The 72,089-nt window shown below is 36.6% G+C and overlaps 5 protein-coding genes and 1 non-coding gene across 7 annotated transcripts; 2 read left to right on the forward strand and 4 right to left on the reverse strand.

Moving 5' to 3' along the window:
- Positions 1–9,040: 9,040 nt before the first annotated feature.
- On the forward strand, positions 9,041–19,881 carry LOC104218795 (uncharacterized). The gene is made up of 15 exons (XM_009769382.2): positions 9,041–9,196; positions 9,286–9,514; positions 12,482–12,593; positions 16,586–16,698; positions 16,808–16,930; positions 17,684–17,874; positions 17,988–18,063; positions 18,167–18,253; positions 18,360–18,440; positions 18,546–18,578; positions 18,704–18,757; positions 19,027–19,068; positions 19,183–19,261; positions 19,362–19,432; positions 19,526–19,881. The coding sequence occupies exons 2-15, from the start codon at positions 9,350–9,352 to the stop codon at positions 19,613–19,615; spliced, it is 1,317 nt and encodes a 438-aa protein (XP_009767684.1). The 5' UTR covers positions 9,041–9,196; positions 9,286–9,349; the 3' UTR covers positions 19,616–19,881.
- Positions 19,882–20,451: 570 nt separating this feature from the next.
- LOC104218796 (probable F-box protein At1g60180) lies at positions 20,452–23,399 on the reverse strand. The gene is made up of 4 exons (XM_009769383.2): positions 23,215–23,399; positions 22,417–22,972; positions 21,671–21,844; positions 20,452–21,247 (listed from the first exon to the last, which is right to left on the reverse strand). Exons 1-4 carry the CDS (start codon positions 23,397–23,399, stop codon positions 20,891–20,893), a joined length of 1,272 nt encoding a protein of 423 aa, XP_009767685.1. The 3' UTR covers positions 20,452–20,890.
- Positions 23,400–44,658: 21,259 nt separating this feature from the next.
- LOC104226610 (phospholipase D delta-like) lies at positions 44,659–54,067 on the forward strand. 2 transcript variants are annotated; one of them, XM_009778639.2, is made up of 10 exons: positions 44,659–45,759; positions 47,592–47,708; positions 48,486–48,680; positions 48,975–49,256; positions 49,355–49,423; positions 49,559–49,706; positions 50,704–50,852; positions 51,322–51,486; positions 52,195–52,395; positions 52,570–54,067. In XM_009778639.2, exons 1-10 carry the CDS (start codon positions 44,857–44,859, stop codon positions 52,861–52,863), a joined length of 2,523 nt encoding a protein of 840 aa, XP_009776941.1. In that variant the 5' UTR covers positions 44,659–44,856; the 3' UTR covers positions 52,864–54,067. The 2 variants fall into 2 exon arrangements, with proteins under 2 accessions (XP_009776941.1, XP_070028523.1); XM_070172422.1 differs by lacking the exon at positions 48,975–49,256.
- On the reverse strand, positions 53,216–54,225 carry LOC104226609 (plastocyanin A'/A''). The gene has a single exon (XM_009778638.2). The coding sequence runs from the start codon at positions 53,968–53,970 to the stop codon at positions 53,461–53,463; it is 510 nt and encodes a 169-aa protein (XP_009776940.1). The 5' UTR covers positions 53,971–54,225; the 3' UTR covers positions 53,216–53,460.
- Positions 54,226–57,169: 2,944 nt separating this feature from the next.
- Positions 57,170–59,066, reverse strand: LOC104226608 (uncharacterized). Its single transcript, XM_009778637.2, has 4 exons — positions 58,810–59,066; positions 58,633–58,718; positions 57,601–57,858; positions 57,170–57,517 (listed from the first exon to the last, which is right to left on the reverse strand). The coding sequence occupies exons 1-4, from the start codon at positions 58,919–58,921 to the stop codon at positions 57,350–57,352; spliced, it is 624 nt and encodes a 207-aa protein (XP_009776939.1). The 5' UTR covers positions 58,922–59,066; the 3' UTR covers positions 57,170–57,349.
- Positions 59,067–71,414: 12,348 nt separating this feature from the next.
- On the reverse strand, positions 71,415–71,521 carry LOC138890966 (small nucleolar RNA R71). Its single transcript, XR_011407328.1, has one exon. It is a non-coding gene; the product is annotated as a small nucleolar RNA R71 (small nucleolar RNA).
- Between the last annotated feature and the right edge of the window lie 568 nt (positions 71,522–72,089).

The following is a 72,089-nucleotide window of genomic DNA, read 5'->3' on the forward strand; positions in this document are numbered from 1 at the left end:
CGAGCGTTCATGCCCGCATACGAACACGTGGAAGGAATTCCAAGAGTTACTTTTCAAACTGAATTCACTTGTATATGCATATATTCAATTGAAGTCAGAGTTCAGTTAATTAACGAGTAATCAAGCAAGTACTACTTAGAATAAGGAAAATATCAATTAATGTTCAGTCCCATGGCAAATAAATCAAGCAATAATAGAAGCATGGTAGATTGACTGAAAATAAGGAAAGTACCATACGAGAAAGGAAAGAGTAAAAATTTCAAACCCTAGCTTTAGGTAGAATATACAAAAATGACAGTAATAATAAGCAAAAAGATACATATATGCATATAGACAGAGATTTTAACACAATAATTAAAGAGTCAAACATATTTGGTTTGATTTGCAGAATCAGAAATCCTTAATTTAGGGTAAGTAAAAATAGTCAGAAATAACCAAAGGAATAACATAGATGCACATAGATACATGAGAACATTGAAGAGAAAATACTCAGAATTAAGGAATCATAATAGATTAGAAAAGATCTGAGCCCTAATTTCGGGCGAGTAGAATCACAATAGCATGCACATAGACATGTATACGGAACATTAGAGAAGATATTCAACCAAAAATAGAAGTAGAACAGATTTTAAAAGACCTGAGCCCTAATTTTATGGCAAATGAGATTAGTCAGAAAACTTTAACTAAAATCACTAAGAAAATGCACATAGACGGATATCAAAAAAGGTACTTAACAAAAAACATAACCATTATAGATTTTTGAAAAGATTTGGGCCCTAATTTTTGGGCGAGTAAATTAGACAGAAAACTTTTGACGAAAAATTGCAAAACGTTCATAGATACACATGCAGAAATATAAATAAGATCTTTAACAAAAGAATAGGAACAAAATCTCAACAGATCTTAAAAGATTTAAACCCTAGTTTTAGGGTAAATATAGAATAAAGAAAATCTCAAAGATTCGTGCAATAAAGAGATGGAGAATGAACATAGATGGAAAAAAGCAAAGATTTGAACCAGATTTTGTTCACAATAGGAGAGATATGCTTGCCATGTTAGGCAAGCAATTATGTAACACCATAAATGAGTAGCTAGTAGCGAGAATGACTCAATAAGGTAAGGGAATCATTGATTGATTCCATCTTAGGTTGGAATCGGAGAGGTTAATAGGTGACAGAGCTAGGGTTTTGAGAGGAAGAAGATGAAGGAGATGGAGTGTATAGAGATGGCGGGTTGGGGTAAAGTGATTTTGGTTTGGGCGGATGGGTACAATTAAAAGGGGTGAGGGTGTTGTGAGCCGTCGATCTTCAGAGATCAACGACTGTGATTTTAAAAAAGGGAACTGGGTCGGGTTTTTAAACGGGTATGGGTCTGGAATAATGGGAATTAGGATGATGTATTGGGTTGAGGTAATAGGCGGTCCGAAATTAATTAATAAAAAGGGCTAGGTTTTAAATATCTAATTAAATCAGTAAATAATTTATAAAAAATAATTAATAAATAAAAAATATCACTTATGCATGAAAATGATTAAAATGATTACTTAATATTATAAAAATATAAAAAGTCATTTTTACGTAAATAATATAGTTATGTATATATATGGGCTATTATTGCAAAATATGCAATTTTAGCCTAAGGATGCAAAAAATAAATATATATAAAATATTTAAAGCTTAATATGGATATAAATGATAAAATAATTAAATAATAAATTATTATAAAATTATTTGCGAGGCAATTAATAATTATTTGTATAAAAATACAAGAATAAATTGATTAAAAGCCTTTAAACAAATTATGGAAAAATACTTGGTGATTCTAATGCATTATTTTGAAGGTATATATGCATATTTGAAATATGTGAGGGGAAAATTGGGTATCAACAGCCCATACATGATCCCGGCTTGAGCGAGACATTCATCGCCCAGTTTATCAACTACCTCTCCATTTGGAGCTATGAAGGAACCAGATAGATTAGGACTCCTCGAATATATGTGTGGACCGTACAGTAACATGTGACCTTCTCCAATAAATGAGTAAGCAAAACAGCATACGGAATTCTTACGTAACTCTACCAAATCTACATGTCACGCCAACATAGGAAAAATAGTCGACATGATTCAAATTCATTAAAAGAGTCAAAATTCGACCTCGCTCAAGTTTACAAGTCAAAATTCGATCTCGCTCGAGTTTACAAGTCAAATTGACTTCTCTCAAGTTGGCAAGTCAAAATTCGACTTCGCTCAAATTGGCAAGTCAAAATTCTACCTCGCTCGAATTAGCAAGTCAAAATTCGACCTCGCTCAAATTTACAAGTCGAAATTTGACATCGCTCGATTTAGCAAGTCAAAATTTGACTCCGCTCGAATGGACGAGTCAAAATTCGACCTCGCTCGAATTGACATGCCAAATTCGATCTCGCTCATAGTAACACGCCAAGTTTGACCTCTCCCAAATTAGCAGGCCAAATTTGACCCCGCTCGAATCGACTACCAAAAGTCAGGGACTTATTGCGAAAAAATCCAAGAAATTCGAAAAGAAAAGAGAAGGAAAAGCCAAAGACATACAATTAAAGACGAACCGACTATTTCATTCAAAAGAAAAAAGAAAAGATAGCGTCTTACAAAGGGCTAAAAGGGGGCCCCCACCCAACTAACTAAGTACAAAAAAACTAAGTACAAAAGGACAAATAAGAAGTACTAAGGTTTTACTCAGCATCATCCCCATCCACGCCATCGTCTCTCTCTCCGCTTGGTTTGGCGACTTCACCTACACCATCACCCTCTCCATCAGAAGGTTCATCATCAAAGGCAAGCCTGTCCTCAGTCTCATCATCTCCATCAGCCTCCAGTGTCACGGGGTCGTAGCCGCAGGCAAATCGGGCCTCACGTGCTTTGACACGGATTTCTTTAAAAGCGGCTTCCGAAACATTTCGCGCTGCCAACAAGCCCTTATATATATATCCCGTTGAGCCTCAGCATGGATCCACTTCTTGTAAAAATGGCGAGGAACGGACGCAAGAGGAGTCAAATCCAACATTCGCGCCCTCTCAGCCTTGAGAGCGACAATTTGATCACCCAGGCTAGAGACATCTCTTTCAAGCCCCCAAATCCACTCATCAAACCGTGCCTCCTTCAGAGAGGTCGTTTCCCATTCAATTGCCCGTTCAAACCCAAGAACGCGGATAGAATCTTCCAATGCCTCGACCCTCGCCAAGGCCGCTGCTTGAGCTCCCTCAATCCTGTCCAGCTCGGCTGCTTTCCTTTCCAGCTCGGTCACTTTCTCCGCCAATTCAACACTTAAACCAGTGACTCTTGTGGCACTTTGCTCAAGCTCCGGCCCGCAAGACCATCACCTTCACCTGGAGATCAACGCACTTAGCTGTAACCCCATTGCCCACTTCGAGCTCCTCTTCTTCAGCCCTAAGCATCCCCTCAAGTTTGTTGCATCTGCCAATGGACCGCACCAGGTACTCGTCCTTTCGCTCCAACTCCTCCCTAAGGGACTGAAGATTGCCGCCCTCCCTAAGTTATGCATGCATCTCGCGGCACTTGTCACGTTATCGGCAGTACTTTGAAACCACCTTCTGGAAGATGGCAGCCCACCTCTCCTCACGGCGGAGACTCTTAGTCTCCAAAATGAAAGTCTGAAGAAAGAAAAGAGGACAAAGAAAAGTCAGTAAGAGCAGAAGACGTGAAACGAAGAAAGCGATAAAGAACTCACCCTCAAAGCCAATCCGGCTATGCCCTATGACAGGCCAGCATTGCTGAACTCCTGAAAGGCCCTGTTTATAGTAGCGGAACAGAGAACCGCAAATTGGGGCACCAGGCTTACAATTTCCTCCAACAAATCTAAGTCTGGGGAGATCTCGATCACACGGGAGGAATTGTTCGTTCCCGCTTCCACCCGAATAAACCCCTCTTCAAACATTCTTATGTCATCGGGGTCAATATCCAAACCGGACTCATAATCATCTACAACCACACCATTTTCCCTCTCACTGGCTGAAGAGGAGGTACGAGCTTGTTACGAAGTCGACGGACCACTCAGAATGATCGCAGCGTCCTCCGAGCTCTACCCTACATCCAAAGAAGCCATCTCCACGATCAGGGGAGGCACAGTTTCAACGCCTAAACCAGTACCCATATCCGGTTCAGACACTGCCAACATAAGTTCACCCCTCGAAGGCCCCTCGGTCTTAGCCACTATCCTCTGCCTTTTTAAAGGGGCATCATCATCTTTGTCCTCCAACGACTCGTCCACTAAATGAACTGCGGGAGCCGAAACCCCCGCTAGGGAGAGGCATCCGGGCAGCCAAGCCCGCGCAAAGTCGAAGTCTGTAAGACAGTGGCGGCCTGAGCAGGCTCATTTGCATCCACGATGAGTACGGGCTCGGCTGAGACGCCCAACTGATAAAAGGCAGGTGTAGGCGCCCTCGTCCTCCTTGCTGCCCTCCGATCTACAAACAAAGAAGAGAGATAAGAGGATAGAAATGATGGTATAAAAGCCAACAATTGAAGCCAAATGTGACTTACCGGCCGCAAGTCTATGCCTGAACCTCTCATTGAAGTGCAACCACTCGTGAATCCCAATAGTATGAGGCAAAACCTGACTCAACCAGTCGCGAATGTCAACAAATGGTGAACGAGGATCCCGCTGGGATGCAACTGAAGAAGAAAAATGATCAAATAACCCCAAAATAAATGACGATCATTTTAGAAGGGAAACACTTACGAGCAAAGTTCCACTCCTCGGGGAATCTGCCGAGGTTTAATATCACGTGTGTTGTCTTCACGTAGAAGAAATTTTCCCCAAAACAACGATTAGTTTTATCGTCCATCTTCACTACCAAAACCTTGGTCCCCTGATGGCGCATATGAATCATCGTGCCCTTGTGAAAACTTGGGGTGAAGAGGTGAAGCACATGGCGTAGAGAAATACCATGGTTGGACAACTCTACATATTTGACAAGCATGAGGAAAAGCTTGTATATGTACGGAGAGAGCTGAGTCGGACACACATTGTAAAAGCGGCAAAAATCCTCTACCAAGGAAGGAAGAGGAAGTGTGTAGCCGACGATAAACGGGTACGCTTAAAATGCGCAGTACCCCGGGCGGTGTGTTTGAATTACATCACTACCAGCGGGAACGATTTCAACATGGGCCGTGATTCGCAACTTAGTTCTAAACGCAGTGATCACTGCCGCATCCACCATGGAAATAACAGGTTCAGGTTCAGGTTCAGGTTCATCCTCAGGCAGGTTTTTGAAGTCTGACCTAGCCTTCTCGGAGCGTGGGATTATCTTGTCCACGGTGGGAAAGTTTTCATCTTCCACCACGGCCACCCCTTCCTCATGGGGAGGTGCATCCGCAGCCAATGTCACAGGGTCAGAGAAAGCATTGACCATTTTTCTAATTGTGTGTAGAAGAAGTACAAAGATGAAAGAGATGACAGTAGCAAAGGATACTAAGGAGGGGAAGAAAATACAAAAACTGAAAACTGGAAGAAGAAAAGAACTCGGGCTTTAAAGGCTCTAAAAATACAACAATTCAAATGAGGAGTGTCTATCCCTATTTATAAGAACATAGGCACCCCAATCAAGAAATCCCAAATGTCGCCTCATTAACTTTGAAAGGGAAGAAGCGAGGGAAACGATGTAACGTGTGGGGAACGTGCGCCATAATGACGCATGAATAAAGTGTGAGTTCAAACTAACGTAATGTTCAGGTGCGTCTTTTGAAGCGTCACCTCGCCACCTCGCAAACAAAGCAGAATCACTCTTCGGCCAAGGTTCTTAGATTTCTCAAAATAAATGCAACTGGCGTAGTCCACCCGCCGAACTCGCCCAAAGGCAACCTCGACGGGCGGAGGGACTAACTGTGTAGGTCGAAATCTGAACAGAAGAATCTTACTTAAGAGAGGGCGATCGAGAGCCAACCAAGTCGAGATCACGTATAGGAAGCAATACACTAACGAGTGATTCAGCTACGGTCGAGGTCGAGCACTACATTCAGCCTGAACGGCTAGTTCAACCCTTAGATATCTTTAAAGAAATATTCAACAGATTCCAAGAACTTAGGTACTCTGGTTAAGGACAGTTGGGTAAAGAAAGTATTTTAGTATAAATATTATAGGAGAGAGTAACTGAGGTGGGGGGATAGACAAAAATTTACATAGAGATATAGACACATATTTAAAGATGAAGAGGGATCTTCATCTCAAGCCCCTCGCCAAGAAGAAAGGAGAAAAGAAGCTTTGATCCTCAGTATTCATCGGTAATTGAATTATATCAAATGTGTGGAGGTCAGCCTTGTTCAAGAACGGTGACCCTTTTTATCTATATATTCATTGCTATCATTTAATGTTATTGAAAACATCACCTTTTTCTTACATTATGGGATTCAACCATTATTGTAATCTAATTTTGTGTTCAGGTATGTTTGTGTATTTTTATCTTCTATTTCAGATCTAGGATAAATTATCTTTGGTAAGGATTTGCCTCAAATCTTCCTATTCGATTAGTTTAACAAAAATATTTAACACTTTTTGGTCAAACAATATACCCTCTTGAACCAAATTTTAACCACTATACATTTTCCTATTTTTAAATCATTTTGTTGTAATTTGCTCATTTTCTTAATGAACAAGGTCACTGGCAATGTAGTAGTTTGACATACAAACATTAAGACCCTCAATGCAAATTTCCCATAATACCAATATTTGTGTTAGTTTGTTCTTGCCCGACCCAATTATAATTGCCCGTGCTGAGCACGGGCCCTATATGTTGGGCTTATAGGTGCAAAGGAAAGTCATACAAAGAGGGGGCAAGAACAAAATTATAGGACACAAGTTCCACAAGATATTAGTATATGATAATAATACAGAATACTGAATCTCTTCTTTATCTACTACATCCTAACAATGGAAAATTAATAGCCAAAAACAGAAAATAAAATCATGTTTACTTCTACTCTTGGCAAAAGTTCAAGAATCTTAAAAGCGGTTTCATCAATCTAATTTGTTCAACCTCCAATCTTGATTTCTAACTCATATTATTGGCAAATTAATTAAAAGTAGACTGTTTAAGTGGTTGGAACGTAACATTTTCGAGCTACATATGTATTCTTTAATTTCCCTACTCTAACTATTAATGAACTAGTAAGTTCACCATATTAATCCAAAAGATTAGTTTAAGAAAAGAACAAGTTTAACTAAAAATCTCTTAACCGAAAGTTACTTGCTATTAAAGACCTAATTAATTACCTTCTAGTGTACGTAAAGAAATTAATAGGACCAAAGTTAAAAAGAAAAAAGACAAAAGAAAATGACCAAAAGAGGGGACCCGACCAAAGTGTGAGTTGCTCATCCTCTACCTTGTACGCCTCAAAGCGTAAGCCACATGATAATAGGACCTTATGATTGCTTTAAGAATGTGTCCCCCACCCCCCACCCCCCACCCCCCCCCCCATTTTTCTAAATTTTAGATAGCAGAGTTATTACTGATATTTAAAAAAAAAATGGAAGGTATTAGAAATTTTATATGAAAAGAAAGAAAAACTCATAAATAGAAGAAGGTTTGAGGCATGATATTTTTATTATTCCCTCCGTTCCAATTTATGTGAACATGTTTGATTGGGCACGGATTTTAAGAAAAAATAAAGACTTTTGGAATTTGTGGTCCTAAACAAGTCAAAAAGGGGCCCAGAGTATTTGTGTGGTTATAAAAGTTTCTCATTAAGGGTAGAATGATAAGTTTAAGCTAAATTGTTTCCAAATTTAGAAAGGGATCATTCTTTTTGAAATGGACCAAAAAGGAAATAGGTTCACAAAAATTGGAACGGAGGGAGTATATCTCAAAAGATTGATTGCTTATAATTATTGAAGATAGTAGACGATGATCTTTCGGAATACAACAAGCCTATTACCCTCCGTTTCAATTTAGATGGACTAGTTTAAAATTGTTTCTTACAGAAATATAGAGTAAGATTGTGTACAATAGACCTATGTAGTCTAGCCCTTCCTCGGAACCCGCGCATAGCAGGAGCTTAGTGCACCGGGCTGCCCTTTTGAGTTTTATTAGATACGGAGTTTAAGGGGAAAAAAAGACTTTTGAAACTTGTGTTCTTAAAAGCTTAATGGGTAAAAGTTTTGTGGGGCCACGACATTTATGTCGTTATAAAAACTTCTCATTTAGGGTAAAATAGGTAAAATGAAGAGTTTAAAGTTGAATTATTTTAATTGTAGAAATGTGTCATTCTTCTTTAAACGGACCAATAAGGAAAGTGAGTCATTAAATGTATAATTTGAAGAGAAACAATGTACTTATATAGGAAACATTAATAATTAGTAATTTTTTATTGAAATTGTAACTATTCAGAATAGATCACTCCAGTCTTTTAGAATCGGAATTTTCTTTATTATTGTTATTGTTATTATTATTAGTATCAAAATAAATATGTTGAATCATTTTAATTTTAAGTCTTTGTTGAAGCATAGCTGAAATATGGCTTTACAACACCATTTTTGCAGGATCATCTTCAAAAGTCCCAAGTAACAACTAACAAGTAATTACTCTTGAAGCCTTCTTATTATATCACGTTTTAATATTACAAACTATAGAACATAAATAACATATAATAATAACAATTATTACGTTTTAATCTCAAACAAATTAAAATCGGAAATATAAATCCTCACTGAAAATAATGTGTACCAAAAAATAATAATCGAAATATACACAAACTGATTCAAAACACGAGTACAATTATATGCAGTGAGCTTTAACTTTAATATTTCATGGTTTTGCATGAACTTGCAAGCTACGCATCATTTCAACGTCGCACTTTCATTACTCTTTTGACCTAAATGACTCCTCTTGTATATTTAGTGTGCCATTATATACCCCCCACCCCCCCGAACCAAATTACAACCACTTTTCCTTTTCTCTGTTTTTACTTGCTTATCATTTAGTTGATAACTTCCTTCATTTTCTTTTCCTCAAACTGTATAAATATTTACGGAAAGCACTAGTTTCCTTAACATAATTTAGCATGCAAAAAAGAAAAAGATCATTCAAAAGATTAAAGTCATAAATTCATAGGAGACAGAGAGAAACAAATATTCTACAATGAAGTACTATATCAACTTCTTTCTCTGCTTTTAAGATCCTTCTTATGTCCTTTCAAGATTTGGGGTTAGTTGTTTTTTCCTCTTTTCTTATGTCATTTCATGACTTGGTATTATTTTACAACTTTTTCTCTTTTCTGTTTTGTTTAAATTCAGTGTTTTTGAAGCTGCAAAAGAGCAACAAAACTAGAAAACAAAGAAGTGATAGACAGAAGAAACAATGGAGAAATTTTTTGGGCTTAGCCATCTATTTATGACAGTATTTCTGAGTTGCTTCTCAACATTTATGGTGATTCCACCTATGACTGATATCACTTTATCAGCCATTTGTCCAGGCAAAGATGAATGCTCCCTTGCTATTTACCTCACCGGAATTCAACAAGCGGTAACATTTCCTCCTCCGTTTACTTTTACTTTTTTTTTTTTTTACAACTGTAACATGTCGATCCCTCGTTTTGGTTAACTGTGTCGATATAATTGTATGTGACTTGCCGGGATGGTTAAAGCTGCTTCTGAAGGGATTCAGATGCATTTTGGAACTTTCAGATATAGTTATGTCGCGATCACATAAGGGGTTCCGTGATCACAACATTACTTACATGGGGAATTCCTCCATTCTTACGTATTACGTATGATTTGAGAATGATTGGAATTCCTCTATTCTTAATTAGAAGTTTGATATCTGAGTCACTAAATAAGGAATCTTTTACTATAAAGCGTTTTCTCCTCTTAGTAGACTTATTTTACGAATCAAGATTAGTAGAAATAGTGCCAATATTCGATGTCTAAAGGGGAAAAAACGAAAGAAAGAATATAATTACTTCTACCAAAGAATGGTCCATAACCTATATTCAAGCAGTTTATGTACCGTAGACGATTTAACCTACCATGCTCCTACTACGACATTTGCATACTTAGATGATATTACCGTACTATCAAAAGGATTGGCTGCCTTAATTAGAAGTTTGATATCTCTAGTCACTAAATAGTTAAAATTTGCAAAAGTAGTTAAAACTTTTATTATGTACTATTTGAGAATGGTTGTAATTCCTCTATTCTTAATCAGAAGTTTGATATCTAAGTAACTAAATAAAGAATCTTTTACTAGGAAGTGTTTTCTCCTTTTAATAGACTTATTCTACGCGAATCAAGATTAGTTGAACCATTGATTTGAATATCCAATGTCTAAAGGAAAAAAATTATTTTATCTCCTTTTCCTTTTTATTAACATTACTTTAATTTTTTGAGTTGTAAATATACACAATACGTATAGCCATTTCAAGAAAAAAGTGGAAAATTTTTCTTTTATCATCCATGTGACTGTAGTTATCTACTCTTTGTACTTTCTTCTTCACATAGTAATGGCTTATTGCTTCCTTTTCCCCCCTCTATTATCACATCAAAATGACATTTATTCATTGCTTATCTCACAATCAACTCTCCTTGCTTTAGAGTCTCTTTTACGGATAATATCAACGTAATCTTGTCATTTGTGAATTGTCTAAATTAATTAATTGACCCGTGATTAAGTTTGAAGTAATATATTTTTGTTATTACTATATCTAACATATTATATTTGTCTTATTTTCCTGGTTACTACTCTTATTTATTATGAAATTTTACTTGAAGATATCTTTTAGCTGACCTAATAGTATAAAAATTCGTTTAAATTATTGTCAGGACATACAAGTTAAACTCTAAATAAAATCTACCATTACAATAATAACCACAATAAGATTTTTTTATCATATATATAGTGTTTTCAGTTTTCTCACTACAATAGCATATGTGCTCTAGTTTGATAAAAGAAATTATAAGTGATATAAATTCTAATACATTCACAAGTTAAATTACTACATTATATTTTCTTGTTAATTCCATTAGCCCGTCCAGAATTAGTGAAAATGGCATGAAAATAAATGTTCAATAAGAAACTAAAATTAACAACTCGAATAAAACATGAAAAAAATTAAAGAGATAAAAAAACAAAAAAAGAAAGAAAAAGAAAAAGGTGGATGCTTTTAATTCATTAGCTAGATAAAGAATCTTAGCAAGTACAGCACTATTCCCTCCGGTTCACGATAAGTAACCAGTTTCCTTTTAGCACGCCCATTAAGAAAATACTAAATCTTATACAAAAATACCTAGTATGATTAAACTACCCTTATTAAATATTGGTCACATAGTTATATTTAGTAGTCAGAAAATTTTTTAGAGATATGCACATAAGGGTAAAAGAACAAAAACAAATTGAATTTTTTCTTGATTACCTAACTGAACACTTATTTTGAACCAAAATAAAAAAGTAAACTGGTCACTTATTATGAGCCGGAGGAAGTAGTATATATCTATGTATGAATTTAGTCTCCACGCCTATGGTACGATAATAATCGATTGCATATTACATTTTTGGACCACTTTATATAGGAAGTTTCCTCGTCTAAGTCTTCTACATTGGTTCTTTAAGAAACTTCCTTCACTGGCGAATGAATTATTACTTTTTTAACTTTTTTGATCTGATTATTTCAAGAGTTCGTCATTTGTCAGTGAACAAAAGTCTCATGTTAGCTCATGTTATTGTTTGTCCTACTTCCCTCTTAAGCTACCCTTTAAAGTAAAATAAATACTTTTTTGTTTGTATTTTACTTTTTTTTGTTTAACTTGTAGTTTTTATTTGAAGCCTACTAACTCGACTAATCTAGAGTTACGCTGGTAGGGCCATTATAGGTGCCAAAACGTTCAATACCAGGAAATTATATATTTGTAATACTCGAATTTGATATCTCTAATTAAGAGCAGAGGAATCTCAACCATATATAAATAGAAGCGGATCTAAAAGCATTATATTGATGTGAGTTCCAGGAACCCAGTAGCTTTTACCCCGACCATGTATATGCATCAAAAAATTCATTAAAAATCTTTAAATATTTTACTGTGAACTCAGTTATTACTTGAGATTGATGAAGGAAACTATAAAGTTCAAATTGTGCATCCGCCTTGTATATAGAGTAGTGACTTAAAGGTTGTAGCTTCTTTTTGCGCTATCTAAATTTAGAAGTTTAATTCCGTCAATTTTTTCAACGAAAGCCTTGGAGCAACGGTAAAGTTGTCTCCGTATGACCTATAGGTCACGAGTTGAAGCCGTAGAAACAGACATTAATGCTTGCATTATGGTAGGTTGTCTACATCACACCCTTTGTGGTGCAGCCCTTCCTCGGACCTTATATAAATGCAAAATACTTTATGCATCAAACTGTCCTTTAATTCCGCCAATTTTTCATTTTGTTCCTTTCTTTTTTTCTTCTGAAATTATAAGTTTTAATGGGTATTTTTGCGCATGACTATTTTGCAGATAGTAGGAATGGGATCACTAGTGATGATGCCAATATTGGGGAATTTGTCAGACACTTATGGTAGAAAAGTGATGCTAACTGTTCCCATGACCCTTTCCATTTTCCCTCTAGGTAATTTCTTTCTCCATTTTCATCATTTCTTCTTTTCTTTTTTCTTTTTTTCCTTTTCCACTTAACTTAATGGGATATTAAAGCAATTCCACGTCTGATTTGATTGTGATTGACATTTGTGTAATTACTCCCTCCGTTTCAATTTATATGAACTCATTTGACTGGGCACGTAGTTTAAGAAAAGAGAGAAGACTTTTGAACTTGTGGTGTAAAATGAGGCACATATATTTTGTGTGGCTATAAATCATTGTATAAAAGTAAATTGTTTCCAAATAAGAAAAGGGGTCATTCTTTTTGGCACGGACCAAAAAGGAAATAGATTCACATAAATTGAAACGGAGGGAGTAGTATTTAAGAGAACTTTTAGGCCTCAAGGGTTGGTGAGTGGTCAAGGGTGACCCAACAAGTTTTGTAGTCTAAAGTCAAATTTTATAAGGGGTTTTAACTTTTATTTTTAAAAAAAATATTTATTTATTTGAAATCTACTTTTCTAGTGTTTCTTAGATACGAAATTATGAATAATTTTTTTTATAATCAATAACTCCTACGTAATAAGTTTTTCTTAATTGTATGTAGCTAATTTATTTTATATTTCTTGAGACATTGATGATCTTAGATAAGATTTTATCAATTTTAATTTTGAAAACTTCTTTCCGCTGAAGCGACGGTAACAAGAGTTATTAACATTATTCCATAAGCAATATAGGCATTGGAAAAAGAATCAAATCTTTATATTTGACCGAGTGTATCAATTAAACTGTTATCTTCTAATTGCACTATTTTTCCTAATATTTTTAATTCCGAAAATAAATCTAAACCATCAATATCGAATTGACTATTATGCTCTAAGGAACATTCAAGATTAATGCAATATTTTTTCAAATTTTCATCATGTAGTAATCTTAATTTTTACTGCTAAATAGATAACCAAAAATATTTTCATATATTTCGAATTGTTTAAATCTATTTTGAAGTGAAAAAATACCTTTGTCTAATGTATATAAAGTAATCACTTCACAGGACTCTTCGAAAGATTTTGAAATTTTATTATCAACATTCTCGTCAAATTGTTACTTCCTATATATCACACGCTTCTTACGAAATTCGGGTTCAATATTCATTACAAGTGCAATTTTCTTGGCACAAATCATATCAGTTGCAAATCCTTCTTCTCAATACTTGTTAAACAAAGAAATCTAAATTTTTTTACTTCACATAACCTTTTTTTAAACTTATACATAGCCTATTAGGCGTAACAAAAAATGGGCCCCCACAAATATGGGGCCTAAATCAATTGTTTTACTTGCTTTATGAAATGGTCGCCCCTGTAAGTGGTTTCCCACATAGGATACCTGGGATCGGTTCCTCTCATCAGCAGCCTGCTCAGTCAAAACTCGTCGTAGTAGGCGTGCCTAGTGCGATTTACATTTCTCGTATTGTTTGCGAGCTATTACATAGTGAGCAGGTTATCCAGTGCGCACCCAAAAGGTAGAGATGCGGGTTTTTATGGGAATTTTCCGGGGAAAAAAAAAAGAAAAAAAAAAGATGTCGTCTTAATTCATTCAGTTAAGTGGATTTTTAGGCCCATTTTTCAGTGGTGCACAAAATGATGGATAATTGGAGGGGCATTTGCATCTATACCCGCTTTTTGTGTCACGTTTTAATTTGTGCCCGCTTTGCAAAAAAAATTGCAAGTGTACCCGTTTTTTCGCATAACTTCAGCATACGGGGCTGAAGTAGCAAAGACAATCGCAAAACTTCAGCATTCTCGTAGCCGGGCCTGAAGTTTAGCTCTAGAGCTGAAGTTTTTGTTTTGTAACTGTCGAACTTCAGCTCTAGAGCTGAAGTTTTTGTTTGTAACTGGCAAACTTCAACTCTAGAGCTGAAGTTTTTGTTTGTAAGCTTCAGCTCTAGAGCTGAAGTTTTTGTTTTGTAACTGTCAAACTTCGACGCTAGAGCTGAAGTTTTTATTTGTAACTGGCTTTTTGTTTGTAAGCTTCAGCTCTAGAACTGAAGTTTGACAGTTATAAAACAAAAACTTCAGCTCTAGAGCTGAAGTTTTTATTTGTACTAATATTTTACTTGGCTCTCCTCTTCTGGAGTCGAATTTTTTTAATCACTTGACTGCTTTTTCTATACTTAGCAAAGACAACTATAATCACTGGTGATTTCATATGGATAACTCTTTGTACTTTTTGTAGCTAAGATGAGAGTAGTTAATCTGTCATTTATCCTTAATTATGGTGGTTCTTTGTTTAGGCGAAAAGTTGCTACAAATTACTTGGCCTACTTGTCATAGTTGTGTTTGTGTACGTATATCTTCCCTTCAAATATGTTACTCCATTCTACTTCATCACAGGTTGCCGTTTTTGAGCTCAATAGATGACTCGTTCCACTTCATGAAAAATCTGAACAAACAGTTAAGTTAAATCCATAATTATGCTTACGTAAAAGAATATTAATTGAGACAAAACGAAGAAGAAATAATCTGCACCAACAACATCAGAAGAAAGAAGAAGAAAACGAAGGAGGAGAAGAGGAGGAGAAAGGGGCCTGAAGTTATTTAAAAAGTGGGTACAAGTTAAAAAAATTTAAAAAAATGGGTATAGGTTAAATGGGGGTGACTAAATAGGACGCCCCGTGCAATTTTTACATAATTGAATTTAAGTTACATACTCTGATAATGTAAAACAAAATTATATTATCAGTGAATATTAATATGTAATAGCATGGAAGTTGAACTCAAAGAAAATGTAACATTGAGAAACAATGAAAAGACAAATTCCTAAAAGATTATCCAAATGCCAAGTTAGACAACTTAATTTGTTCTCTTTCTTTGCTATACCTTTTCTTTTTCAAAATTTTTTTTCCTATTATCCATATAAAAAATAGGAAAATTAAAAGGTATTAGTATAAAGCACGTACGCATAAAATATTTGTTTTCTCATAGCCCACTATATATATAGTACTCTATTAATTAAATTTGTTGCTTTCAATCTCTTTTTCTGAAACCTACAACCTATTTAAACTTAGTTTTCATCACCTAAAAGAAGAGGACTGAAAGTGGAAACTGATATTGCTTTCTCTTTTCCTCCACTCTACGTCCTTTTCTTTCTTTAGTTTCTTTTCTTTTCCTTTTTCCCTTTATCAACACTTCTCCATATGGTGGCAATTGATCAAACAAGATTTTCTTTCTTTGTTTATTTGTGGTTTTTCTTTTTCTATAGAAAGATAGATGCCGCTATAAAACATATCATTTTATAGTATTTTCGATCTTTTAAAATAGGAAATACAGTACAAAATGGATAACAAGTCCACGATGATCAACAATGCATTTTGTTTCAAATTTTACTTTGAGACTATATATCACCTAATATAAAGAGGATATTTATGTACATAAAAAGAATTTTAATTAGCGTTGCTCTGATGGTAAGTAACCCCCACTTCCAACCGAGAGGTTGTGAGTTCGAGTCTCCCCAAGAGCAAGGCGGGAAGTTCTTGGAGGGAAGGATGCCGGGGGTCTATTTGGAAACAGTCTCTCTACCCTAGGGTAGGGGTAAGGTCTGCGTACATACTACCCTCCTCAGACCCCACTAAGTGGGATTATACTGGGTTGTTGTTGTTGTACGTTAGCTTTTATTGAGTGTGACTCATAGTTATTAGTTAGTAGTATCATTTACCAATGAATGACTCAGCTTATGAGATGATTGAATAACCGAATGAAAGCAATTTACTTTGAATACATAGTTGATATTCTTAAAGAAACATCTAATGAATTATGAATTCAATCCACTTAAACTTCATTTTGGACGGAACAAATTTACTAATTCTTAAACATTTAATTAAATCAAAGTAACAAAAAAATAACAACTTGCTGATATAGGTTTGTATGATATGCTGCGATACGAATTTTTTTAGTTAATAAAATCGAAATGAAAATATTACACTACTGTCTTGAAAATCTGACAATTGTTTTATTGAAATGGAAACAGTGATATTAGCCTACAGCAGGACAAAGTACTTCTTCTACGCTTACTACGTCCTAAGAACTCTCATTGCCATGATTTGCGAAGGAAGTGTTCAGTGTCTTGCTCTTGCCTATGTGGTAATTCTCATACCTTAAATACATATACAAGATTGTTGTAGAAACCCGTAAACTTCAAACTCAGGATCCGCCTATGCTTACAAAAATATGAATGGTTTCTATATTTCAGGCTGATAATGTTCCAGAAAGTCGACGAGCCTCCGTTTTCGGAGTCCTCTCAGGGATTGCCTCTTCTGCTTTTGTTTGTGGAAACCTCTCTGCTCGCTTCCTCTCCACTGCTTCCACTTTCCAAGTATGAGACATATCTTCAATTATGATTTAAGTTAATGTTCAAGTTCTATACATTGGTAGTAAAAAAAAAGAACGCGATTAAGTCAGTTATAAAGTAACTATAAGACAAGTGAGGCTTGCTCAGTTGGTAAAAGCACCTCCACCTACGACCGTTAGGTCTTGGGTTCGAGTCACCATGGAGGGGAAGTGTGGAAACACTATAGATCCTCCTAATTTGGGAGGGGTTAAAAAAAAGAAAAGATATAAAGTAACTATAAGTAAATCTCCGTGGAAACAAAATATTAAGTAATTTGACCCTTGTACTCGAAGCTCACTGTGTAGAGTGGAATGGAGGGAGTACGTAGCTTATTTTTTAATTTACCATTTCATGCTTATTGTCATGGCGTATCCAATGTAGAGGCTATGGGTTCATCTGAAGTCTGAACTCATAACTTTTGCTCATATCTTGTTTTCTGCCTGAACAACAACAGTAAACCCAGTGTGTTCTCATAAGTGGAGCAAGGGGAGGATAATGCACCCCTTGCTCCTACCTTTAAAAAGGTAAAGAGGATGTTTTTGGTAGACCCTCGGCTCAGGAAAGATAAAAGGGAAGGGGCAAGCTTTCTGCCTAAAAAGTTACTACAATTAAATACGTACAAACAATAAATTTTAAACCTATTAAATTAGATGGGATGTGATAGAATCGCGAATCTGAACCCATAAATTTCAAATCCTGAATCCGCCGCTGCTTATTATTGAAAGTTAATATGTGTAGGTTGCTGCAGCAATGGCAGTGATAGCTTTAGTATACATGAAGATGTTCCTCCCGGAGTCAGTAACAAAAGGTAACATTTGTTCAAAGGAAACAGAGACCATTTGTCTTTTGGAAAATTCTCCCAAGAAAGGCTTCCAATTTTTCAAGACATTGCCTTCTTTCAGCGATATGCTCTGCTTATTAAAGACCAGGTTAGAGTCGAACGCACATATAATAAGATTACACTCATTCTGAACGTATCGACTTTAGATCCTATGATTGCATCCTATAAATACTTATATATAGTTATTTGAATACTTTGCAGCTCAACATTTTTACATGCAGCTGTTGTTTCTTTCTTTGTCAATGTTGCACAAGTTGGAGTTGAGGCTTCTTTACTTGTAAGTTTGATTTTCAATGTTATTTACAAGAAATTAGTTTATATTTCTATTTATTGGAGGACTTCAATTACAAGTTAATTGGTTTTCATCAAAATCAATGCAGTATTTTTTGAAGGCGCAATTTCATTTTAACACAGATCAATTTGCTGATTTGTTGATAATTTCTGGTATAGCAGGATCCATATCACAGGTAAACTTGATTTTGGCTCATTTTTTATTTTGTATGTTCATTGTTCTTTTTTTTTTTTCTGTTAAATTCATTCTTTATATTTCTGGTTTCTTTTGAATTATTGCAGCTACTTCTCATGCCCATATTAGCTCCTGCTCTTGGAGAAGAAAAGTTGCTTTCTGTTGGACTCTTATTCAGTTGTCTTCATGTACAAAGCTAATTTTATCTATCTATCTTAATTACATCTATTTTTCATTGTTGAAAGTATTCAGTAATCTCTCTATACTGATATTGTCTCCAATTTAAAATGCAGATGTTACTTTACAGTATTGCTTGGTCCTCTTGGGTAGTAACCTCACTTCTTTACCAGTCCATTTCATATGTTTTTACTGTTTTTTTCTCTTTATGTTATGTTGTTTTAATGCCTCATCCAATTTTCCAGATGAATAAGGATTTTGCTAATGTGTGCAGGTCCCTTATGCAAGTGCTTTGATCTCTGTGTTTTCTATTTTCGCAATGCCATGTGTAAGTTAATTTCAATAATCCTTCTGTTGTTCATTAGTTTAAACATTAAAAAAAAGGGCACCCGATGCACTAAGCTCCCGCTATGCGCGGGGTCCGGGGAAGGGCCGGACCACAAGGGTATATCGTACGCAGTCTTACTTTGCATTTCTACAAGAGGGTGTTTCCACGGCTCGAACCCATGAGTTCCTGGTCACATGGCAACAACTTTACCAGTTACGCCAAGGCTTCCCTTCATTAGAATTTTGATAAACCCTTCGTCTTAACTGCAGTTAAAGAGCATTGCATCTAAGCAAATTGGACCAAATGAGCAGGTACATTTTCAAGAATTGCTACAACTTGCTCACAATATGATATTACTATTACAAAAGAATCATTGTCTATTACCTTGCCCACAACCTGATTTTAGTTTTATTTTCTCCTTTCAGGGAAAGGTTCAAGGATGCATCACAGGCATATGTTCATTTGCAAGTGTAGTTTCTCCTCTAATTTTTAGCCCTTTAACAGGTAGCTAAACTAACATAACCCCTTTTATTCTGCCAATTCTCTGCTATCATTTTTCCAGACCTAAGTCAACTTAATCTAACTAACATGGTGTTTCTTCTAGCTTTATTTCTGTCGCAAAATGCACCCTTCCATTTCCCAGGATTCGGTATAGCCTGTGCTGCCTTTGCATCAGTAAGCACTTTAGCCTTATTTACATATCTTCTGTTGCACTTTCTCTTTAGTTCTAGTAAGATCTTGTATGTAATACGATCGATGATACTGCAGATGCTGGCCTTTATTCAGAGTCTCATGATAAGGCCAGATGATACTGTGATCAATTGCAGTCCAAATGATTCAGACTCAGGAGAGCCATAATATTTGGAATTGGAGTACGAGGCTCTAAAGTCTAAATCAGATTGTGTATAGTTCAATTTATTTATTTAACTTTTATCAATAGTTTATTTATTTATGTCATTCTGAAGCCAATCCAAAGTTCAGACAGATGAACCTCCAAGAGAAGGCTCCCATGTACCTTTGGTAATTAAATTGTAGTTACTCAAGTATCTTCTTAATAGGATTAAGAATCTATAGAAATGTATGATTATCAAAGTAGATATTGAAGGTTCTTTTTATGTTATTTATTCTTAGAAGTGAATGCAATATGATGCATCACCATTTCCTTTATTTTCATGAAATCTTCCTAATACTAGTACTAGTAAATATAAAAATAGAGAATGCAACCCACAGTTAGAGCTGCTAACCCCGTTTGTCCATAAATTTTTTTTCCCTTTTTTTAAATAATTAAAAAAATAATTATTTATCCATAAAATTTTGCAAGTTTTTGAAAAAAAATGGAAAATGAGTTTTTCCAAAACCAAAAAGTAGTTTTGACCACTTTTTCAAAATTTTGCAGAATTTTTTTTCCCCACTCACAAAACTGCAACAAATTTCCAAGTGAAATGTGTGTTCAAACATAATTTCAAATTCCAAATACTACCATTTTTCAACTTAATTTCAAATACTATTCTTTTTCAAAAATTACAGTTTTTATGTCCAAACGCCTACTTAAATTACACGATTCTACTGCAGCCAACTAAAATCTGACTGAAGAATGGCAATTTCATGTGAATTAAATCAACCATTATTATTATAACCTTAATTTCAAATAAAAAGATTCAACAGCATTATGAGCCTCAATCGCAAACTGCTTCTAATTATTTTGAGGTCAACAAACAATGCAGACCCCTTTATTTCCAAGAAAATAGCCAAAAAGGGAACCATTTCACATTCATAGACCTTGATGCAACTGACAAAGCTAGGTAGCAAAAGACAACACTTCATAAGGCTACTTATCACTAAAAATGTGGCTTGTAGATGTGCTCATCTTAGTAGATCAAGGAAAACAAGTGTTGCGAGGAAATCTCAATGCATATATACAACATCTACACTGCAACAAACAAAAGCTTCAAGAGATACCAAGCTACCATAACTTTCAGTATGCCACAAGGGTAAGTTCAACAGAGTAGAAACTTGTCACGTAGAGAGGCTAAAGGTCCATGATTGCATAAGCAGTTTATCATAAAACTCAATTAAGGCGAAATTTCTCGTATCCTGAGACAGAAAATTACTTGCAGTCTAGTCATGGAAAGCTTACTCCTGGAAGATAATTACAGGATCGGCGTAGGATCTTGCACAACCTAACAATTTCTCAGCCAATTGAGATAAAAGTGGGGACTCACAGTTCATTGAACATCTCTTGCACTTTCTTTTCTCTGATGTGATAGTGAACTTCTCCAAAATCGTTGAACTCTTCAACAGGAATTCTGAAAGTTTGAAAAGCTTTCTTAATTGCCATTGGAAACTATACTTCAAGCACACCCCGAATGAGATGCCAATCTTAACATTCTTGAGGTTGGGAAACTGAAAGCTTGAAATCCGACTCTCCATATCATTATTATCTCCTTTGGCCGAATATCTTGACTCAAAGCGGCGGCAGGAACTATCATACTGGAGACAGAAAATATATTCAGGATCAAATGCAGTTAAGCCTAATGAAACTGCAGAAAGGTACAAAAATTGATTTCACAGTAGAAGTGTCTTGTCATAAAAATTTCAGAACCAACGAATCCTAATGGTACATGGAAAATGATTAAGAGGGCTGTTCCAATCATAAGATTCATCGAGCACGTAACCTAACCAAAGAGTGATAGCGCAACAGTACTTTTTGTTTCGAAGCTCATTTGCCTCAAAGAAAGCAACAACACCATCCATATTAATGTGAAGCTTTATAGTGACAAAAGCAAGCTTCTTACGGATAATTACAGATATATTTGCATTCTCCTTCAGAAACAACTTCCTGGGAGGGGAGGTTGTTCAAATTTCATCAAATGAATAGACGTAAGAAGAAAAGAAAATGTTCCAGGAAGTTACCGGCATAATGGCGATGTCTATGTTGAGTGTGTCCGCATGAGGTGACGCTCGCAAAAGTCCAGCTACTCCATGCAAATTAAATTCTCCTATAAGCAACTCTAGTGTAAGATATTTGCATTTCAGGTCTGGAATCAGCACCCATGGCACCCCTTCAAACTTCAAGGCGCACAGGACCTGGTGCAGTGAAACAAATGAAACCAATAAAGAATGGAGAAAGCATTAACAACAAAAAGAAAGTACTCCACAGCAGAGAGATAGTGACGTGACAAATCTAAAACACTTTAAGCAACATCAATGTAAAAAGATCTTTGTTGCAAGATGTATCTTTTTCCGGTATCATAAAAGAAATATCCAATTTTGAAAAGTGACAAACGGATTGCAAAAAGGCACAGAAAGCTGCACCTTTCTGTAATTAATCATGTTGCGCTTATAAACAACTAAAGCCCACTCCCCAAGCAGAGCTTGCATTTTCAAACATATCTCCTTTCTTATAGGAATTATAAAGACTTTAAAAAGTTGAATATACTTGGTTGATTTACCCCTTCTTGCTATTACAATCAATATCTCAGGTAGTTAAAAAAAAAATTATCTGTTCAGCGCTTAGAAAAAAAACTCCATCTAGAAAATCTAAGAATGAATTGTTGTTTGTGAAATTTGTGCAAAGGTTCTCAATGTATAATGTTTTTATTCTATAACGACTAGTAAACATCAATAGAGAAATAGGGACTTTTGAATTAAAAACAAACCTCTCTGAAGCAATTTCCAATTGATAGCTCGGTTGCATAACTCAACTTATGAAGGTAATCTTGCACGAGTGTCCTCAAAACTTGATGAGAATAATCACAATTTTCTTCCTCATCATCAAAACCACCTGTACCTAAAGCCCCGATTCCTTTGATACATTTATTGTTGAAAGTAAGCTTAGCATTAACTAAGGAAGACACATCGACAAGCCTACACATGAGATTATAAAAATTTCCTGAAATCTCCAAATGTTGAAGATAGGGGGCAATAATTTCCAAAGAACCATCATTTTCGGCATCAGGCTGCCAATGGCCTGCCAATGTTAGTCTCTTCAAATTCGAGGACTTAATTTCAAGACGACTAAAACCCCCGAAGAATGACAACTCCAGAGTTTCCAAAGCAGGACAACCTGATAGTAAGTTCACAATATCGTCGTCATCTAAACTTATTAGATACAGATTTAGCCTCTTTAGAGAGTTCCAAACTATGGCCAGTCCTTTATCAAACACCCAGTGGCTCAAATTCAATGTAATTAGTGACGAACAATATAAGTTAGTTCTTCATCATCTGAACATAATATAATATCCTCCACTTTTCTTTCAACAGCAAAATTAATCCATCGGCTGGTTTCCAACTCAAAGTTCCATCTAGACATGTAATCAAAATCGAGTTTGAATTTTTTTATTTTGGAACTAGTACAATGAGTTAAAACGTGGTCAACAAAGTATATGAATTTTTCTGTCTTGTAATTACTGTTAATGAAATGGAAGTTATAAATTGAATACCAAAGGAAACGCCACCGTTTTGAGAGAACACAGGATGCGACGGCATCTTTGGTAGGCAAAAGAGAGAGGATTTGTACCAAAAGTGCGTCCGGCAACTGAATAAAACGGTCTAGGGTTTCTTCAACTCCATTATTTTGTTTCTTCGACATTGAATCTCTCAAATTAGAACCGCCATTTTTGCGGGAATGGAGTGACGCCATGATTTCGAAATTCCTCAAAGGTGGGCCCTCGTCTTGGTTTTGTATACATGGGCCTTTTCCGAGATTTATTATTGAGAATTTTTCACAAAGCACCATCTTTTAGTCCTAATTAGTCATTTATAAATACTCTTTGTTATATTACGTTCTATAGATACCTTTTATGTTTTTATACAATGTATTTCATGTATTTAAACGGTTGTATTCATTAATACAAGAAAAAAATAGGCGTAAAAACGGGAAATCCAGCTAAGTGTTATCTGTATTTAACTGTATTCAAGCGAATTTTTAGCTGTATTAAACTGTATTCAAGCGAAATTTCAGTGAAATACAGTAACTTTTTTGCGCAAATTCTAGGAACTTAAACTTGTTAAAAACGGAAGGAAATCAAATCACATGATAGTCTCCTAATTTAACTCAAAGAACTAAAACGTGTACACACTAATTTGTATTTTGCTTAAAGAAAGCAACTCAAAAACGTGAAAAGAAGGAAAAATCAGAGCAACACATCTGATCGAACTTCTCAATTCTCTTCTCTTTTTTTTCTATTGAATACAATAAAATACAATTGAATACAGCTGAATAAATACAACTAACTTCTGCTGAATAAAATAGTTGAATATAACTAACTACAACTGAATACAGTTGTATAAAACACTTGAATACTACTGCCGAATAAAATAGTTAATTACAACTTTTTAATACATCTAAAATATATAAATGAATGCTGCTGAATACATGTGAATACAGTTTCACCTCTTTCATCTGTAAACATGGCTTTCGACAAAATCAAGGTTGAAAACCCTATCGTTGAGATGGACGGTTAGATCTCTTTCTCCTTTACTTTCTCTATCTCTATATTTCTTCCTTTTTTCTTGCTGAAATTTGTTGTTTTATAGATCTGTTTTTGTATGCCAAATAATAATAAAGATTGATAATGCTGTGAAAATACAGAGAGGACAATGAATTGGAGTAACGTGGGTATGTGGGAGAAGAGAGTAGAGGTGATAATGGCGGAGAAATAGAGATTTAGAGAGGGGGAAGATTTATGAAACGTGGGTTTATGGGAGAAGAGGGTAAAATGTATGGAAGAAGAGAGAGAGAAGCTGGTCAGAAGAGATATACGCTAATTAGGTGAGAGAAAATATAAAAAATGAGAGAGAAAAATATTTTGTAGCATATATGGTGCCTTAATTGTAGGATGGAACTATATTTAGATTTTTTGCTATAAACTATAAAAGGTATTTATAGGATGTAATATTTTAGAATGGTATTTATTTAATATAAATAGGGTACTAACCTATTCTATAGGTGGTAAAATTTCCTTTATTATTTATTTATATTTTTTTTTAAAAATGTTTGACCTAAATAGCAACTCACTCAATTAATTAAACTAAAAATAGCCGGATAATGTATAACATAAGTATTATCTATATATAATATGTGTATAATTATATATAATTAATGTATAATCTATGTATACAACAATAACAACAATAACGACCCAGTATAATCCCACAAGTGGGGTCTGGGGAGGGTAATATGTACGCAGACCTTACCCCTACCCCGAAGGATAGAGAGGCTGTTTCCAGGAGATCCTCGGCTCAAAAAAAAATAGGAGCCGATATATTAGTACCATAAAAATGCATAATAAAATAACAGCAATATAAGAGATATGAAATACAAAATACGAGATACGAAATAGATGGCTGGTATAGTAAAACTAGCAGGTAAAACCCTGCATCAATAGACGACCAATGACATTCTTAGTCTAACTCCTAACTGGCTAGTCTCACTCTATTGTGCTGTAGAAATATTCACAAGTTTCCCCTAACCTACAACCTTAATGCTCGACCTCCATAGTTCCCTGTCAATGGTCATGTCCTCAGTAATCCTAAGTCGCGCCATGTCCTGTCTGATCACCTCTCCCCAATACTTCTTAGGTCGCCCTCTACCTCTCTGCGTGCCTACTACAGCCAGTCGCTCACACCTCCTCACCGGTGCATCAGTGCTCCTCCTCTGAATGTACCCGAACCATTTGAGTCTTACTTCCCGCATCTTGTCCTCCATAGGGGCCACGCCCACCTTCTCTCGAATATCTTCATTCCTAATCTTATCCATCCTTGTATGCCCGCACATCCATCTCTGCTACTTTCATCTTCTGGATGTGTGAGTTCTTTACCGGCCAACATTCAGTTCCATATAACATGGCAGGCCTAACCACTGCTCTATAAAACTTACCTTTTAGTAACGGTGGCACTTTCTTGTCACACAAGACTCCCGACGCTAACCTCCACTTCATCCACCCCACCCCTATACGGTGTGTGACATCCTCGTCAATCTCCCCGATCCCCTGAATAACCGATCCAAGGTACTTGAAACTACCCCTCTTGGGAATGACTTGAGAGTCAAGCCTCACTTCAACTCCCGCTTCCGTCGGCTCAACTCCAAATTTGCACTCGAGGTATTCCGTCTTCGTCCTGCTCAACTTGAAACCTTTAGACTCAAGAGCATGTCTCCAAATCTCTAGCCTCTCGTTGACGCCGCCTCGTGTCTCGTCAATTAGAATAATGTCATCAGCAAATAGCATGCACCATGGCACCTCCCCTTGAATATGATGAGTCAGTGCATCCATCACCAGGGCAAATAGGAATGGGCTGAGCGCAGACCCTTGGTGCAACCCCGTAATAACTGGAAAGTGTTCAGAGTCGCCTCCTACTGTCCTAACCCGAGTCTTAGCTCCAGCATACATGTCTTTAATCACCCTAATATAGTCAACCGGGACCCCTTTATCCTCTAAGCAGCTCCATAAGACCTCCCTAGGAACCCTATCGTACGCTTTCTCCAGATCAATAAACACCATGTGGAGATCCTTCTTCCTATCCCTGTACTGTTCCACCATCCTCCTAATAAGATGGATAGCTTCTGTGGTAGATCGTCCCGGCATGAACCCGAACTGGTTGTCTGAAATAGACACCGTCCTTCGCACTCTCATTTCTACCACTCTCTCCCAAACTTTCATGGTATGACTTAGTAATTTGATGCCCCTATAGTTGTTACAGCTCTGGACATCACCTTTGTTCTTATACAACGGGACCATTGTACTCCACCTCCACTCTTCAGGCATCCTATTAGTCTTGAATATAACACTAAACAATGCAGTAAGCCATTCCAAGCCTGCTCTACCCACACACCTCCACAGTTCAATCGGAATTTCGTCTGGCCCGGTAGCTCTGCCCCTTCTCATCTTACGCATTGCCTCCCTAACTTCATCGATCTCAATATCCATACAATTACTTAATTCATGGTTACTGTCGGCATTCCTCAATTCCCCAAGTATAATATCCTGATCCCCTTCTTCACTTAGAAGTTTATGAAAGTAGGTCTGCCACCTCCTCTTAATCTGGTCATCTCCCATCAAAACTTTGTCGTCATCATCTTTTATGCACCTCACTTGGTCCAGATCCCGAGTTGTCCTCTCTCTCGCCTTAGCGAGTCGGAATAACTTCTTCTCCCCACCTTTGTTCCTTAGTTCCTCATACAGACGAGCAAAAGCTGTCGTCTTAGCCTCCGTCACTGCCATCTTCGCCTCCTTCCTAGCTACCTTATACCTTTGACTGTTCTCTCTCTTCTCCTCCTCGTCAGTGCTCCCTACTAACCGCGGGTAAGCCGCCTTCTTTGCTTCCACTTTACCTTGGACAACTGCATTCCACCACCAATCTCCTTTGTGGCCACCATTGTGGCCCGTAGATATCCCTAACACCTCTCTCGCCGCCTTTCTTATACAGTCCGCCGTCATCGACCACATTGTGTTTGCGTCCCCACTACTTCTCCAAGCTCCCATTGCCGATAACCTTCCTTCCAACTCCTTAGCTTTATCCTTAGTTAAGGCGCCCCATCTAATCCTGGGGCATCCTTGTACTGACCTCTTCTTCCTCTTTATCATAATACAAATGTCCATCACCAAAAGCCTATGCTGTGTTGAGAGGGTCTCACCTGGGATAACCTTGCAATCCTCGCACAACCTTCTGTCGCATCTCCTGAGGAGGAGATAGTCAATCTGAGTCTTCGCCACCGAACTTTGGTAAGTAACCAAATGTTCATCACGCTTCGTAAAACTCGAGTTCGCAATGACTAGATCGAAAGCCTTGGCAAAGTCCAACAACGAAATGCCCCCTCCGTTCCGCTCCCCGAAACCAAAGCCGCCATGCACCTCAGTGTACCCACCTGCAGATGACCCAATATGACCATTGAAATCTCCTCCTATGAATAACCTCTCAGAAGGCGGTATACTACGAACAATCTCATCCAACCCCTCCCAAAAGCGCCTCTTAATATCCTCATCCAAGCCTGCTTGCGGTGCGTACGCGCTAACGACATTTAAAGTACCCTCACCCACCACCAACTTAATAGTCATTAGTCTATCATTCACCCGCCTGACCTCTACCACGGACTCTCTAAGATGGCTATCTACCAGGATACCCACTCCATTCTTACCCCTCAAGACCCTAGAGTACCACAACTTATACCCATCCATGTTTTTCGCCCTCGATCCGACCCACCTAGTCTCCTGGACACACGCTATATTAATCTTCCTCTTCTGCAAGATTTTCGCCAACTCTATGGATTTACTCGTTAGTGAACCTATGTTCCATGACCCGATTCTCAACCTATAGGCTCCCTTGCCCCCTCTACCTCCCCTGCTACCCGACCCACCCCTGACCCCAGCCCCACACTCTGCCCCACCCGAGGACATGCCCTTATTCTATCATCCCAGACTGTAGCCACTACACATACAACAATCTAGAGAAGACTCGCTAGTGCACAACAGACAACAAATCAAACTAGAAGGAAACAAGTGGTAACTAGTATCCTAGTTGAAAGGTTTAACTATTGCGAAGTAAAGTAACAGTATATTTAGCTAACACCAAAAGGGAAACAGTAAAACAGGAGGTACCAACTCCCGATAACAAAACCTGTGGCTGATTTGCTGTACTCGATGTAGTTGTACGCTCACGCACCACTTCCTACCGCCCTTTGTTGACGCTCGCCCATGTTGCTTTCCTTTGCCAGTGCTCGTGCGCCCAACTTGTCTCCAATACTCCGAGAATTCCTATTTTAGGGCAGCGAACTGGGGCGTTGGCTTTGGATCTACCGAACTCCGACCTCAAACTTGCTAACTCAAATGATTGTTAAACGATGCAATAGGCAACAAAATGCACTACTTGTATTTAAAACCAACATCAAGAGACAAAAGAAAAGAAAAGATTTTTTCAAGGCAAAATTATAAGAACGAATGAGAGCAGTAGCTTTTAAGAGTCATCGAGTGGCGGCCCCGAGTCCGTATAATCTATGTATATCGTCTAGAAAAAGTAAACAATGAAACTGGCCGGCTATTTGGGTAAAAAACACTAAATTTAACGGAAATGAGTACTAGTCTAGTACTCCCTCCGTCTCATATTATGTGTCGTGTTTCTCTTTTACACGCACCTTAAGAAATATTAATTAGAAAAAGGATTGGACTATTCTACTCTTATTTATGTCTTAAAATATAATCTCTCTTCATTGAATATTTATTCTATTTTTATGTGTTATTTCTATCTTCAAGAACAATTATTACTAAGGGTAGAAAAGAAAAAAATAATTAATTTTGTCTTGAACTTCTAAAATGACAAATAATTTGAGACAACTATTTTTAGCAACCACGACTGTTAATATGAGATAGAGGGAGTATATTATAGGTCACCTAATAGCACGATCTAGCCAGTTTTTGGACTGGTCATTCAAAAATATCCAACGTTTGCAAAGTAATTGAAAAATAGCCACTATTTTGCTGCAACACAGAAAGTTCCAGCATAATATACTGGAGATCGGTGCACATGTGTATGAACTTCCAGCATATTATACTGGAACTCCAACACGCGGAAAGTTCCAGTATATTATGTTGCACCAGTATATTATACTGGAACTCCAGTATAATATACTAGAGTTGCGGTATACTTATGCTAGAACTTCAGTATAATATACTGGAGTTCCAGTATATTATACTGTAGTTTTTTCCGTTTGAACAATATTTTCGTTCAAATTTATCTTTACATGAAAAGTGCCTAAATTTCGATTACTTTTGAAACCGTGGCTGTTTTTGAATGACCACTTATAAATCTAGCTATTTTTGAATTTCTCCCTCCCTAAGTTCCTTATTGGGCCAGCGACCATAGGATGCGTATTGGGCCAGCGACCTTCCGTGGGTCGCCTATATTACCAGCGACCTTTAGGTCGCCTATTGGACAAGCGGCTAATCACTAGAATTTACTCCATGTTTTTTTTTTCTTATTTTCATCCGGAGTTCGATATTCATATTTTGATAAGAAAATTCTATATTACGAGTAAGTGCTTCCTACAAAGGTAATTTCATATCGAAAACTCGAACTTGAAATCGCTAATTAAAAATAAAAGAATACTTACATTACACACAATTTTTGTTGGTGAATTTAACTAATGTTGCAACCCGTTTAGGTCGTAGATATTAAATATATTTCCTTATTAATGCACCAAGCTTGAAATAATATGTTTTCTTCTTCAAATAGTGCGTTAAAGACACTAGTAATTTCATCTCTAATGCACCTTTTTAGTTAGTGATAAGAATGGAGTTAGTACATATATTTTGATATGTGACAATCAGATTTCTTATAATAATAACGATCATTATTTTTTGAGCAATTAGTCCGTGTGCTCCATGGTTAGAGCCTATAAGGGGTTCAAATGAGTTAAAGTTAAGTAGATTGAAAACGACATATAACTTTTGCAGAAACAAAAATATCTACTAGCAAAAGAACATTTAATAAAATATATTGATAAAATATATTGAAAGAATCTATATTTTCTATGTCATATTCTCTATTCCCTAAATTAGCCTAACTGGATTCACTTTTTTTTTGGATTTCTCGACTTTTCGTCAAGAGGAAACTTTTTTCGTATTAATAAATTCACGAAGTTTCTAATTCTTAATTAATGAGTTAGTCTGAAATATCAAACGAATTCCTATAAATGGAATTTCAGCTCATGTTGCAACCCATTTAGACTCTAAATATGTTTCCTTCATTAATGAAACGGGCTTGTAATGAACATTTTTTTTTTTTTTTGCATCACGTAATATGGTTATGATAAAAGAGGGATTGAGGAAGACGAAATATTGTTTATCATTTCAATTTCACGTTGGAAACATCAATACCTCCCTCCCTAACTTCCAAAATATATTCATAAGATTATTATATCATTCCCAAACAAACATAAAGAAGTAAAATAATTAAATTTGGACAGTACAAGAATGGAAGAACACAAAAAAGGTTATTATGGATGAGAAATTAGGGTAAAGTAAAATGGAAGAAATAAAAAGAATAGCAGATAGCAAATTGGTCTGATAATTGTATTGTTGTGGCTGAATTGCGAGTGTTCTTGGCCTCGTGAACAGTTCAATGTGCTCATGGTCCATTTTATGCAAGTTTCTTGGGAGACAAATAATATTGTAACTTGATTATATAGTATATGTCTCTTTAGATTTAGAATAAATTATTGTATTTAGATCCAATGCTACTAGAAGATCGGCTTGAATATTCGTATAAAAATAAGTGGGAGATCTAGAGAACTAACTTAAATAATATCTTTTATGTGTTTTAGAAAATAATTAGCATTTAGTATTAAACTTGAATGGGTCCATATAGAGTGAAACTAATACTTATAGAAGATTCGTATAGTATAATACAATTAATCTAGTATTGATATATTGATTGACATAAACATATTTGATATATAAAAAACTTTTATGTAAAAATAAAATTAGAATTCATTGCGTAAATTTTATATTTTAATCTTTGTATTATGAATTCTTCTTCTTCTTTTGCTGATGGGGAACTTTTTATTCTTTTGACTAAAAGGTTTAGTACAATTCACTATACTAATTATGTCACCACCCAAACTGGAGGGCCATGACTAGCACCCGGTCATACTTGCCGAGCACCAACATACATTTTATCTAACCTTCTTTATTATCTTTTAGGGCCGACGAGAACAATATAATTGGTAGACATGGATCATGGACAACTAACAACAAAAGATGATGACATGAACATACATAACATGGGATGAACAGACAATCAAGAAACTATATATAAGGTACGAGCCACCACGCTACCATGAAAGACTATACAACAAAAATCAACCGACAAAGCATACCAAACTATACATGAGTCGACACTTGTCTATGAGCCTCTAAAGGAACATAAGTGCTGCAACATTGCCGGAACAGGGCCCCGATATACCCATAATGTCTATAACAAAAATGCATACCAAGACCACGGCAAGTCCGAAGAAGGGATCTCGCCAATCATCGCTGAATTAGACCGCCTACTGTGGTGGGGGAGCTGCGCCTGGCTGTCTATCAGGACCTGAAGCACGACATGCAGCGTCCACAAATAAAAGGACGTCAGTACGAATAAAGTACTGAGTATGTAAGGCAGGGAACCATAAGTACGAACAGTAATGTAAGCAGGGATAAAGAATATACAACCTGTAACGTCTAGGTACCTCTGAGGGCTACTGACATGCAATGCATGATACATATGTATATATGCATAAACTTTTAAAACATATGCCTCTGTGGGCATCATCATCATCATCATATCATACCCGGCCGTAATAGGCTCGGTAAAAACGTACCCAGCCATCATAAGGCTCGGTAGAATCGTACCCGGCCACGTGGAGCTCGGTAAAACCCAACTGATCAGTGGTTGCACAATAGGTGTCGTACCCGGCCTACTATAGCGCGGCTCGGTAGAGTAAAATAGATACATATATAATACTGCATGTTCGACTCATGAAATCACGTTCTAAACCTTTCGGAGTGACGTAAGGTCGGTATCCTCTGTACACGTTATTAGGACTAACTGTTCACTATGAACCTTATAAGAATTAAGAAGTACCAACAACATTGATCATATAAGAATAAGAGAAGCAGCATCAACATTAATCGTTTCATAAGAGGGGAAATAATGTAAGTACTGTTAGCCTCTAAGAGTAGAGTATCTTTGGAAGCTCGTTCATTACATTATGTATAATCGGAGTTGTGCAAAAGAAGGAAAGGGATAGCCTCACATATCTTGTATTAACTGCCCAACCTCAAGCTATGCAAATGTCAAGACTCCTTAGTCTACAACAGGAGAAATGACACTATCATTAACGTTTAAGCGTCGTAACCATTATGTACCGACCACAACCTATTTTATGATGAAAGGACAGAACTTACCCTATTTATATGACTTCCACAAGTGAAAACAATCACCAAACAGCCCAAACAACATCAATGTTACTCATATCGAACCTCCCAAAATAGTCCACCAACCGATAACATTACTACCAAGCCTTTCGATATATATTCCACAAGTTCTAGCTTCAATGACTTAGCCGCAACTTTGATAATCTTAAATACATATAGAGTAAGAGGTTCCTTACCTTTATACAGAAAGAACAACTCCAATTTGGCCTTAATTTTCCATGAAATATCCCTCCAATGTTGCCACAATAACAAGAAAGCGAAACTAGCAATCAATTAGTGTTTTTCGGCACTAAAATCACTTTAGAAGGCTTGAAATATCCTAGGTTGATATTAAGAACTTGAGGGAGTATTTACAGAACATAAACCTTTTAAAACAACCTCCCACACGAGCTGGAACAACACAAAAATGAGCAACAACAAGAAGAAAAAGAAACTTACTAGCGCCACGGGATTTCCGACACTTGATTTGTGTTATTTGCCCTTTGTTTGGGTCTTGAATCTTGAGAGAACCTTGAGAGGGTGTTCCTAGGGTTCTAAGGTCTGAATATCGTGAAAAAGATGACTTAAAACGGGTTGGAGGCATCATATATATACCCAAATGTCTTAAACTGCCTAAGTGGGCCTCATAGAGAGGTGCTTGGCGCTGTCTCACGAAAACGCGAATATCTCTCTACTCTAAGATCGTATCGATGAACGGTTTAATGAGTTGGAAACTAGACTCATAGATCTGCAATTTAGTGGGTAGATTACCCCATAATTCTAATTAAATTAGGAGAAAAGATTAGTAATATTTAAGTAAAATTATGAACCTAAGTTGTGACAACTTTTGTCTGATAACTCGTTTGCCTTCAAGACTTATAATACAGATATTATATGATTCAAATACCTTAAAACACTACCTCTTGAGTGTATTAATCACCTTTAGGTTTATCCGAAAATACGGCTGACAACATCCTTGATTCGTTTAACTTTTAATACTTGTTAACCACCCTTATACACCTTTGTATCATTTAAAATCAATAGGATTAACTTCTTATCATCTTAAAGATAATCTCTTCATGGGTTTACATTTACTACCTTATGGCATGAGCAAACATACGTGAATATGGGTTGTAACACCCTCCCCCCTTAGGAACATTCGTCCTCGAATGTAAGGGTCTATGAGGAGTCCAAATCATCGTGGATTCCAACGGAAATTTTCGATTAATTTTCCCCTATAAAATGGCCATTAGCAAAACTTGCAAGCAGTTAAGCCCAACATATGGCCTCACAAGTCCACACAAAGCATTATGGATATTTACATTATCTGCATATCACCATTTTGTATTAAGGAAGAGTATTCTCAAGTTATTGTTTACCGCATAGAGCTATTTCACCTTCAAATGTATCCTGTGTTCCACCAACATCCTTGTTATCTTCATTTTGTAATAGGTACGGGTATTTAGACTTCATCTCCTCTTCTGCTTCTCATGTCATTTCTTCCATATTCTTGCTCCTCCACAATACTTTGACGGAAGCTACATCTTTTGTTCTCATCTTGCGGACTTATCGATCTAATAAAGCCACTGACACTTCTTCAAATGATAGGTCATGTGTAACTTGTACATCTTTGATAGGGATGACTCGAGAAGGGTCTCCAATACATTTCCTCAACATAGATACATGGAATACCGGGTGGACAAATTCCAATTCGGATGACAATTCTAACTCATAAGCAACCTGTCCAATTCGTCGAAGAATTTTATACGGCCCTATATACCTTGGACTCAGTTTACCTTTCTTCCCAAAACGCATAACACCCTTCATTGGTGAGATCCTCAGGAAAACCCAATCACCAACCTTAAACTCCAGATCACGACGTCGGACATCGGAATAAGATTTTTGCCTATTTTGTGTCATCCTCAATTGCTCCTGTATCACTTTCACCTTCTCAATAGCCTGGTGAATCAAATCTGGCCCATATAATTCTGTTTCACCGACTTCGAACCATCCAACTGGTGATCTACATCTCCTCTCGTATAGTGCCTCGTATGGTGCCATTTTAATACTGGAATGGTAGCTATTATTGTAGGTGAATTCTATGAGTGGAAGATGATCATCCCAATTCCCTTTAAAATCTAGACCACATGCTCGTAGCATATCTTCCAGTGTCTGAATCAGCCTGTCCGTCAGTCTGCGGATGAAATGCAGTGCTGAGATTCACTTGTATGCCTAAACCCTTTGAAAATACCTCCAAAAGTTAGCCGTAAATTGTGCTCCTCGGTCTGATATAATAGATACTGTCACCCCATGAAGCCTAACAATCTCCTTGATATACAACTTCGCATAATCTTCAGCCGTGTAAGTTGTCTTCACTGGCAGAAAATGGGCACATTTTGTAAGTCGATCAATTATCACCCAGATGGAGTCAAACTTATGATAAGAGCGAGGTAATCCAATAATAAAGTCCATATTAATCATCTCCCACTTCCAGGTTGGAATCTCTATATTCTGAAGCAATCCACCGGGTTTCTGATATTCTATCTTTACTTGTTGACAATTGGGACATTGGGCTACAAATTCTGCAATAGACTTCTTCATGTTATCCCACCAATACTGATCCTTGACATCATGATACATCTTTGTCGAGCCGAGATGGATGGAATATCGGGATTGATGAATCTCATTCATAATCTTCTCTCACAACCCTGCCACATTAGGCACACATAATCGGCCCTGGTATCTCAGTGCCCCATCTCTTCCGATCTCAAAAGCCGTACTTTTACACTACTGAATGCTCTCTCTTAATCGTACTAAGATCGGATCTTCATATTGCCGTGCTTTTACCTCGGCTACCAAAGATGATTCTGATGTATTCTGTATAGTAACACCTCCATCATCAGAGTCTAATAATCTAATTCTCATATTGGCTAGCTGATGAAGCTCTTTAGTCAACCCCCGTCTACCTGTCTCAATATGTACTAAGCTTCCCATTGACTTACGGCTGAGAGCGTCTGCCACAACATTGGCTTTACCGGGATGATACAATATCTCGACATCGTAGTCTTTCAGTAATTCAAGCCACCTACGCTTCCTCAAATTCAACTCTTTCTGCTTGAAGATGTATTGTAAACTTTTGTGATCTGTGTAGATGTCAACATGGACATCGTATAAGTAGTGTCGCCATATCTTCAAAGCATATATTACTGCAGCCAATTCCAAATCATGGGTTGGATAATTCTTTTGATGCTTCTTCAATTGTCTTGATGCATAAGCAATCACCTTCCCATGCTGCATCAATACGCACCCTAGACCTATACCTGAGGCATCACAATATACCACATAACCTTTTGTTCCTTTAGGGAGAGTGAGCACTGGTGTGGATGTCAATCGATTCTTCAACTCCTAAAAACTACGTTCACAAGTGCCAAACCACTGGAACTTGATAGCTTCTTGTGTTAACATAGTCAATGGTGATGATATAGAGGAAAACCCTTCTACAAACCACCTATAATATCCTGCTAGCCCTAGGAAGCTGCGGACTTCTAATGGTGTTGTAGGTCTCGGCAAATTCTTTACTACATCGATCTTCTGAGTGTCGACACTAATACCCTCATCATATATCACATGGCCAAGAAACACTACTGAGTTCAGCCAAAATTCACATTTGGAGAGCTTAGCATATAACTTACGATCCTGAAGCGTCTGTAATACTATCCACAAGTGGCCCGTATGTTCCGCCTCCAAACGAGAATACACTAGAATGTCATCAATGAATACAATCACGAACACATCAAGATAGGGCCTAAATACAGTATTCATGAGATCCATAAAAGCTGCTGGGGCATTTGTTAGCCCAAATTACATCACCAAGAACTCAAAGTGCCCATATCTTGTCCGGAAGGCCGTCTTTGGAATATCATTCTCCTTAACCCTCACCTGATGATACCCTGAACGTAAATCAATCTTGGAGAAATACTTGCCACCCTGGAGTTGGTCAAACAGGTCGTCAATTCTTGGAAGTGGATACTTGTTCTTTATAGTAAATTTATTCAACTGTCGATAGTCGATACACATCCGTAACGACCCGTCTTTCTTCTGCACGAATAGGACTGGTGCACCCCAAGGTGAAGTGATAGGCCTAATGAAGCCCTTATCCAGCAAGTCCTTCATCTGCACCTTCAACTCTCGCAACTCTGTCGGGGCCATTCTATATGGAGGGATAGAGATCAGTTGAGTGTCAGGAAACACATCAATGCTAAACTCAATCTCCCTTTCAGGAGGAAGGCCTGGGAGTTCATTTGGGAAAACATCTGAAAATTTGTTCACCACGGGGATTGATTGTAGAGTAGGCGGCTTCGCCTCCGCATCCCTAACGCGAACGAGATGATAAATGTAACCTTTTGAGATCATTTTCATTGCCTTAAGATAGGAAATAAACCTACCTTTCGGTGTAGCAATGTTCCCCTTCCATTCAATGACGGGTTCACCAGGAAATTGAAACCTAACCATCTTCGTACGATAGTCAACATTTGCATAGCATGAGGCCAACCAGTCCATTCCCATTATCACATCAAAATCAACCATTTCTAACTCAAATAAATTTGCCGAGGTTTGACGACTATAAATCATCACAGTGCAACCTCTATATACCCTTCTAGCAATCACAGAATCTCCTATCGGAGTAGATACCGCAAGGGGTTTACTTATCAATTTAGGTTCAATGCCAAACTTATTAGCCATAAAGGGTGTAACATATGGTAATGTAGAACCCGGATCAATCAACGCGTATACATCATAAGAAAACACAGACAATATACCTGTAACAACATCTGGAGATGACTCGAGATCCTGTCGACCTACTAGAGCATAGGTTCGATTTTGAGCACCACTCAAACTCGACACTGCACCTCTACCTCTACCACGACCTATTGACTGCTGAAAACCCCGTGCTGGAGGTCAAACTGATGAGAAAGAACCAGACACAAATCCAGTCGGTTGAGCCATACCATCACCTCCTCTATTAGGACAATCCCGCATCATATGGCCAGGTTGTCCGCAAGAATAACACGCATCGGAACCTCGACGGCACAGTCCAAAGTGGGCCTTGCCGCATTGATCACAACGTGGTATTGGGGGTCTCGTCTGACTAGTATCCCTGTGATGTTGCGAGCCTGATGCCCGCAAACTCTGACCCGGACCAGAATAGGTAAATCAATCATATCGAGGTCTCTAAAACTATGGAGGGCACTAGCTACAGGTGGCGCCGAACTCCTCGAAGACTGGGCCTAACGCTGCCTCTGAAGTCATCAGAATAACCTGCAAACCTTGCCCTCTTATGCTAGCCCCTATCCTGCTCCCTATCAGCCCTCTGCTGGCGCTTACGATCCTCTAGGGTCTGGGCATAAGCCTGAATATGGGAAATATCCATGCCCTCCACCAAGGAGGCTATCGTACACTCATTTATCAAATGTGGTCCCAACCCGTTCACGAACAGATGCACCCTATCACTCATCTCGGCCACCATATGGGGAACATACCTTGCCAAAGAATCAAACTGCATACTGTACTCTCGCACACTCATATTACCTTGTCGAAGGTTCAAGAACTTATCAGCTCTAGCTCGTCGTATCTCAACAGGCAAGTAGTGACGAAGAAAGGCTTCAGAAAATTCCTTCCACACAGCTGGAGGAACATTCGGACCCCTGGATCTCTCCCAACTATCATACCAGAAAATCGCTAAATCCCATAACCGATAAGACGCCAACTCTACTGCCTTCGTATCACTAGCATGCATAACCCGCATTGTACGATGAACCTGGTCAATAAAAGTCTACGGGTCCTCCTTGAGGTCTGATCCGGTAAACACTGGAGGGTCTAAATTAATAAAATCACGAACTCTCGTACTAACTGGTTTATCAGCAGCACTTGTATTCTACCTCTGAGCCTGAGCAGCTACCAAGCTAGTCAACAACTACAAAACACTCTGCATATCCTGGTCTGTAGTGACAGACGAAGGAACTGGAGGTGCTGGGTGCCTCCTAATATCCTCTGGAGGAGACGGAGTAGATGGGGTATGAGAGGGCATCTCACTCTAAGCCTCACTTTGTCCTGCTCTGGATTGGGGCACCTGACTGGTACCCTCTCCTGCTGTTGTATCAAGCCGTCTACTAATCGTTTGCTTCCTAGTCGAAGGCATCACTGAAAGAAAACAAGGTGAATATTAGAGACGAACACTTACGACTCAACTCTACGCATGATCTAGATTCAGGAAGAAGGTAACAACCCTAGATGTCATGTAGCCTTCTGATTATAAATGTGGCGCTCTACACATCCATAATCAAGACTCTACTAGACACGGCTCATAGACAGCCCATAGGACACACTTGCTCTGATACCAAGTTTGTCACGACCCAAACTAGAGGGTCATGACTAGCACCCGGCCATACTTGCCGAGCACCAACATACATTTTATCTAACCTTCTTTATTATCTTTTAGGGCCGACAAGATCAATATAATTGGTAGACATGGATCATGGACAACTAACAACAAAAGATGATGACATGAATATACATAACATGGGATGACCAGACAATCAAGAAACTATATATAAGGTACGAGCTACCACGCTACCATGAAAGACTATACAACAAAAACCAACAGACAAAGCATACCAAACTATACATGAGTCGACACCTGTCTATGAGCCTCTAAAGGAACATAGGTGCTACAACATTGCCGGAACAGGGCCCTGACATACCCATAATATTTATAACAAAAATGCATACCAAGACCACGGTAAGTCCGAAGAAGGGATCTCGCCAATCACCGCTAAATTGGACCGCCTACTGTGGTGGGGGGAGCTGTGCCTGGCTGTCTATCAGGACCTACAGCACGACATGCAACGTCCACAAATAAAAGGATGTCAGTACGAATAAAGTACTGAGTATGTAAGGCAGGGAACCATAAGTACGAAAAATAATGTAAGCAGGAATGAAGAATATACAACCTGTAACGTCTGGGTACCTCTAAGGCTACTGACATGCAATGCATGATACATATATATATATATATATATATATATATATGCATAAACTTTTGAAACATACGCCTCTGTGGGCATCATCATCATCATATCATACCCGGCCGTAATAGGCTCGGTAAAAATATACCGGCCATCATAAGGCTCGGTAGAATCGTACCCGGCCACGTGGAGCTTAGTAAAATCCAACTGATCAGTGGTTTCACAATAGGTGTCGTACCCGACCGACTATAGTGCGGCTCGGTAGAGTAAAATAGATACATATATAATACTGCATGCTCGACTCATGGAGTCACGTTCTAAACCTTTCAGAGTGACGTAAGGTCGGTATCCTCTGTACACGTTATTAGGACTAACTATTCACTATGAACCTTATAATAATTAGGAAGTACCAACAACATTGATCATATAAGAATAAGAGAAGCAACATCAACATTAATCGTTCCATAAGAGGGGAAATAATGTAAGTACTGCTAGCTTCTAAGAGTAGAGTATCTTTGGAAGCTCGTTCATTACATTATGTATAATCGGAGTCATACAAAAGAAGGAAAGGGATAGACTCACATACCTTGTATATACTGCCCAACCTCAAGCTATGCAAATGTCAAGCCTCCTTAGTCTACAATAGGAGAAATGACACTATCGTTAATGTTTAAGCGTCGTAACTATTATGTACCGACCACAACCTATTTTATGATGAAGTGGACAGAACCTCCCCTATTTATATGACTTCCACAAGTGAAAACAATCACCAAATAGCCCAAACAACATCAATGTTAATCATATTGAACCTCCCAAAATAGTCCACCAACCGATAACATTACTACCAAGCCTTTCGATATATATTCCACAAGTTCTAGCTTCAATGACTTAGACGCAACTTGGATAATCTTAAATACATATAGAGTAAGAGGTTCCTTACCTTTATACAGAAAGAACAACTCCAATTTGACCTTAATTTTCCATGAAGTATCCCTCCAATGCTGCCACAACAACAAGAAAGTGAAACTAGCAATCAATTAGTGTTTTTCGGCACTCTAATCACTTTAGAAGGCTTGAAATCTCCTAGGGTTGATATTAAGAACTTGAGGGAGTATTTACAGAACATAAACCTTTTAAAACAACCTCCCACACGAGCCGGAACAACACAAAAATGAACAACAACAAGAAGAAAAAGAAACTTACTAGCGCCACGGGATTCCCGACACTTGATTTGTGTTGTTTGCCCTTTGTTTGGGTATTGAATCTTGAGAGAACTTTGAGAGGATATTCCTAGGGTTATAAGGTCTGAATATCGTGAAAAAAATGACTTAAAATGGGTTGGAGGCATCATATATATACCCAAATGTCTTGAACCGCCTAAGTGGGCCCCATAGAAAGGTGCTTGGCGCAATCTCATGAAAACGCGAATATCTCTCTACTCCGAGATCGTATCGATGAACAGTTTAATGCATTGGAAACTAGACTCATAGATCTGCAATTTGGTGGGTATATTATCCTATAACTCTAAGTAAATTAGGAGAAAAGATTAGTAACATTTGACCTAATGTTTAAGTAAAATTATGAACCTAAGTTGTGACAACTTTTGTCTGATAACTCGTTTGACTTCAAGACTTATAATACGGATATTATATGATTCAAATACCTTAAAAATCTACCTCTTGAGTGTATTAATCACCTCTAGGTTTATCCGAAAATACGGCTGACAACATCCTTGATTCGTTTAACTTCTAATACTTGTTAACCACCCTTATACACCTTTGTATCATTTAAGACCAATAGGATTAACTTCTTATCATCTTAAAGATAATCTCTTCGTGGGTTTACGTTGACTACCTTATGGCATGAGCTAACATACGTGAATATGGGTTGTAACAAATTACGACATTATCAATAGTAATAATTGTATATAAAAATCCATATATGTGTTACCATGGAGAAAATAATATTGCATGCCCTACATTAGAGGTGTACAAACTGAACCGGAAAATCACACCAAACCGAAAAGTCAAACTAAATCGATTAAAAACCCGACTAGGTTTGGTTTGATTTGGTTTGGTATTGAGTAAAATACTCTAACCAAACCGAAATATAAATATATAATTTTTATATATACTTTTAAGATTTTATATATAATTTTCTTTAAAAATATCTAGAAATATTTGGGACTATCTTGCGGGATATAATATTTAATAGTATATGAAGTGATCCATATTTATTAACCTTAAATAATGGGTTGTATGATCACTTTCTCATCAAGTGTTACTGAAATGTGTCAATCTCTTTATTCTTTCATATTCATATTATATGTTAAGATCTACTAAATTGAAATATCTTTTCGAATGTGAAGTGATTATTATTATTATTTAGGTATCATGTGATTTTTATGTTTAATTACTAAATTCGGTTAACCTTGAAAGTCTACATCAACGAAACATTATTGTCAGACGACTAAAAAATAACTAGTATGTATTACTAAGAAAATTCTCTCATAAGAATATTTTAATAGATAATATGTTTGTCAATTTTTTATATTTTTACTAAACATATATTTATTTATCACAAATTTAACAAAGTAAGATTAAAGCAATATTTAAGTAAAAAACACCCGAAAACCCCGAAAAATCCGATAAAACCGAACAAATCCAAACCGATATAGTTGGTTTGATTTGGTTTTGATAAAAACCGAACCAACCCGATCCATATACACCCCTACCCTGCATTGGCCAAAACCTATTTAAATTAAAGATTGTGGTAGTATAAATAGGATCATTCAACTTTTAATCAGAAGTCTTGGATTTAAGGTGAAAATAAAAAATAAAAAAACTTGATGGGAAACATTTTTCCTTTTAATATACCTTATAGGAGGCGACTTCGAATTAATCACAATTCACAAGCACTAGTGAGAAAAACCCCCAAAAAGATAGTTAAAAAAAATAAACGGACCATTTGGATTTACTCCTCGTTTAGGCGGGTTGTGAGTCGTGACTTGTGAGGGTAACTTGCTTGATTTATAATTTAAGTAATGAAAGTTATCTTTAAGAGGGCACATTGAAAAAAATTTATCTTGGAAACTAGAAAAGAGGGCAAAACGAAGTTGTCTCTGCTTTGTTTGGGCTTGAAAGAATTAATGCACCACAATTTTAATAGACGAAATACATAAATTGTCCATTTAAGTTGTCCTCAACGATCGGACAAACACCTCAACTGAACCTTTTATTATTTTGACACCTATAGTCCATAAAAAATAAGCCTCATGAACACCCGAGTCCAACATGCCATATGCGTGAGTTACACTCGCCAATGACTTGTCAAATTAACCAATAAGAAAACGACACCTATAAATTGTACATAAAATCTGATAAATGTAATTAACAACAAATAAACACATTTAAAGCAACCCCTCCCCACATATTCTTCTTCATCCTAGTCTTCTCCCCCCCCCTCACTTCCCCTTTCTTTCATCCCTATTTTTCCTTATTGTACAACTAACCAAGTAAAGACCCCAACTAACCAATTTCATCCCAACTTTTCTGACAGAAGTTCGGCAGCTCTGGTAACTTGTATCTCTCTACCTTTTCGTCTTCAGTCTTCTCCCTCTCTTATTTATTTGATTCAGAACTTGGGTTTTCAATTATTATTCTTTGTAGAGTAGTCTAAATTTTTGAGTAATTTTTTTTTGAATTGGTGTCTAGTTTGATTTTTTGATTCAAGCAACTGGATTTCAAATGTTTCTAAAATGGACGGATGAAGTAATTCTATTGAGATTCCATTCATGAATTATGAGTTTAATAATTTTTTGGTTAATGATTGGTTTTAATCTTATGAAAAATTTTGTTTTGCTAATTTGACAGTCATGGTGGTGGCGAAGGCGACGATAATGGCCAACTGATTCTGTAATGGTTGGAAGAAGATGTTGCCCACTTCAAAATAATTCTAAAAGAAAATAAAATTTGGTAGGCAACGTGTGTTTGGAAGTCACACGCGAGATGGGCTGATTAGGCCGGGTATTTACTTAATACTACATTTTATAGCTACTTGAAGTGTTAAAATAGTAAAAGGGCTAGTTGAGATGTTTGTCTGACCGTTGAGGACAACTTAAAGAGGCGATTTATATATTTTGCCTTTTTAGTATAACAAAATTAAAATTCGATTTAGAAATTCAAATGCTTTGGTAAATCAGTGTTGTTTTAAAATATGAAAGCGTAAAAGGAGACACTTTATCTATCATGAGGAAGATAAAGGTCTTAACACATAGCCCCATGAATTCTAATTATTACAGATATACACATAATAATAATACTCTGAATCACATTTTTTCCTTTAATTATGCTAATACTTTCTGTAAGTTACAATCAAATACCTAAAAAACTCTCAAACAAAATGTTATACAACATATTAGATAAAAATTTCTCCGGTGTACATAAATCAATTATAAAACTCATAAAACTTGAAACCTAACAATTATATCGAGAAGTGTATATTTTTAGCCGTTTCAAAAAATAATAAATGATAATATATATTGTATTGTATATATTTATATTATATATTAAATATATACATATTTTATATACTTTTTGACTAGCAAATAATAATTAGTTTTAGACGATTTTGTAGACAAATTTTCGGACTAAGTTTTCTTTTATCCCGAAATTTCCGCTTGTATATTTTAATTTCTTTTACTTTGGAATAATCGAACAACAACAAAATTAAATAGGGCATAAAGGCAACTTTTAGAATCTTTTGGAGTATCTATTTAAAGACATTTTTGGAGTTTCTTTATTTATTCCAATCCTATCCTCCTCTAGAAACAAAAATATGAATTTTGGACCAATTGACCAACACATCGCATTGAACACGGAAAGCCGCCACGTGTATAGTTGATTTAGTGTAAACTGCAAATTCCAATGCGACCAGCGTGCGTGCCACCATTTTCTCTGCAATATGTTAATTTGCTAATTTTCTGTTTACTCTAACCACCTTCACACTTTTTCCACCTCCCGTTGGCTACGGCGGAGTACCACCATAGCCGGCGGTTTCCGTTTCAACGTTACCTTTTATATAGCTCATTACATCTAGGATCGTTTTTTTGTAATTATTATTATTAATGGCGGATGAGAATTGTGAAAATGTGATACATCTACATGGAGACCTTGATTTGAAGATTCTAGAAGCGCGACGGTTACCTAATATGGATTTGGTCACCGAACGTCTACGTCGTTGCTTTACAGCATTAGATGTTTGCCGGAAACCGTTCACTCGCCGGCGCCGGAAAGGTCATCACCGGAAAATCATAACTAGCGATCCGTATGTTACTGTTTGCTTATCCGGCGCTACTGTGGCGCGTACGCGCGTGATTTCGAACTGTCAGGATCCTGTTTGGAACGAGCATTTCAAAATCCCGCTAGCTCATCCTGTTTCCGTTGTTGAATTCCAGGTTAAGGATAACGACGTTTTCGGAGCGGATTACATCGGCGTTGCCACCGTTCCAGCTCAGAAGATCAAGTCCGGCGAGCTCATTGATGATTGGTTCCCTATAATTGGACCTTACGGTAAACCTCCAAAGCCTGATTGTGCTATTAGACTCCAAATGAAATTCACACATTGCAACGGTAATCCGGTATATAACAGCGGCATATCAGAGGATTACGGCTTAAAAGAGAGTTATTTTCCGGTGAGGCACGGAGGATCGGTTACTTTATATCAGGACGCGCACGTGCCAGATGGAATGTTGCCGGAGATTAAATTGGATGATAACAAGGTGTTCGAGCATAGTAAGTGTTGGGAAGATATATGCCATGCGATATTGGAGGCACATCATTTGGTGTATATAGTTGGGTGGTCAATATTTCATAAGGTGAAGCTGGTGAGGGAGCCAAGTAAGCCGTTGCCGAGCGGTGGGGATTTGACACTTGGGGACTTGCTTAAGTATAAATCGGAGGAAGGAGTGAGGGTATTGTTGTTGGTTTGGGATGATAAGACTTCTCACAGCAAATTCTTCATTCAAACGGTATGAAACTGAAAGTCTGATATTTGCTAGTATGATTTTCAATTTGCTAAGATTCTGCACCTTGGTATTATATAGCATTAGACTAGTTGGTGAGGCACTTTATAATAATCTACTTTAATATGCTTTCCCTTTTGGAACTTTACATGTTTGTTTGTTCATCTATATTGTACAGTGATAAAGTTCTCTACTCCCTTTTCCTTTATTGGATTTTTGTTCCTTTTCATTTTGGAAGCTGTTATTCTAGGCTGTATCTTTCCTTTTCTAATATGGAAAGTCAAAATTCTGGTTCTTTTTATGTTATCACAGATAGTCACTCAGAAAACCTGCATAAAACACCAAAAAGTCCCCAAACTCTGTCTCCCCTGAACTCTTACTACAATTTATATATATATATATACTCCCTCCGTTTCAATTTATGTGAACCCATTTGACTGGGCACGGAGTTTAAGAAAAGAGAGAAGACTTTTGAACTTGTGGTGTAAAATAAGGCACATATATTTTGTGTGGCTATAAATTATTGCATAAAAGTAAATTGTTTCCAAATAAGGAAATGGGTCATTCTTTTTGGCACGGACCAAAAAGGAAATAGGTTCACATAAATTGAAACGGAGGGAGTATATATTTAAAAAAAAAACTTACTACAATTATATCAGTTACAAATATAGCAACCAAAATCATACAAGGCAATTTGGTGCTTCAATGTCCTAAAAGAACTCATCTTTGTGCTTGGAGTTGGAATGCAGCCCACAAAACACAATATTTGTCAGCAGTAAAAAGAAAAAAGAAAACAAGATCTACTGCTGACAATGACACTAGGAAAATAGAAACTGCTGTCACCTGGTGCTTCTGTTGTTGTGTCATATGAAAGGAAGTTGCTATGGACATGTGGCTTTTGTCACTCTTCTCTTTTTCGGGGTCCATTGGGTTTGTTCCAACTGATGTAGGTGGAATGTCCATCATGCTGGAACATATGAGAGGTAAATCTGGAAATGACACCTTTCTGTCTGTTTTGGACTAATGGAAGGAAGAACGGAAGACATTTGTTAGTGAAAAGATCCGACTTTCAAGATCAAGAGCTCATTTTTGGTTATTGTCTCTGCTTGTGTAATGTGACCTAGGAGAAGTACCCCACTTTTTAGATGCTTGGATTCATCTGTTGGAGGGCATGTTTTTCTTTAAGCTACCTTTAACTCTACTACAATGACTATGCTACCCTAAGACACTTATTACCCTCATAGACATTTGAAAGTTGATAGAATAGCTGCATATCTTCCATGAGCTCATTTAAAGCTTTTGTTTAGCCTATCCCATAACCTATTCTTTGAAACCACCAATAACCATTTTATTACACCTTACTGTGTGTATGTGCAGTCCCAAGTTACTTTGATTGGTCAAGTTGTGTTTGAAGTTTGGCAAGTTGTAGCCTGACTACAGCAGATGACTGTCTACAGCTTTGATCATGGCGATTAGTGGATTATATAGAAAATGTAGCTAGAGGATTATTGGTGCTTGTTTCCTAAATTTCTAAAACCCTTTCAAGAGTATATCCTTGGCAAATGAATTACGGACTGAACAGGGCCTTTCAAGGCCGTAACTGAATCGCAGACTGTGGGGTTCTGTAGCCTTTCATCTGGCTTACCTCTGCCTGTCTATGTTGCCCTGCTTTGCTAAATATTTGAGTTGGTTGTGGATTAAGATCTTAACTTTTTTTTTTTTGATAAAGTGGTTATGGTCTTAACTTAATTGCATATATTATGACAATAGCAACTTTCATGTACTTGATAGTCTTTTGATACTCCTGCTTCTGATTCAATGAGCTCTAAATTGTGCAGGATGGACTGATGTGTACTCATGATGAAGAAACTCGGAAATTTTTCAAGCACTCATCTGTCACTTGTGTGCTGTCACCTCGTTATGCAAGCAGTAAGCTAAGCATTTTCAAGCAACAGGCATGCTTCGTACCACACCAATATTTGTTTCTCCTTGAGTAAATGCTAGTCTACTTATGGACGATTTATGACTTTTAGGGACAACGTCCAAATCTTACAGTTTCTGATTGTGCAAGGCCGAAACTCAAAATTATTAGTCAGCATAGCGAACTGCTGCCTCTTCGTCTGTTTTGGCTCTTTGCCATTTTAATTATCATACTTAAGACCGACAATAAGAAAAATTCAATTTCTTATCTAAGATAGGAGATGCAGAGACCTAACATGGAAAGGTGTTTTAACTTTGTCGAAAATTTACTTAAAAGGAAAGGAAGAAAAAGCAGAGAGTTAAATATTCAACTTTAATATCAGGCACTTAAGAAATCTTTGTGTCGGATAGACATCTTACACTTAGGTGTAAGAGAGCAGGACTTTAGTGATTCAAATTAAGTTTTCTTTAATCCTTTCATCTTTCTTTTTTCTCTTTCTTTCATCCCCAAACAACCATTGACCTTCTCTACATTCAAAAACTTAATGGCAGTGCTTTTCTCCTGCCAAGAGAAAATTCAACTGGTAAGGCCGCAAGGATATGTAAATGTCTAAGATGTGCTTGTATATGCATTATACATTATTGCCGTGGAAGTAACTGGTGTACTGCCTCACTTTTTAGACATGTAATCACCTTTCTATGTGCATGCATAATATGGCTCCCTCCAAAGATATGATGAACTTTACAAGTCCCTTTCGTTTAAACCATCCAGAACTCCTGACAAATTACATTTCTGTTTATATGATATTTAGGTGGTTGGAACCCTTTATACGCACCATCAGAAGTGTGTGATTGTGGACACACAAGCCAGTGGCAACAATCGGAAGATTACAGCTTTCCTTGGTGGTCTAGACCTCTGTGATGGGCGTTATGATACACCTGAGCATAGATTATTCTGTGATCTTGACACAGTCTTCAAGGATGATTATCATAATCCAACATTTTGTGTGAGTATTTTTGACTGGTGGTTTAGACCTCTGTGATGTGCAATGTGATACAGCTGAGCTTACATTCTTTTAGTAACCTTGACCTGCCATGTTGAGAATATTCCTGCAAAGATATACTGTAGCATATTAGGCAATTGAAAATCTATTTCTTTAAGAAATTGATATTTTAGTTTTTTAGTTATCTTGATCTTTTACAAGCATATAAAATGATGCTATACTTGTTCTCTGAAAATCTATTTCCGAGTGCTCTCTTTGGCTTTCCTGCTAGAGATGTACATATTATCTTTTCAATAGGCAGGAACCAAGGGACCTAGACAGCCATGGCATGACTTGCATTGCAAGGTTGAAGGACCTGCTGCATATGATGTGCTCACAAACTTTGAGCAGAGGTGGAGAAAAGCCACAAAATGGTCAGAGTTGGGAAGACGTTTAAAAAGGATATCTCATTGGCATGACGATGCTTTGATCAAAATAGAAAGAATTTCTTGGATTATTAGTCCTTCCTCTTCTGTTCCGAATGATGACCAATCTTTGTGGGTTTCCAAGGAAGAAGATCCTGAAAACTGGCATGTTCAGGTTCATAAGAACTAACGTTTGCTTGACAAAGTAAATTATTGAGTTATTGATTAGGTTTAAGTTAATTCCAGCTAATATTGTTGTTTTAATGTTTATAGGTCTTCCGATCTATTGATTCAGGGTCTTTGAAAGGATTTCCTAAAGATGTTTTTTTGGCTGAATCACAGGTGCATATTCTTGTAGCTTCTTGTTTCTTGAAGTCCATACTGAAAGTTGGCTATCACATGCCACTTGTATATAGCTTTATTGAATTTGTTTAAGTTTCTTAATGGCAAAGGTCTTTGGTATTTCTGTCACTGCAGAACCTTGTCTGTGCAAAAAATTTGGTGATCGATAAGAGCATCCAAATGGGATATATTCAGGCAATAAGACAGGCACAACATTTTATCTATATTGAGAATCAATATTTCCTTGGGTCATCATATGCTTGGCATTCATACAAAGACGCAGGTTTCTTATTGTCACTATTGCAGTTCCTAATCTTACTTCCCATTGTTTATCTTCTTTTGTGCTTTTGGATTGTCAAAGTAAAGTAAGAACCATAACTGAGTTGATATATTACACAAAAGCCAATATTTCTGGCAAAATGTAACTTTTTCTGATTCTCTGTTTGGAGGGTTAGGAGGAGGCTTAGGTGGAGGGTGAATAAGCTTGACTGGAAGGGCCATTTACCTTGTGTAGTTATGAATAAATAACAGAGCGACGTAAAACTGTAGGCAATGGAACCCTTCCATTTCAAAAGTTGTGACACCTTCAATTGTTGAGAGAAATGTTGTGATATTGATGACAACTAGTTAAATTACGCTCATAGTTCAAATCCCACTACAGGCAAAAGAAAAGGTGATTTCTTTCCATTTGTTTAAGCCATTATGGATAGATTTAGCCGGTACCTATTATGGCTAGGTCGCACAAGCAGGTATGGGAGGATTATCTGAGGTGCTCACAAGCGTGCCCAGGCATTACCATTATACATATATACATATACATATATCAATTACCCATACTAAAATATTTTCCTTATCAGAAAAAAAATTATTTACCCCTATTAAATGTATTTTCAAGTTCTGGAAACATTCTGTCAAGTTTTGGAAGTGTAAGATAGGAAGAAGCTAGATTTTTCCTTGTATTTTCCTTTACACTTACCGAGTTTTATGGAGATAAACCTTTTTCTTTTAAGTTAACAATGTCAATCCACTGCTTCTCTTTCCTTCTTTTCCACTTTGTTTAACCAAACAAAGTGCTAAAAGACTTACGATGAGTTGAGATTCATCATTGCATGCGTACTGCTTCACTCAATAATGCCCATTAACACGATTCTTCTGAACTCAAGGAGCGGTATCTTAATGAGGCTGTTTGGTCTCCTAGAATACACCACTAAACATTGGTTTCCTTTGTTCTGCTTGCAACTTATTTTTTTTTAATTGATAAAACTTTGCTTATACTTTAGGTGCTGATAATCTAATTCCCATGGAGCTTGCATTAAAGATAGCCAGTAAAATTCGGGAAAAAGAGCGATTTTCTGTTTATGTTGTCATTCCAATGTGGCCTGAGGGAGTCCCCACTTCTGCTTCAGTACAAGAAATTCTGTATTGGCAGGTGATGCAGCGTACTACTCTTTAAATGTTAGCTTTGTGTATGTTATTTGACTGAGTGATTCTTTCAATAATAAAATAAGAATGTGATTTAGCTGATTAGTGGATAATTGAAATATAATGATCCAACTTTTCCGATTACCAGTTCGTAATTTGGTAATTCTTGTCACTAACAAGGCGATAAGTGAGCTAGGCGTGATAATCTGTTTAGTTTGGTGGATAATTGAATCGTTCGAGTTTATATCTACCTGAAGAAAAATGTGTTCTTTTAGGCTAAAGGCTGTTCCATTATTTGATGTTCAAGCCCCATTTACAATTACATTACAGTTCTTGTTCTTCAGTTTTCCTCTGTTTATTATGTCGATTTAGTTGTAGTTCTATGCCTGCGACGGGCGAGCTCATCAAATATTGTTCTCAGTTCCTCAAGGGTCTGTCTCCTATGCTGTATTCTCATTATCTTGTTTCCCTTGCAGAGGCAAACCATGAAAATGATGTATGGAATCATTGCTCAAGAGCTAAAATCTTCTCAACTTAAGGATGTACATCCTTCTGACTATCTAAACTTCTATTGTCTGGGTAATCGAGAAGAATTACATGGAGGATCAAAGCCAAACCCTGCTTCCTCAAATGGCGATGTGGTAGCAATCTTTCTTCTCATAATATCTGCCTATTCCACTTTCGCTAACCAATGCTTTAAAATCTATATGATGTTCTTGGAATTATTTATAGTTCTATGTGCTTAAGGATATTCTCTTTTCCTTTAGTTCTGCTATTTCTCCAACTATATGTGCTTGATTGCAAATTTGTAATCATTGAGGCAATCTTTTAAGTTAACTTAAAAAAATGTTGACAAGTGACAAGTATCCATGCTAGTTTTCTGGAATAAAGGAAATGAATGTGTTCTAACTCATGTGAAATGAAACTATTTCTTCAGCTGTAATTTTCTTCCTTTAATTTTTTTTTCTTGCTTATCTCACTAAATTGTCAGCTTAACCTCTTCACATTTTTTTCCTGCAAATAGAGTACCCATCAAGTCTTCTGTTCCCCATAATAAACCAAAAGAATATTTTTAACAACAATTTTTGACAAGTAATAGGAGCTGAGTCAAAATATTTTCCAAATTGCTTTTTGATTAGCATGGTAGCATCTGAATCTTTTTTTCTTTTATGTGACAAATATAATTTAAAAAATTTACCAACTTGATGTTGATTTACAAAAGAAAAACTCAAAAGATTCGGATTTGGTTGTATGAATCTTTAGAAATCTAAGACGTTACATCATTATAGATAGTCTTTTAAGTGCACATAATTATGAGAGTAATTCTGCCATGCCACCACTGTCATCAGATCTCAGCTTCCCAGAAATTTGGACGGTTTATGATTTATGTACACGCCAAGGGGATGATAGTGGACGATGAGTATGTTATTTTAGGATCCGCTAATATTAACCAAAGATCTATGGCTGGTTCAAGAGACACAGAGATAGCTATGGGAGCATATCAGCCTCATCACACTTGGGCTAACAAGAAAAAACATCCACATGGCCAGGTCAGTGAGTTTTTATTTCCCTCATTCTCCTTCCCAAATAAGGAAACTAGAACATTTTTGTGATGATCAAAACTAGCAAAAATAATAGCAGTACACTATTTGTTATCCATTCTAGCCAGTCTACAAAAGGATCTCCTTGACATATTTGATTAAAGTTAACAAGTGCGGCTGCAGGTATATGGTTATAGAATGTCTCTGTGGGCAGAGCATATGGGCAAGTTAGACGATTGCTTCACAAAGCCAGAAAGTTTGGACTGTGTGAAGCATGTGAATAAGGTTGCTGAAGATAATTGGAACAGATTCACTGCTGAGGAGTTCAAACCTTTACAAGGTCATCTTCTCAAGTACCCAGTCAAAGTAGATTCTGATGGGAAAGTAAGTTCCTTACCTGGTCATGAATATTTTCCTGATGTTGGTGGTAAAGTACTAGGAGCTCGAACCAATCTTCCTGATGCTTTGACCACATGACTCTTCCAGCTTTCTAATGCCCCCCATAAATTAAACCATTTTTCTAGAGAAACGGTTCTGTCTGAGTTCTGCGTCGTGTTCACTAATGTTGTTGTACCATTCTTTGTGTTTATAATGTAATAAAGCATCTTGTTCGTGATGACTTCAAGAATCCCTCCAAAAGTACAGTAACTAAAAAGATGATGTAATTTCAACACATGTACAGTGAAAATTTTCGGCCATTTGCTGTATAATCTGATCTGTGTCTGAAAGAATGACAATTTTATTCTTAAGTTTTTTCATTTATGAGAATACATTTCCTGTTTATATCACAAACTGCGACTATGTACTTGAATGAAAAATTCCATACAAGTCAGGGAAAAGGTTGAACTTATTAATTTAATAACAACATTACAGTCCAGAAAAGTTTGTATTAATCATAAAATGACATTATTTAAGTTTTACCTCAACCATGATACAATTCAAATCCCCAGCAACATCAATAAATATGCAACTCTTCTGAGTTCTCCTTACCTCAAAAAGAAGGACAATATTGAAATGAAAATGGTGAAATGATGCGAATTCAAATCAAGTTTTACGTGATACAGAGGTGAGAAATTAGTTTACAGTAACTTTGCCAACCATTCCAGCTCCCTGGTGAGGCGCACAGTAGAAGGTGTAAGTTCCTTTCTCACTCAAAGTGACAGAGTAAGTCTCCCCTGGTCCATTCAGATATTCCTCTTCAGGCATGGAAATCTTACTTACATCCACACCAGCTGGGATTTCATCTTCGTCAAATACAACGTTGTGAGGGAACCCGGCATTGTTCTTGAACGTAATTTTCTCACCGGCGCTAACACTGAAGTTTCCAGGAACAAAAGCAAGACCGCCATCATCGCTACCAAGCAACACTTCAATAGCCATGGCATTGCTAGCAAGCATTGCACTAGCAGCGGTGGCGACAACAACAGCACCGACATCTTTCAAAGATGCCTTTACGGCCAACTTGGTGGCGGGGGTGGCAGCAGCCACCTTGGCGGTGGTGCTAACTCTGGAAGTTGAGGAAGCACCAGCCTTAAGGCCGGTGAAAGATGGGATAGCAACAGCAGCAGAGGTAACTGTGGCCATTGCACTAGCTATTTGAGAATTTGGAATCAAGAAAAGATGAGAAGGGGTTGAGGGGGTTTTAATATGAGAAGTTGTGGATTGAAGTACTGAAGGAAGCGGTTGATTCTTTTCATAAATGAGTGGTGTATACTTGTGGATGTTTAGGACTTTAGGTGATGAGATGATGGACTGTTATCTAATGTGAGTGGATGCTATTGGTTGATATGGATTATATTCATTCTGACGTGGATATGTTTATGTAAGGTGTAAATTGGAGGCCTCGAGTAATGTTGAACAACAAAATTGCTCCACTAGTAAAGGAAGAAAATATAAATTTCAAGCAGTACAGTAGATTTTGATTTTGCATTATTTAACTTTTTGAAAGTCCACAATCACGGACCACATAATCTTTTGAAAATACTATTATCTTTGGCAGTAATAGATGTAACATGTAGTTTACTGTCTTCGATTTGAATAATACGTTATTATTATTGTGGTAGTAAACTAGTAATTAATATATGAATTGAGCTAAATGAAAGAAGTGGCAATTCATATTGCCACCCAATTCATTTGAAATATATATATATATATATATATATATATATATATATATATATATATATAGCTAATGTTATTTAAAAATATGTAAATTTATGTTAAATTCAAGCCACTACCACAGTTGGATGGGTAATTAACGATATAGAATTTCTTGTCCAATGTTTATCAAAAACTAGTAAAAGAACAAAAGTTTCCAATTTTGTGTTTCAACTTTGTGGCAGTATGTTAATAGAAATTAGTGCTCACTTTTTGCAGGTCGTAAGATGATACTGTCCAACTTCCATTTCTTATCTTCAAAAAGATGTCATTATCGGTAATTGTGTGATGTTGAATGAGACACGATTAAGTAACCAAAGCCTCCACAAAGGAAAAAGGAAAAGAAAAAAAAAAAGCAATTCGGTACACTAAACTCTCACTATAAGTGGGATCCGGAAAAAGGCCGGACCACAAGGGTCTATTCTGTCTCCCTCCAAAAAAAGGGAGACATTTCAAAATAAATATACTTTCCTACGGAAGATTAAGAGAAAAATTTAACATGTACACGCCAAAAAGATTATTGCGCAAATTTACCTGTTGCAGCACGATATAGTTATTTTTAGGTAACGTGGTCGTGTAAAAAAATCATTTACACTCTAAATATATAGAAGTTAAAGTATATTGCTCAATGTAGGGTTCTTTATAAGGGGAGAAGACTAACCTGTAGTTCAAGAATTGATGCTCCAGAGTCCATGCCCATTAGTAAATTGACTGATGACAGAATAAGCTAGACATTACCAAACACTTTCCTCTAAAGTTTATACTCATATTTATGCTTCTTGTTGGGTACTTTAACGTACTGCCCTTCCTCCTGTTGTACTGCAATTGTACTAAGTAGTTTTTTGGTATAATCCTTTAAGGCCTCTGCCATCTAAGTGCTCTTCCAATTAACATCGTGACATGTATGACAAACCGGAGGCGGAGCTAGGTTTTTGAGTTCACTGTTCTCTAATATTTCTCTTATCGTTGGACAAATAAAATGGATACTTTATTTCGCCCTCTCGAATCTCGGTCAGTAACATTCAATTGATCGGTAAGGGTTTCCCTATAAGTAAAAACTTACGCGCACAAACATGTGTTTATAAATAGACTCATCTCACTTAGTCATGGTTAACTAATACATGTTTTCACCTAATAAAATCACTTAACCATGATTAATTGATACAGTTTGGTATAAACACCCGGGTGTTTGTACTGATGGGAGACATTGAGTACCCAGTGAAATAGCGAAATAGCTAAGGTGTGTTGCAAGCTGGTCCAAACAACTGTTATCAAACATATATGTGTGTGCGCATGCACCCTTGTAGCATGGCCAAGCACAACATGATCTAATCAGATTTCTACATGCTCATCCCAAGGGACATAGCACAAAAGGATAATCTACAGCATGATAAGAGTGTTTTCATATATTCTTGTACCTTTGAAAAGCCTTCAGAGAATAGTAGTGATGACAAATGAGGAGACTCTACCCCCCCCCCCCCACAACCCCCAATCATGTAACTTCTGAAGAACAGAGTAGGAGGAGGAATTAGAGGCAATGGCTTGGATCAGAGGCAAGGCAACTAATGGAATTCCACTGTTACACAATCCTATGGCAACAATGAGATACATACAAGATAGCGCATCTTCCTCGCCTGCTTCCCTCAAATATGATGAAACACTACAAAATCCCTTCTTCCTATGGTAAAAGTAAGGAAGAGTTAGCGCGAAGGATACTAAACCTCAGACCATGTCACCAAAGGGTAAGTAGGAAAAGCCACTGTTGGCCTTAAAATGAAGTGCCCAGTAACACAGTTCCTTCAATCAAAACCAAAATCAAGCAATCTTCTATTCTAGATAGGAAGTTCCTTATCCAAAAGATTCCCTAATATAAGCAACTGCTGCATCAAGCATCAGTTGTGCTCCGTCTTTTATTAAGTTAAGGTTGTAAGAGAAAAGCTACAAGTTCCAGTTCAAAAAGCGCTGCATCTAGAGCTGCTTTTCATTCCAACCCAGTTACAAGACTTAAGAGAACATTTTCTCAATCAAGAAAAGCAATGTTGTTGTTTTCACCCTTTCTGTACCATATACTTCTCGATTTCTCAAGATCACATCAGGCATATACAGCCAAGATGGACCAGCAAAAACATAAACTCTGGTATGACAGTCCAGAGATAAAAAATTGCTATGCTTTGCGCAGTAAAAGCTAACGGGAAGGAAGGGGGAGGAAAACAGTCTAGTTCTGAAGGGACAATGAAGATATCATATGCTCTACTTTTACCTCATTATCTGACTCTTATACTCGACGGAGATAATCAGTACCCATCTTTTTGTTACTTCCCCCCTACAATCCCCACCATGTTCACCACAACCAACCATAGTGAATAATTTCAAACCAAAAAACACAAAGAAACTATAGAGTTAGCAAGCACATGAAAACAAAAGCCAAAACTGGCTGGAATTTTGATGTCCAAGCACAAAACAAACAGCATAGATAGAATAATCGTAAGAGACGCTTTGACTAGAAAATACGGAACAAAGTCGTCACATATAAGAATAACAGCAGCACAAACTCATGTGAAATCTAAAAACATTAAGGAGCACAGAGCCCCTCATCCAAACAAATCCCACAATAGAACTCGAAAGATTTAAGATCAACAAAGATTAGACATTTGGACATTCATATTTCAATTTGTACAGATTCAATTATTAACATAGACATATTAACAGGGTATACTTGTTATTTACAGTCACATGAGGAGAGAAATTGCCTAATAGAAGCAATGTAATGTATAACACTAATCTCTACACATCCTTCTACCAGACCTTACAAAAGGGGAAAGATGCCATCGTTGTTGTCATCATCCAAATCAAAATACTTGAAGCCAATATCATTGTCCGGATTCGGATTGAAGTTGGGGCCGACGTAGCATTTCATCTCATGAAACAGGTTTAAGTTGTCCACAAGCTTGTGAAACACATTGCATCCACAACACTGCCAAAACAAGAAACCAAATAAATTAAGTACCATATATTACAGGCTCAATAGAGGTAATAAGGTGATTGTAAGTCAAGTACCTGGACAAAAACAGTGCCATCAGTATAAGCATGGGGATTGATGGCACGAGTGGTACGTTGGCCACAGACATTGCAAGTAAAGGCCACACGCATACGCCTTCGTGGAGATTTAGTAAAGAGTGACCAAGGGAAGGTGGAAATTTGGTCTGTATTGGATTCAGAATCTGAACCAGCAGGCACGGGTGGCCCCTCCATGCCTGAGCCAGTAGTCCAGCCTCTTACATTAGCCGCACTAAGGACCAAACCCATCGCAGCATCCTGGTAAAAAATCCCAGAACAACCAACTGATCAGAACCCCGAATTCCTAAAGACCCAACAATTTAAACTTCATGGACACAGGGATGAGAAATGAACTCCTCCCATCGCCTGGGAGGTTACGGTTTCATGTTCTATTTCACTCCCTAATGGAACCTTTGTATGATCGTTCCCCAACTTTGTGAGGGGCTGAGGTGTAGTTGTTATCGTTATTCTTTTTTAGTAACCCCAAATTCACCACAAGTTCGTAAAAACAAGAATTTAGACAAAGAACGGAACTTTGAGGATGATTATTCAAAAACATTCTAGCACGATCCACCAATTGGAAAAAATCCCCACAACTTTGCGGAAACCCAACAATTAAATCAAATAAAAAAAAGGAAATTCGAGAGAGATGAATCAAAATTACCTTAAATAATTAGACCTACAAAACCTCAAAATCACCAACAATTTCGTGAAAACTCAACAAATTAAAAGAGAGAGAGAGAGAGAGAGAGAGAGAGAGAGAGAGAAGGAAAAACTGGGGAACTCTGAGGTTGATGAATCAAAAACACCTCTAATAGAGCAGACCCACAATCAGAACCCAAAAATTACCATAGTTTCATAGAAACCCAACAACTAAATCAAATAAAGATAGCAACTTTAATTATAATAAATCAAAAATACCGTTGGATAGAGCAGACCCACCAATCAAGATCCCCAAAACTACCACAATTTCGGGCAAACCCGACAAAATCGAAAAAGGTTACAACTTTAAGAAAGATCGATCGAAAATACCTTGGATAGAGTAGGATTATTGAGGATTGGAACGATGCTGGTGCAGTCAATGGCATCCGATTGAAAATCAGGTTCATTTCCATTATCTGAAAAAAAATATAAACAAAAAAATTTTGTGTTAGAAGTAATAAACAATGATAATAAATGAAAAAATATGAGAAAGTTTAGTGAATATACTTTTACGTGAAACGGAAAACTTGACAAATTTACGGGAAACAGAAGAAGGAAGGTCTTTGGATTTAGGAGAAAAGATGGAGAGAGAAGGGGAGTAAGCCGTGAGAGTTTCCATGGCTATTACTGAAGTTTTTCGGATTTTTATTGACTTTGTGTTTGCGTCTGAGCTTGTAACGAAAATGAAGCAAGAAAATTTTTTAATATACTGTTGGGTTGCCGACTTTAATAGTACTAGTTCATCAAAAATGAAAGTGGAAAATATCGCGAGCTGAAAAAGAAAGACAAGTTTACAAGAAAATAGAGAAGTTGTTATAAATATATATTATGGATGATACCTGGTACAGTAGTAGTTTACAAGCAGCTTACACAATAGGTTGCAGTAACAACTTACAAGCAGCTTACAGTAGCAGCTTGCAGTAGCAACTTACACAATAGCTTCCTTTCTTCCGTAAATAGAGGAGATTTCAATTCATTATGTGCATGAATTTGAAGTTGAATAATAAATATCTCTCTATACTTATCTTTGATTTCTTTACTTTAAAGTCTTTATTTTATAACACGTTATCAGCACGAGACTCTGCTATTTTGAGCTGTTACTTCAAATTTAATTTCTATTTCAGTGTTCATCTCCGATGTATGGCGATGCTCTTACATCCGTGGTAGATCTTGTTCATTCCGAGCATCATAAAGCAGATTATATCCTTGAGGTGGTGAGCTTTTCTTCTTGGCGGTAAACATGTGGATATCACTTACGTCTGAAGTGACCAAATTTGTGTGAAGTAATTTGAGCCTTTTGTTTATATTTGGTTTAATATCTTTATCATCGCTTGCTTGGTTATATGCTACGTATACAATACCTATTTTGGTATTTATTTCCTTCATCCTAATTATTATAATAAAGGATTATAAAGTGGATAACATTGTTAGATCCACTTAAACTCCAGCAGAGTTTGCAAGAAATATATAACCATCAGAAGTGGTTATGTTTTGTATATCTCATTGTAACTAAATTTTGTTAACCACCAGAAGTGGTATATGCATATAATCACCAGAAGTGATAATTTAGGCTTTCTATGGGTACAATTGAAGATAAGTTAGAAAAAAAAAATCTCTATATTACTTGCATGCCTCGATTTGCTCCTAAAGTAGCAACATTTTAAAAGAGGTTCTAAGCCATCACACGATTTGGTGTAATTTATGTACGTTCAAATAATTATGTTTCCGTTCCCTAAAGAATGAGAACTTTTGATAAATATTAATCCATTCCCTGAAGTGAATGTGACAATATTAATAAAGCTCGTAAATATGAACGCGCTTTTGATGTAAATATATTACAATTCACCTCCAGAAGAGGTAATATGATTGAGAGAATATATACTCAATATTTCATATTTTAAATTTGCTCCTTAAGTAGTAAAACAATTAAATTTTTCTTCTGAAGCAGGAAAATATTATGAAAGTGTGTCTTTTTGTGCTTAAATAAAATAATAAGCTATCCAAAGTTATTTTTGAAGCACATTTTCATTCCCTGGAGTGAATAAAGAAATTCCACAACTCACCTCCTAAAGAGGTAGAATAACAAAGGATATAAATCTTGTTTTTGTGGCATAAGGATCATTGTCGCACGTACCCGTTGTACGTAAAATATCTTGAATTTTTTTTATTAAATATCATTCCAAGGCAAAAGTATTCTTGTAGAATGTTTTCTACTACAACCACATCAGTACATTATGGTTAGTTATTGAGTTCCCCGAAGGAAATAACAACTCATGTATCTTTTCTTAAAGGACGCAATGACTATGTGATTGCCGCATTGATACAAAATATTTAGATGTTAATGGTATTTCTCCTTGAAAGAGATATTTGTCACGAAGTTAATAGTAGAATATTAACATTCTTGATTTTCGTCATTTATAAATTTAGAATTGGCTTTGTATTGCCTATTTGATTATGATTTTCTCTCATGACACCAGAAGTGTTTGAGCAATATTTGGTAGTACAAAATTTATCAAAAGCTCTATATGTTTGTCTAGAAGACATATGTCACCAGTAGTATCCGATAAATATTAGATTGTGGATAATGAATGAAGGCTCTTGAAGAGCTTATATATAAATATGTCATTTATATTATATGATTATGGTCAAAACACATGTTGTAGTAAACTTGAAGTTTATTAATACAAATGACAATCATACTCAGACTACAAATGATTGAAAGATTGAAAATCTTCGTGTTTTCCACAATCATAGAGGGTAAATATGTATGTGAGAAGTTACTCGCCTTATTATTCAATTTGTACTACATCATGTATCATAGTAAACCAGAAGTTTACTAATGCAAAAGCAGCTACAGTAAATCAGAAATTTACTTATACAAAAGTAGCCGCAGTAAATCAGAAGTTTACTAATGCAAAAGTTTGTGCCATTGTAAACCAGAAGTTTACTAAAAGATAGCGCATGCCATGATAAACTTGAAGTTTTCATTTGCCATTTTTAAATGAGCTATTTGAGAATTCAGATAAGCATATACTGAAGAACTAGAAGATTCTTCAAGAATTCTCCTGTGTTGCTTGTTCTCATAATAAATTGATTATACCAGCTAAAGTTGGAACTAAGATCCCTGATTCTGAAATATATAAAGGTGAATATGGGCCCATTCACCTATCATGTGAACCACTTATAGATACATATATAAGATGGTTACATGTGTGTTCATTGTCAACCTGCAGTTTGGCATTTGAAATTGCTTTTCTCAACTAAGAGCAAAACTTTCAGATTATGAAATCAAGACAGTTCATCTTGATAATGCTGGTTTATATCCAAGCTGGTTTAGCATTGAATACCTCCTATTAATGGTTAAACCATTGCTTATGAGAACAAAGCTTCATGTGTTGGTCTAAGATTTTCTAAATTACATATAGCAGCACTTGTATGCATCAGACCAATAATATATGATATGTCCTCCCCTCACAATTGGTTTAGGATCAGAATCCAAATATTTTTACTATCTTTTGATGTGTGATATATGATTAATTTCTCTACCACAATGCACAAAGATATGTTTCCCAAAAAAGATTGAGGATATATGTTAGTTTTTCTAACATTTGGGGGATGGAATAAACAGCTGAAAAATATGCTATATGAATCGAATTATCATTAATATGATCCTCACTTAGAAGATAATTCAAGTAAAATGCCATAAGCATTTGCTGATCTAAAATAAAATATCATATTTCTGCTGCAAATGCTCCTATTAAAATTTAAAGTTCCTGAAAGATAAAGTTTACTGTACGCATGAAGTGTGGTAGACCAATCGATTCCAAAGGTAACAATCCTTGAAAAATGATAAGGAGCTAATGATCAAAATGATCATAATGAGGAGGAAATGAGTTCTAGAAGAGCCCAGGACATAACATTTTATGAAACTCCAGAAGAAGTTTAGGTACCTGGAAATAAAAGAAGTGATAAGATCTCAATAAGTTATGTCGCTTGCGAACCGATGCAAAATGATCGTTGACGATATATTTGATACAATATAATGTACAATACTGTAAAATATTGTGAGGATCGAACCAGTAGTCCAAACACCTGAAGATGTCATGCCATTTAAATGCGAGTCATAACCTATATGACTCATTTGATCAAATCTCTATAAAGATTCCTGAATGATTTAAAATGCCTGAAGCATATTCAAAATCTCAGGAAATGTACTCAATCAGATTACAAAGATCTTTGTACGGTTTAAAGCAATCTGGGCGCATGTGGTATAATCGCCTCAGTGAATATTTGCTGAAAGAGGGCTACATAAATGATGTTATTTGTCCATGTATTTTTATAAAGAAAATGGCTTCAGAATTTGTTATACTTGCTGTTTATGTTGATGACATAAATCTTGTTGGAACTCCAGAAGAGCTCCAAAAGGCAATTGAATATCTTAAGAAAGAATTTGAGATGAAAGATCTTGGGAAGACAAAACTTTGTCTTGGTCTGCAAATTGAACATTTAGCAGACATGATCTTTATCCATCAATCTGCCTATACAACAAGGGTCTTAAAAATCTTTTACATGGACAAAGTGCACCCATTGAGTAAGGTTTTAACGAGGCACATAATAATGAACATCCAAAGGGGAGTGTAATGAAAATATTATTGTGGATGTCCATTTATCACTCCATTGTAGATAATCTTCCTGAAGAAGATTATCCATTTAGTACTCCATTGAAGTTTTCTACAAGCAGCTGATGCAGGCAAGTTGCAAGGAACTCAATGAAATGACTTGTAACAACTTCTTGGTTTGATGAGATTAATTTAAATCGATCTGAAATAGTGGTGGATAATATTCGCTATGAACTCAACTTTTGAGAAGATGGTATACAAGATTGGAATGCGGAGACTCAGATATTTGAAACAAGGTTTTCATCAACGCGAGTAAAATACGCGATGCACTCTTTTTTCCTTACTAAGGTTTTTCCCACATGGTTTTCCTTATAAGGTTTTTAATAAGGCACGTAGCAATGCGTATTACTAAATATGTGTACTCTTTTTCCTTCACTAGGATTTTTTTCCCACGGAGTTTTTTCTAGTAAGGTTTTAATGAGTTACATTATCCTTTAAATGAACATCCAAGGGGGAGTGTTATAAATATATATTATGGATGTACATTTAGTACTCCGTTATGGATAAATATTACCCCTGATAGAAGATTATCTATATCTGGTACAGTAGCAGCTTACAAGCAACTTACAAGCAGCTTACACAGTAGCTTGCAATAGTAGCTTACAAGCAACTTACAAGCAGCTTACACAACAGCTTGCAGTAGCAGCTTACACAACAGCTTGCAGTAGCAGCTTACACAACAGCTTCCTTTCTTCTATAAATATAGGAGATTTCAATTCATTATGTATATGAATTTAAAGTTGAATAATAAATCTCTCTCTGCTATCTTTTTGCACAAGACTCCTTTATTCCCACAAAGCTCCCAAGTGTCGAAAAGATATTAAAGGAGATCAAAATCCTTTCAAGAAAAGAAAGAAAGTGGTTGGATTGAGAATAATACATATCAATGCATTGAGAAATTTTGGCTCTTTACAAATTTATTTTTAGTTTTATAATCTTTATCTCTTGTTTTACATATATGAGATTTATTTTTACACATAAGATGCCATTTACACATAAGATATTTAAATATCATTTTCTTTAATTCAAAATTGTAAATGACATGATGTAGAAACTTGGGCATATATATATGGAATTTTTACCTCCTATCAAAGGTTAACACCTTATTTATTTTAAATAAATACCAAAAAAATTATATTCTATAGATACCTTTTAAGGTTTATAGCAAAATATTTAATTTTGGTTACCTCCTAGCCCTAATCCACTAAATACGCTAATCAGTTATAATATTTTCTTTCTCTCTCTACTTTGATACATCCCATTCTCTTCTCCCTTCCCATTAAAATTTTCGATTCTCTTCCTCTTCTCTGTCTAGTTCGCTTGCGATTTCTCCTCTTGTAGTAGGAGAATTGTTAGAGTATAGTTGCACTTGCGAGATTAGAAGGACGAAATTGACTGATGGAATTCAAACTTTGGACTTTTTCCCACTTCTCCTGCATCTTCTTATACTGATGAAAATGACTCACACCAGAGTTAGAGATTTGGGTTTTCATATCGCCCATGGAATGGCCGACAGCGTTCGTGACCCCATTTGTAATTTTGATGTGTGGGAACAGTGAGATTCAAGGTTTTTGCTCGACGGCAGATTCGCCGAAAATTAGGGTTTGTTCTTGAACAAAGACAACGGAGTTTGGGGCTGAGCAACTTGATTTTATGTTAATATATTTCAATGTATCACGCTGTATTTTCATGTATTTCATTGTATTCATTGTCTTTTTTTCCCATTGTAATTCAATGTATCTAGTTGTATTCCATGTATTTCATTGTAGTCATTGTCATTTTTTCTCATTGTATTTCAATGTATCCCGTTATATTCTATGTATTTCATTTGTATTCACTGTCTCGCTATATGCCATAAATGTATTCATAAGTTTTTTTAATTAATATAATTTATGTATTCAGATGTATTATATATTTTCTCTGAAGATTGCTATGTTTTTGGGGTATTTTTCGATTGAGAATCTTTTTTATAACTGAAAATACAAAATTTATGTGTTATAATTGAGTTTGTTGAGTTATATTAGGAGTCTATTATGTTAATTGATTCACTTTCCCTTTTAAAAACAGTTGTAATCCCCTATTTCACGCCGTGAATACAGTCGAATACAATAATCTGTCCAGCTGTAATCCCATGTTTCACTCCATGAATACAGTCGAATAACCTCGAGTACAACAACTGATTAGCTGGACTTCCCTGATTCACGCCTATTTTTGCTACTGTATTCATGAATACAATAGCTTAAATACATCAAATACATCTTATAACCATATAAAAGGTATCTATAATCCGTAATATAACAAATGGTATCTATAGAAGCTAATTACTACTAAAAGATAGTGCTTTATGAAAATTTCCCTATATATATTCTTAACAAAAATCCAAATAATATTTGACGCTATCTATTTAAGTTTTTAGGAAAACTTCCGAACTTTGCGCCCAAGCCCACATTTAATTGGGCTTCCATAAAAAAGTTGGGCCAGTAATGGGCCTGACTGGACTTGAGCACTGACCGGTAAGCCCAAGTATTTGAGTATTCCAATTTCCAAACCAAGTTGAACAGCTTATACCGGTGATTAGGCGCTAAAATTGTTTTGGATCGTGGGGTTGTAGTATCTGAAAGTAAAGTGACAAATTTTTATATTTTACGTTCATTAGTCTTTTCACAACTATAATTCTCTAAATCAATAATATAATATATTTGATCTGTAATAGTTCATTAAAAGTTGTAAGTTTCCATTTTCTGTTGTTGTAATAACCTATGAAATTACCATTAACAACAAACTTTATACAACTCAGGAGCATCTAGTGTCATAGCCACCTCTTAGGAAAGGTTCTATGAGCATCCAGACCTAAAACTATCAAGAAAACCCCAAACTAATTACATAACTTTTGAATCAAACTATAACATTTACTAGTTTTTTTTGAGTGTTACACTAATCCTATCCTTTCTCTTCTCTCCTTCTGAATCTGTATAGCAAAACTTGTATTTATATTTGTATTTCTCAAAATCTTCCAGTTTCGCCCTTGCCATGTATGATAAATCATCCCACCCCATGTTGTTGCCAGAACCTCTTTCTTGAATTGCCTCCAATGTCTTCTTTTTATCCACTGTATACATTGCATCACTCCTTTCTTCTGTATTGGTATTCCTGTCCAGGTTGTCAATGCATTCTATGCTTTAGTGATCTATCTACATTCAACAAACAGATGACATTGAGTTTCCCTGGTTCCTTCCTCACATAAGCAGTATTTGTCACTTTCTACTTGTATATTGAGCCTATGTAATCTTTCCTTTGTAAGTAGCTTCTCATGGCTTGCAATCTGACGAGCGCAAAACATAATACGAAATTGATGCTCGCTAATTAAATATAGTGTAGTAAAATATTGTCTATACAGGGATTGGATTTAAACAATATTCGAGTAATTTATGGTTTAATTGCTATTCAAGAGGATCAACACTTGAGTTAAGTGATTATGAACTACGTTAACTACTAAAGTAAAACAATTGACAATTGACAATAAGGAATTAGAGATTCACAGAGTTGGTTTCTTATCAATGTGAGGAGTAAGGGTCGTAACAGGATAGGTGCAAGATAGCTATTTGGGACTTTAACTCTAGGTAATTCACTCTAATATTCTAATGATTCTCACGAATTCACTCGATGATTAGTTCAAACTTGTAGTCAGGACTCCTCTCTCGATTAAATATTAACTCTACGAGATGAACTAATATAAGCATTATGAATTATACAAGCATGCATTAATGGATTGATCCTTAGGAAAACGTCTCTCGAATATTCTCCTAACTTGATTCAATCGACAATTCAACAAGTTCTTTCAATTACTTAAGAGAATCAATAAATTAATCAAAAAAAATAATGCAAAGATAATCACCAAGATATTCCTCTTTCGATTAAATAAACTACTGAATAAAGTTGCAACAATTCAAAACTCTATAAACGAATTCAGGTACGAACTAAAGTTAAAATCCACAAATATTTATCAAAATACCATATCCGTTAAACCCTTAGGGAAACTACTCCATAATCATGGAGAAAGTCATCACAAATATAATTAAAGAATGAGAAAACATCAATCTCACGTTACAATCCAAACTCCAATATTGAATTGATGGAAAGATGATGAAATCTCGTGTCTTGTATCCTCCAATGCTCTCCCAAATCTTCCAAGGTCAAAAAAGTCCCTTCAAAAATGTCTTTTTGGTGTATTTATACCATGCAAGAATGAGTCCGGATGAATCTACCATTTTCAAGCCGAAATAGAACAAATACTGTGAGAAAATCACACATGCGCACCGTTCCATGCACCGCCCCATGCGAGGCATTAGTGGAGAAGTTCAAAGACCTATGTTTTCACTCTGCGGGAATTTTGCACTAGTGCCATGCGCCTCGCTACGCATGGCGCGGGGCAGTAGTGCAATTTTCTCAGAGTAATTTTGTTTTCTCACTTTTTGACATCTAGACTTGATCCTCGACCCCCGAACGTGATCTCGACTCAGTTTCTTGGGCTTTTACTCAGACTTCAAAGCTCCAACTTGTTTAAATTAGCTCCAAGTTATCTTAATTGCTCTAAATCATTTCCTGCAAGTTATAAAGCACGTAATAAGTTCAAATTACCATTATTTAAGCTCAACCACAAATAAAATGCAGCGGTTAGAGTACAAACTATGATTAAAATACGGAATTCTAACCTACCATCAACACCTCACACTTAAACCATTGCTTGTCCTCGAGCAATCAAACTGCACTTCACATAGAGACGACCTTCTTATCAGACAATTTCCCTAACGCATCATGCCAAGACTATTTAAATCAAACTAAGTACCATATCATAACATCCTAACCTCAAGAGTCGACTCAAGAGCACCAAACATTTTTCACAACATGCTCACTTACTCTAACACCGAGGTCAAAGAATTCACCTTACTTTTGCAAATCATGTGACCTCACAAAGCAATAGAGAGTAGTTCCCTATGTGATAAATTTCAAGAACAATTAGGAACTCAAGATAGAAAGAATTCACTCACTCTCAGAAGTAAAATTTATGCGCCGCAGAAAACGTACCATAGGCTTGCCCGTAGTGTAATACTTACTAATTGAGCTTATTCAGTCAAGGATCAAGTAGGACTTAATTTGGTTGTAATGTAGGTTGTAGGACGGGCATTATAGATTTGGATATAGTGACTACACCTCCCTGAGCACTTTAATACATATACATTATTAATTCAAGCCCCACACTTATGTTAAACCAAACCCCAACTTTCATACATAATAGCATAAAACTCCCAATATCTTTAAGCACAGACAAAACAAGAATTGCCACTAGCAGGAAATTAATTTTTTCTAAGTTCTGATTACATTTTTTTTTCTTTTTCAATCAAACTATCTTTTTTTAAATTCTCTACAAGTGGCTCTCATAATTTTTCAAACAGTGAACCTTTCTCCTTTTTCTATAGTTCCACTCAAAAATTCGACCGTACCTCACTTAGCTTTTACAAGCTCATAACAAAATCAAGTGCTCACAAGAGGTAAAAGATTAAAACAAATAGACAATTCAAATAAAGAGGTCAAGCTTGTAGTGTGGTTTCCAATGAAATAATATTACAGGCTCAATGTGGATAGCTAAGATACATCACAATTAGGTGGGTAAAAACATATATCTGGCTCAATAAAGAAATTCCTATATCACTTCCTAGACTGAACAAGACTACTATTTCACTTTGCAAACACACATGGCAAGTTCTAGATATTCCTCACCCCACGCTTTAAATTGTGGCATGTCCCCATGACACACAAATAAAAGGCAAGAGGTAAAGAAAACTTCCCTGATTCATCTAGTGGGGATCTGAATCGAAGTCGGGATCTCCTTTGCATGCCCGACCCGGTGCACAAATCCATGCTAAGAGCTTCTTTTCGTCCTTCCCGCACTTATCCGCTTGACTCTCTCCAGTTTGCTCCTTCAAGGCCCCTCTTTCTCTTTCCATTTTGAAGATTAATCCGTAGCCAAGAATGGTCTTCCTAAAATCAGAGGGACCTCCCTATTTTCCTCTATATTCACCACAATGAAGTCCACAGGGAACACAAATTTGTCTACCCGAACTAGCACATCTTCAACGGTTCTTTTAGGTATGATGGTGGTCTGATCCGCGAGCTACAAGGACACAAGTATCGACCTGATTTCTCCACTCTGATGGTAGGCTATAATATCGTATTTTAGTCTCTTATTACACTCTAATTTACTGCATTTTAATTGTGTTTGGCCTTTAATCGCTAGTATTTTGCACTTATTGTATGTTTTATGCCTTGTAGGAGTGATTTCAGATGATGTAGATGTTATGGAGCTACTTTGGTCTAATTGGAGCTTAGAATTCTGAGTAAAAGCCCAAAGGATTAAGCCAAGATTACATTCGTGGGTCGAGAACCACATCTGGATATCAAAAAGTGAGCAAATGGATCACTATGAGAAAATACTACAGCCGTGACACGTGGAGCAGCGCGTGGGGCGTCACGGCTGTGCAAAATCCTACTGCCTCCTAAATGTTAGCTCTCTGAATATCTCAACTAATGCCTCGCATGGAGCGTCACCTCATGTGGTGCGCCTGTGTAATTATTACAGAGCCAATGTCCTATTTCGGCTAGGAGAAGGTGGTTTCGTCTGGGTCCGACCCTACTTGGTATAAATACATGGAAAAATATTATTTTCTAGACTTTTGACACATATTCTACCTAATGAAGCTAAGGACGAGTTGGAGGAGCAAAAGCACGAGGATTTCATCATTCCTTCCTCATCAAAGACCTGAGTTTGGATTGAATTTACGTTTTCCTATATTCTTATTATATTTGTGATGAATTACTCCGTGTCTATGGAGTAGTTTTAGTTAGTGTTATGGATTTGGTGTATTGATAATTGTTTGTGGATTATAACTCTAGTTTTATGTATTGAAGCGTTTTTAGATGATTTAATTGTTGCATCTATATTCACTTGTTCATGTAACCGAGAGAGACATAACTTGTGATATTTTTGCATTATATTGTTGGTTGAATTCATTAATTCTTCTTAGTAATTGAAAGAGGCTAGTTTAATCATTGATTAAACCTACTTAGGAGGATAATCGAGATAGGTTCTCCTAAAGACTAATCCACTACGCATTCTTGCATATCTTCACCGAGCTTAAATTGGTTCATATTGTGAGGTTGAGACTTAACCGAGAGAGGAGTTTCCGCTAAACGTTTGAACTAATAATTGAGTAAATTTGAGAGACTCACTTAAATATTAGACGTGAATTAACTAGAGTTAAATCCTAGACAATTATCTTGCACCTATCCTATCAAAACTCTATTTTCTCCCATTGATATCTTTATTTGCTTACTCTTTGTGTTGATTGTCATTAGTCAATAGCTGTAGAATTTTAGTTAAGTTTAGTTAATAAGCACATAAATGTCAACTATTGATTCTCTTGGATAGCAATCAAGCTAGAAACTACAAGAATAATATTTAATTCCAATCCTTGTGGAAACAATATTATACTATACTATATTTGATTAGCGAGCATAATTTAAGTGGTGTTTTGCGCTCGTCAAATTTTGGCGCCGTTGCCGGAGATTAGCAATCAATAGTGTTTGAAATAGTTTGTAGTGCTAATTCAGAAATTTTTCTTTTTATATTTTTCTCTTTTTATATTTGGTGTTCTTTGACTGTGCACAGGCTACAAGTTAAGAGTGGTGCATGACTCGAGCTTCTGGGAAAGAAGTGCTACCATACGAGCCAGAAATTGAAAAAAAAATATGCCAGGTGAGGAAGGAAAAAGATCTCACAGAGACATCATAAAAGTTTGGGAAATCCTCAACCAAAGGAACTATGGCTAGAGATGGTGATGAGATTGTAGATTTGGTTGCAAGAGAGGCAGCCTAAAAACGAGAAAAAACTGCAAGGGATGCTGAGGAAGCATCTATTAGAGATGCACAGATTATATATAAAGAAGAGAGGGCTCGGAGACTTGCTCAAAATCAACCCTTGGCTGCAGACAAGTTCGAAAATATACCTCCACGGCCTGGGAGATTATGTTAGACCGGTCTACAACCAAGACTTATCAAGTGTGAGACCACTTCCAATTGCAGCTAACATATTTCGAGTTGAAGCAAGGGTTGTTTCAAACCCTTCAAAACTATTGTGTCTTCAGAGGGAAGATGAACGAAGATCAAAATACACATCTAATGGACTTCGAGGAAATTATGAATACCTTTCAATACAATGGAGTGTCATAAGATGCGGTGTACTTACGGGCATTCCCCTTCACACTCAAAGATAATACAAAGCAGTGGCTTCGAATCTTTCCCACGAGATCAATTCGAACATGGGATGAGATGACCAGAAAATTTCTTGATAAATATTTCTCATCAGCTAAGACATGCAAGTTTAGAAGAGAAATCCATAACTTCTGCCAAAAAGAGACTGAAAGTGTTTTTAAAGCATGGGAGAGGTTTAATGAGATAGTGCGAAAGTGTCAACATAGTGGAATTAAACTCTGGAAGCAACTCCAGGACTTTTGGGATGGATTAACACCGACATCATATAGAACATTGAGTAATGAAACTGGAGGTCCGTTGATGAAGAAGACTCCAGAGGAGATAGTTACAATTCTTGATGAGTTGTATAAAGATGCAAATTTGTGGCCTTTTGAGAGTTCTGAATGAAGAAAATCAACTGGTGTTCACCAAGTTGATGCTAATACATCTGTGCAGGAACAACTTGATGCTATGACTAAAGAAATAAGGAAGTTAACCTTGGCTACAATACAAAGTGAGCCTTATGCAATATGTGATATATGTGGAAGAGGACACCCTACTCATGAGTGTCAAGCCTCAACTGAGGAAGTAAATGCTCTGGGAAATTACAACTTTAATGTAATGGGGAAGAAGCACACTAGTTTTTCATAGAGTTCACCTGGGGGTACCGCAAATGCATGGCAACAAAACAACCCCAGATTTTAGGGACAAGGAGCGCCGGGTTTTATGAATCAGCCGAAACCGCAGTTTTAGCCTCAACAACCCAATGAGCCTAGTCTAGAAGATTTGATAAAGGCGTTC

The sequence above is a fragment of the Nicotiana sylvestris genome, chromosome 4 (assembly GCF_000393655.2).
Source record: "Nicotiana sylvestris chromosome 4, ASM39365v2, whole genome shotgun sequence".
In the NCBI taxonomy this organism is placed as follows: domain Eukaryota; kingdom Viridiplantae; phylum Streptophyta; class Magnoliopsida; order Solanales; family Solanaceae; genus Nicotiana; species Nicotiana sylvestris.

Bases quoted from the DNA above. Each gene is read 5' to 3' on its own strand.
- LOC104218796 (XM_009769383.2), bottom strand. From the start codon at position 23,399: ATGGCGTCACTCCATTCCCGCAAAAATGGCGGTTCTAATTTGAGAGAT. The intron at 22,973-23,214 runs GTGGCGTTTCCT...CAGATGATGAAG, and splicing joins TCCTGTGTTCTCTCAAAACG to AACTAACTTATATTGTTCGT. The intron at 21,845-22,416 runs GTTTGTTTTTAA...TCACTGCACCAG, and splicing joins TTGGAAATTGCTTCAGAGAG to GTCCTGTGCGCCTTGAAGTT.
- LOC104226608 (XM_009778637.2), bottom strand. From the start codon at position 58,921: ATGGAAACTCTCACGGCTTACTCCCCTTCTCTCTCCATCTTTTCTCCT. The intron at 58,719-58,809 runs GTATATTCACTA...ATTTTTTTTCAG, and splicing joins GTTTTCCGTTTCACGTAAAA to ATAATGGAAATGAACCTGAT. The intron at 57,859-58,632 runs GTATTTTCGATC...ATTTTTTACCAG, and splicing joins ATAATCCTACTCTATCCAAG to GATGCTGCGATGGGTTTGGT.
- LOC104218795 (XM_009769382.2), top strand. From the start codon at position 9,350: ATGGAGAAATTTTTTGGGCTTAGCCATCTATTTATGACAGTATTTCTG. The intron at 18,579-18,703 runs GTAGTAACCTCA...TAATGTGTGCAG, and splicing joins GTATTGCTTGGTCCTCTTGG to GTCCCTTATGCAAGTGCTTT. The intron at 19,069-19,182 runs GTACATTTTCAA...TTCTCCTTTCAG, and splicing joins AAATTGGACCAAATGAGCAG to GGAAAGGTTCAAGGATGCAT.
- LOC104226609 (XM_009778638.2), bottom strand. From the start codon at position 53,970: ATGGCCACAGTTACCTCTGCTGCTGTTGCTATCCCATCTTTCACCGGC.
- LOC104226610 (XM_009778639.2), top strand. From the start codon at position 44,857: ATGGCGGATGAGAATTGTGAAAATGTGATACATCTACATGGAGACCTT. The intron at 47,709-48,485 runs GCATGCTTCGTA...TATGATATTTAG, and splicing joins TAAGCATTTTCAAGCAACAG to GTGGTTGGAACCCTTTATAC. The intron at 49,424-49,558 runs GTGCATATTCTT...CTGTCACTGCAG, and splicing joins TTTTTTTGGCTGAATCACAG to AACCTTGTCTGTGCAAAAAA.